Genomic DNA, 72,089 nt, shown 5'->3' on the forward strand with positions numbered 1-72,089 from the left:
AGGTATTAACGTACCAAGTGAACAAAATGTATCGCAACCTTCTTGAACTGGATAATATTTGAGTGACAATCCCATTTTAAGAGTATCCGATGGTTTAATATCGCTTAATAAAAAATCATCAAAACGTCATCTAAAAAGGTTTGTTATTGCTACCGTTTCTTATTTTTTACGCTGCTCTTACTGTTGCTGTTTTTTGTTGTTTTTTTTAATCAACGTAGAAACCGTCGCGTACAAATAATTTATCATTTGAATAACTCAGAAGCGTCAGAAAGGTAAAACAATAGATCAGTCATAAGTGGTTACGCATCTATTGAGAATGTTATTTTTACAACAGTTTGTCAGTAAAAAAACGAAAAGACCGTTTCTGTCTATTGCGCCAATACCTATTATTTTCTCTTCCAGACAAAATGTCTCCCAAAGGATAAGTAATGTCATTCAGAACTTTTGTACGTTAATTGAAAGGCAATGATTTCTTAGATCAAAAGTCCGAACCTGAACCTGAGACCAGTGAATGAAGTGACCTGTGAACGAAGTTGCAACCGATAACTGGTTTAACATAGCGCCCATTCACACATTTATGTACCTAGACCTAAATAGGTGCATCGAATTTTATTTTCTCATTATTGCATAACGCAAACAATATTTTAGGATGACAATAAAATCTTCTCGAAAATAAAACTATTAGCATATTGTTATGGATGAAGAGGTTCATTCAAATCCAAATATGATATATAAGGCAGAGATTTGTTTCTTATAAAAAATGCTAATAGGAGAGTTTCTTATAGCTTAGCGTTTTTTTTCGTCAATTTTTACGATAATAAATCGGCCAGTTTTGTACCCGCAAAGATCAAAATAACGAAAGTCTCTGGGGCTTCCCCCTGGATCACACTTGGGGAGGCTAACAGCCCCCCCTAAGACCCTGGTAATATCAACCCTTTATCTAAACATTGCTATTGCAGCAATATTTAGATTAAGTCTTGAAAAACTCTAGATCCACCCCTAATGGGATTTTACTCTCTGAAGGTAGCTGCTGTTAAAAATTTCATGCGCCACATTTCAATGCTGCAATTGCACCAAAATTCTTGTTTGCTGGAAGTATGAAAAAGTGCTACTCTTCTTTTCACTTGCGTTAATGCACGGAAGTTAAAAGCCGTAGAGTGCGGCACAACCAATAAAATAACATAAAAGTAAATTTTCTACGGTCATAAATCTCTAGATTTTTAGTTATTGGCTCATTAGCAAAAAAATTCAGAGGCCTGGATCGAGCAAACGATTGTCATTTTGGCAAAAAAAATTTATGTTAATCAATAATAGTGAGTAAGTAAGTAAGTAAGTAAGTAAGTCTTTATAATATCTAGTAAGTAAGTAAGTAAGTAACGGGAAGTTTTAACGTCTTGGGGATTCCATCCTCCTAACGGTTGGCTCTTCCTCCCCTCCGACTGTAACCATGTTACATTACCGCCAGAGATACGTATAGCATTGCTCTAACTTGCTTGCCTGCCACACAAGCCGGTTAGCGGTCAGTAGATGGCACCAAATGGGCTGACAACACTGCATTTAAAGTGCGCCGAAGTGGAGACTCGAACCTGAAACCTTATGATTACAAGTCGAATGCGCTACCACTACACCATCTCCGCTATGCATTGATAAAGTTTGAATGCACATCCCTTAACAGGTCTAAAATTACCGATGACAGAAGATGTCAACATTTGCTATTACTTAAATATGACATCATAATTTATGCAGCATAATAAAATCTAAAATTCTTTAAAAGCAAATATCTTGAGAACGCAAAAAGCTTTTTACAAAATTAAAAAAGACTTGGTAACTAACTTTTTGAGCTCTGTAATATAAGCCCAACATCATTTTATACCTTGTGTTCTCTTTAAGAAATATATTATACCATCCAGCTTTATCACTATCATTTCATTGGCGCTGTTTTATATAGAGGGTGACAACGGAGATGTGTTGGATTAAGAACCATTTCGAATAAAAAGATAATTTAATTATGAAATTAGTCCTGTCTTTAAAAAATATTCAAATATGCAATACAACTAGATACCGTATTCTTGCTGTTTTTACTAATAACATTCCAATATCAGGAGATGAAAGGAATACTAGAAACTGAAAACAAAATATGACGTCCAAGAGAAAAAGCTTGAAGAGTAGTTTCGGAAGCCTTGTGAAATAGAACGTGACAAAGGTTGTGTCAGTTTAGTGTCAAAATAAAGAATTATATGACAGTGACTGTTTTCTTGGATAAAATTTTCTTGTAGATGTCACAAAAATATATATATTCTTTTTATAAATGTTGGCAACCGTCTTTAGAAAATCAACAGACCAAAGAACGTTGAGAAAACTTAATGAGAGTGTTTAATAACAAAGACGGTTTAATTAATTTAATTGAGCATGTTAATAACGGAGGACGAACTCTATTCATGATATCAGCTTGTGGGTTATTGATGCTATATTCTTCTGTTTTAAAAACTTTATGAATTTAGTTGATTAAATACATTTACAGAAGTGGCGTGTGGTGACTATTATGTCTTTATTTTTACTATACAAAGCCAAATATAAACATTGATACGATATAACTTGACGGAAAATAAAGCTTTACAAATGACGGATATTGCATTAACGAAAAACATTTTCATTGTTGTTATTTTACAGATCATTTTACCGGATGTAATACAAACTAGTAAGTACTATGCTGAGTCATTATCATTTTGTTTTTATTTTTTAGGCATGGGCCATGTTAGTTCTTTGCTTCCATATTTGTTAGTAATCCTCTATAATGCGGCTAACGAACACACGTTTCTTACTATATTGAACAAACCATAAATAACATATGGCTATAATTGACTAAAAAAGTTAAAATTCTATGGTTCAAATTTCTCTAGGATAATACACCGTGTCTGTGACAGACATATTGGATGTTTCCATTTTGTTTTGAAGCTGCCGAAAAGTGTAAGTCTCCAATGTTGATCAATAAATCAAGCGTCACGACATCAGTAAAATTGATTTACATTAATATAGCCAGTACAATGCCCTTTAAGGCCCAGGTGGTCTCTCTTTACCGCGCAGGTAAATAGAAACCGCCTGGGACCTAATTGGGTAAGTTTTCCAAATCTGGGTCCCCAATCCGTTTCGGAATGGACGGGTTAAGACATCATTAAAAAACCTTTAAACTCTCTGTAACACGCCGTTCGTTAAAAGCACATGTTTCCTATACATTTTTTTGATCGTTTCAAGATCTGTACAATAGAGGCAGGTCATTGCCGGCAATATTAAATTTCAAAAACGGATCTTTTCCATGGCTCTTCTAGCTAAATGGATTTTTCAACGGGCTGAATCGACTACCATGACATTTATCTGAAAACATTGAACGTCAAATTGCCATTTTTAAGCTCTAAGGTAAAATTTACGAACATCCCAAACTTTTTATCCCAAGCATTTTTATTATATATAAGTAATTTATTGTGCCAAAATAATTTTTCTTGTCAAAAAATGTCTGTAAAAACGTTTCCCATTTTTAAACTATATTAAATTTCCTCCTGTGTACTTTTTGTCTGTTTTTTATGTTTGTTTGTTTTTATTAATTTCCTGTTGACATTGATCGCGTTTATAATTGCGTGCTTGGCATTTATGATTTTATTTTTAAACGAAACTCGCGCAAAAAAAAAATATTTTTATATGAAAGAGCTTAAAAGGGTGAATTTTTTTTTGCGGGAAACTCCCGCAAAAAAAAAAAAAAAAACAAGTTATTTTTGTTTGAAAGAGTTTGAAAGGGTGAATTTTTTTTAGTAGTCCCTAGTTACCCACGCAGGATATATATATATAGATATATATATAGATATATATATATATATATGTATATATATAAAAATATATTCTGTTTATGCCGAACGTCCAAATTTACTTTTTATTTACTAATTATTGTATTCCTTTGCTACAAATTTATTTGTACGATTCTGTTAACACTTTTCATCTTCATAAAATGTACTTTATGGTTTTAAATGGTTGCATTTTTTTTAAAGACAGGGTACCTAAAACAGAAATTAAATATAAGTTTTGCATGATTTAAGGTCTTTTTTTGATTAGTATCCGATAAAAGATTTCGAAAATTGGGACACATTTAAGGCTATTTCAGAGGCCTAATTCGAAAATTTTCTAGTCTCGTCGCCCCAACCATGGTGGGGCCTCCTTACATACTACATATATTTGCTCCCTCCCCCCCCCCCCCCACTTTGAATTTCGATTCGCCGGCCCTGGCAATGAGAGAATTTTTGTGTTGAGGTTAATCAAAAATTAAATAAAAGAACTGAGAACTAGCTGCTAACTATTAGGTATCTAGCTGGTTTAAGATCTATTATTATAGCCAGCAGTTTTTTTTGCCAACTATAAGCTAGAACAAATATATAATTTCATATTGTAGCAGTTTCGCAAAATGTAACCTAGATAAGCTAACTGACTAGCATTGCTTTCTTCAGTTTTTTATGACTATTTCCAACAAATAGCTTCAAGTTCATCTCTATCTTACATTCAACTGTGGCATGCTTTGAAGTTGATCATGTCCGTGCTTAAAATTAAAGACCTTACCACGAAATGTAAAAATAATAAGAAAAAAAATGTCAAAAAGATTCTTCATAAACAATAGATAAAGTTCATGCTTCTAGTTAACAGTTTTATATTTTTAAAAATCTTGTACTTTTTTTATACAAATTTATATGTAATTTTTAAAAAGATTCTTGTAATAACTACAACTTTGTTTATTAAAACACACAACATCGATCCTTTGTGTGACTGACGTACAATAAATAAATAAAATGTGACAATGAACTCATCAAATCAAATATTGTGTTTTTTTTAAAAAATGAAGAGATCAAGATAAAGGAACGGCACGTTGCATTTGTTGTGGCGTTGAAACTACATTTTATACAATTTCAACATTAATTAATGTAATTTTTGTCCATATTATAATCGATTTCTGACTCATTAAAAACGTCATTAATGTTATCGCCTTCACTACCGTTAATAGAAGCTGTATATTGAACTGCCATTATGTTAATGTACTACTCAAGCTCGCTTTATCACCAATTTCTGAACACTAAATTGTTTAATTACTTCAGGAAATACAACAAATTACTGTCGCCTACGTCTGGAAATTTTTTTAACCATTTTTCGATATACTTTTATATATTTCGCCGGCTTGACTTTCTTTGCATTCACAACAACTATTTACTTTCAGTTTTTTTGTCAACCCCCCCTCCCCCCCCAAAAAAAAAAGAATAAAAATAAAAAATAAAATAAAATAAAAAAAAATAAAAATAAACCAAAACAACGTAGGATAGGTAAAAATAGGAGAAAATCCTGTTTTGAAATTATAAAAGAAAGTTGCTCTTCTTAACTTACACCTTAACCTTAAAAAACGAGGTTTTGCTTTTTCACTAGATAAAAGCGAGCACTTTTTTAAAGTTTGTCACACTTAAGTTTCCAAATTAAACACAAAATATTTCATTTTTTGTTCTTAAACCGATATTGTCACATTAATTTGATTTGATTGAAATATGTCATGGTGAATTTTTTACACCCTAAAGCGTGTTCGTGAAATTAACTCTGAACTTTAATATCATCATCAAATGTGTAAATAATCTCATTTAAAATAATGTTGTCGTTTGTGTTGATTTTACATCCTGCTTCAAGTAGTTTCTTTATATGGTATCAGTCGGTTTCTTAATCCAACGTAACGATTGACTCATTATCCTCTTCTACGATAACTATGTCACTTTATTCACAGTTAACAGAGGCGTAGTCAAACTTTTGAATCGTAGGGTCAACATCACACCATAGGTGAGATAATACACAACTGGGGGATTGGAGGGGGCGTTGTGAGCCTCCAACGCCCTTTTACGCCCTTTAAGCATTAAAACGCCATAAAACCCTTTGAGATACACGATACCCGTTAATTATTCGAAACAATTGATCGAAAAAGGGGAATAAATGACGATAATGCATTTATTAAAATCTTTTGCAGATTGGAGGTTATTAAAAAATAACCAAATCAAAATCTTCTTTCTTTATAAATATTAATAAAAATTCAAAAATATAATGAAATGAAACCATGGACAAAATGAATCTAATATGAATGAATGAATAAAAACATGGCAAGGACCAAAGTTCATACCCAAACCATGAATTAGTGAATCAATCAAATCAGATGCATACATATATACCGGTCAAAATGACAATAAAATGGAAAGTTGGGTGATAGCTTATTTACAAAACATTTTTAGAAATACACTTTTTTATAAACAATGCCAAATTTAAATAATTAGCCCGAAAATTGCTCAACAAATTGCATGAGGTGAATAAATGGTTAAAAATTAAGCAATTTGTTTTGCAAAGAATCGGTCAAATAACAAAAAATACTTTGGAAAAATTCGCCCTGTATAATCTTATTAAAGTAATCAATGACTAAACGATTTTTGGAGCGTTCTTCATAGTTGGCTAAACAATGTTTGGGACAAAAAATCAATTGTTTATAAAAAAGTGTACTTATTTACTTAATATTAGGCTACATATATACGTCACCCACTTTTACTTCATAATTTAAAAAGTCAATCCTTAGGCGGCTACAAATAATAACTGTGTCAATAATGGCTGCTAAAAAATTCTGTTGCCTTCTAACATTTTAGAATACATATTGGATACTAGTTCATTAATTCTTTGGGTTGTACCTGAGTGGTTAATCCTTAAAAAAGTTGAAATAGAAGAGGTAGCCTTATGAAGAGCAGTTTTTTATGCTTTTCTTAAACTGAAACAATGTCATACTTGTAGTTCTGCCCTTTGTAATAAGATTTGGAGCTAATGTTGATTTTGAATTTTTTATTTGATGTCATGATATGTAAGGCAGACAGAACGGAGCATCCATGGGTTTAGAATATGCTAGCTATAAAAATTGAGCAAACCAAACATATCGAAATCGCCTATTGTATTCGTTGAAAAATGAATCCTTGAACTGGTTTTGTTACGTTTATCAACGTATATGACTATATCACTTTGATGTGGAGCTTGCTTGTAATAAGTGCTGACATTATGTTTTCAAATACCGTCAATATAACCTGGAGGGAAAGAATCTAATAAAGGTTTTGCTGATAAAACTTTTTCAGGTTTTATAGGTTTTAATTTTTCTTTTCCTTTAACAAAAAAGTTTCTAACAAAAAAGTTTGCTTTTTACAAAGAAAAGAAATCTCCTCATTAGTTCTAGAATTACCACATTGATTAACTAATGTTTAGGCTAACGAAGAAGAGCAATTTGGTGACGAAACACATACGTTTTTAGTTTTTTTTCTTTTACTTTCTGTCTTCATTAAGTATGGCAACTTAGCTACGTTAAAGCGTCCTACTCAATATTTTCAAGCTATAATTAGCTTGAAAATATTGAGCAGAACACTTTAACGTAGCTTAACTTAGTTTTACAAAAAGTAAAGGGACACAATGATTGGATTTAAATTGCCCAGAATGTTTGCCATTATTGCAAAAAAATAGATACAGGCTAATTTTTTAGATAAATTTTTATTTAAAGGCAGACGAGCAAAAATATTCTGATTGAAAAAGCGTCTTGAATCGTAGCTGACTACAATCAGGAAAAAAAGTTGAAATATTTCTATTTGATACAATGGTAAGGGCAAGTATGCAGATAAAGGATGACCATATATTTTTACTGCACATAAGACTACCTTCCTTCTGTACGAGATCTGCTGCCGGAAGACCTGTGTGTCTACAGAGGAATGGCTAACTGAAAACTTTAATGTACTTTCTACAAATCTGAAGATTGACATAAAGATCCAAAAATTAGATGGTTTCAGTTGGGTAGAGAATTTTGAAAAGCTCTATGCAGCTGATTATAGCTCATTGCGAGCAGATGATTGGAATAAAACTTTCAGCTTCTTCGTGTCGTTTCATAGCGCCCTAAGTAAAAGAACCTGAAACTTTTTTAAATTTCTTTTTTAAATTTCTTGAAGCTAAATACGACTTCACGTTCGATAACAACATCATGCTTTCGTCACCATCACAACTTCACTGACCTTGTTTTCATTTTTGATCTTTTCGCGTATTTTCATATAGCCTTATATGAAGCGAATTTTTAACATATCTGCAAAAGTTATTAGCCAATAGAATGCGTCCAAATTACCATAAACGGAAGACACGTGACTTTATATAGGCATAATTTTCGCATGTAATCTGTGAAATAGGCTATCTGCGAAACAAAGTGGAGATTCAACACCTCGGTCTGCAAAACAAAGTGGATACTGTTAAATCCAGCGAAATCGACGTGCGAAGCGCAAAGCCCATGTGCGCCACCCGGGAGAAGATTTGTGCGAATGCACAATCCGTGCGCCCGTCCGTGTGTTGGCGGGGGCTGTGGAAAAAGCGATGTATTGGGATAGAAAAAGTAGGTCAGCCAATCGCAGAGTCCGACTAACGCTAACAAATGACGTTCATTGTTCTGTTATTTGTAGAGTTCTGTATGCATGTTTAATTACAAGCCTGCACAAATTTCGTTTTCTTAGTGCAAAAACACTTACAATCTTTTAAAATTTACTGAAATGGTTTATTAGTTTACAATAGTTTTAAATAAACAGATAAAAAGGCTAAAATATAACATTTAGGAATGACTTTAAGGACCTTTTAAATCATTTGTAGAAATAATTTTAATGCTACATACCAAAAATTTTTAATTAGTCTTGATCGAGTCCATATATGTTTATTTAAACGTAATAAAAATTCTAAATATCCAAAAATATGCTGAACCAGCCTTTTGATAAAGTGAAAGTAACATCTTTACCACACATTCAGTGAAGCACCCTTTCAGATACATTTTCAAAACTTTATCGTCACTTCAGATTGCAAACATAAAGTACACCCTGTCGTTATCCCGTCATAGCAGAAATAGCACAGTCACCCAGGCTCACAAATAACACACCAGAGATACTCTTCCGTTAGTACAAAGTCATAGCTGAAACATTACAGCATTTCCAAAAATTATTATAAGTGTCAAAAAGTAGAGCATCATCTTAAAACACAGACTAAAAACCAAAAAATGGCATATTGCAATGTCTGCTAGGTAACTTTAGCTAGCTAATCATTACATAGCTACCTATTACATTATACATAGGCAACAATAAGACAACATTAAAGTATGTCGGCTTGACCCGAATTAAAACAGGGAAAATCATATATTTTCTACCTAGTAGAACTTACAAGAATATTGGTATTGGCTATGGTAATATATAAACTTCATAAAATTTTCTGCATTTGTATGCTTTAAAAATGCTTGAAATATGAATAGATATTCTTGCAAGAAATAAGTATTCTTGCAAGAAAGAAGGAAAAAAAAACTTCATAACATGTTACTATATGCGGCTACAGTACATGGTTAGTTCGGGATGTAATCAATACGGAAATTTAACTCGGTTACTGGAATAATTAAAAATCTGTTGTGAGGGTTTCACCGACCTTATGTTTTGCATGAGGAATATTTTGTTTCTGAACTGCGAAAGCTCTGATCATTCGCTTCGCGAAGTAAAGTTGAAAGAGGAAGAGAGGACTGGGCCGGGTTAAGAATGCAGTATTAGTCTTACGGAGATTTTATGAAATAAAATCAAAATCAAAATCTGCGAGATCCGTTTTGGAATACCAAAGTATAAATATAGCTTTCGACTATGCTTCAATACAAATATATTTGCTCAATGTAATCTAAGTTTTAAGCATATCAATTGCATTCCTTTCTTATTTAGTCTATTATACATAAAAAAACAAATTTTCTTTTCCTTTTTAGAACTGGAATTTGTCAGACATAAAGACTACTTGTACCGTGATGGAAAAACACAAGTTTTTGATTGTAGCGTGACTATTCCAGCTAACAAGACTTTTACATGGTAAGATCACATAACCTACTACACGTTGAAGAGTTTACTATTTTATTTTAGGTTCTCATCGTTGTATTATTCCTGTATTAAAATTCATTTATTTTAGGGTAAAAGATGGCAAACGAATATCGGAAAGCGATGCATTTTTTCGTCACAACAAACAAATAATGGAAATTCGGGACCTCTCACCGCGACATTCTGGTTTCTATAAATGTGTAGTTCGAAAACGATCAAACAAATTATTGGAGCGTAAATTTATAATACCTCCTTCGACAGGTAGGTGTTTTTCTTATGATTCTCATACAACCATTTTTTGTACAGCGGTCAGAAAATATCAGCAACCGTTTTTGAAAATTTATTGTAATTTGTTATTGTTACCACAAAAAACTAAACATTATTTGAAAGTCTGATTTAGGAGCGCTATTAAGCCTGACTGGCATAGAAAATTAAGCTAATTGACCTATTGAAAGTCTTAGGAAAATCAAAATTTGTAAACAACACAATAAAACAATCGTTTTGTCGGTCCCAATGCAATTTTCCATTACTTCAACATTGCCCCATGTTAGGGAGCTGATCATTGTTTTCTATGCGATTAGGGAAATTAGTTGGGTAATCAAGATAGCAGCGAAGGCAAAGCTGATTTTGGTACAAAGAAATGTGGATATAAATTTACTGCTACTTGTCACTTAAGAATCAAATAGGATTGTATGACTTACCGACATTCTAATTACTTTTTATAAAACTTTATCCCATCTAGCCACAACTACCACGGAGATGGCCAAAACTTTGGAAAAATTATAGATGCTATTTTTTATTGAAACGTATAAACAGCGGGTTTCCATCATCACATGCCCCCGGGGCTTCTCTATTAGCATACCGGAATCTGTTCTGGACGTAATATTCCATGGTATTCTCGTCCCCAGAGCTCTTTGAGATTAAAACCTCGAAAGTAGCTCTTGACCTGTCTGGTAGCGTGATGAAAATATGCCACTATATGTGGCATATTTTTGTGACTCGATTACCTGATGTTGTGCTTGTAAACTACCCGTTTTAATTTGACTTATCGTTTGTGGGGACCCAATTGGGTTTGTAATTAAGCACAACTTGAGAAAGCGGATCTGACAGTACAGTGGGAGATCCTGAAAAGAAATTTAATTTGATGATTTTAAGTCCAAAGCACTTATATAAATTTTTAAAAAACCTGTTAATGTTTAAGCTACATGTAAATCTGAAACTTACTTACGTAGTCAGTTTATGTTTTGTAGCTTAGGTGCTAGTTTTAGCTGTAGTTTTATATAGCTAGCTTATGTTTTTAATCATAAGTTTAACCAGAGTGGCTTCTACTACTTTTGAAGTCTAAGACTTTAAAAAAGATGCATCTATCTATCTTTAGCTATATAGAAATAGCCAGTTTTTTTTCTGTGGAAACTGTTTTGTTACACCAGCCTAGAGCTTGATTATATAAGATGGATTGACCCATTTATAATTAAGTTAATCAGCTCGCATAAAATAAACCACTATTAAAAATATATTGACATTATACAAAGGAGGCCAACTCTCCTAAAGCCAGCTGGCTCGTTTTTTAGCTCAGGATGAGTTGAATCGGTGAGTTGACTCGATTCCTATAATATCACTTGGCAAGCCAGTGTCAGGTTGAAAAAGCAAAAACATGCATATTGCAAGCTAAAACAAAAAGAAACAACCATGTTATGTTTTACATTTCTTATCAGTTTTGTTTTGTTAAGAAATAAAGAGTATTTTCTGTATTAAGGGAATTTAATTAAAGCAGAGACATTGGTAGCAAACCATTGGTAGCTAAACCAAACACTCATTGACAATTTTATGTGTATTTTGCTGGTTTGTTTACACCTATTTTTTTAAAAACAGAACAGTATATATAGATCATTTCCTTGGTTGACTTTTCGAATAAAAAATGATTTTTGAAGCAGGTTGATCTGCCAACTGAGCAATACGACCTGCATCGTATAATCAGGTTTGTGGTGCACAATAGACTTGTTAGCACAGAAAAGTTAGATTCGATAACCGATGTGCAAAATTTTTGCTTTTTTTTTGGAATAAAAGGCATGAAATTTTTTTTTGTTAAACACTTTTGTAATCAGGATGCCATAAAAAAAATAAAGTTTGCAACAAAAGGCATTTTTATAAAAAATTTTAGTTTGAATATTTTTTTAAAAGAAAAATGATGACAGAAAAATGTTTTATTTTTATTTATATAATTTTTTAGTAATGGAATGTTTATCCACAAACATTTTCATTTTGTTTTGTAGAATTTATCTCTGAAAATTTTTTGCAACATAATTTTGCAGATATAGGGTCAAAATAAAAAAAACCCGGAAAGTAGCCATCTGCGAAAATTTAGCTTTGAATGCATTTGTCACCAACAACGGTTTAACCATTTTTACGTTTTTTTTGTAAAAAATTTTGTCTACACCTGTGAGACAAAATTGGCAAAAACGCTCTCCATTTGCTAGATACAGTGGATTCGGTTAGAGCAGACTTTAGCCCAAGTTATTTCTTCCCTGTGGCTGCACTTCTACGGGCTAAGTTCTTTGCAAAGGTGTCGAAGTGATCTTTAAATCGGTTTCCTACACTCGCACCTTTCAATTTTCACGTTCGATTTTAGGAGTTCTTGTCCTTGGTCTTTATCCTTTAGGTTTTTTTTAGAGAGCGGCAACTGGTAGTTCGTATTGTTGGGCTCACTCTTAATTTTAGAGGACCCTTAAATCTTTCACAAACATAAAATGTTCCTTCTTTAAAAGTATAAAGTTGATCTGGGTGTCAAGGGCCAGATTGATATGTTATTAGATAACTGTCTAGCTTCTCATAGAAGATATTGCCAGTCTATTACCAACAGCGAAGTCAAATAACCTTTCACCATGTGGGTTTCTCTTGTAATCAAGGACTCTTTACCTACATGACCATTTCAGTCACCACATTGATTGTATATTGTCATAAAATTGTACTAAAAATTGTTTTATGTATTTCAACCAGACACGCTTCGCATCACACACTTTTTCAACTAGTCATTCAGACAACAGAATACCAAAGGAACTTTTTACTTACCTTTTTAAGTACCAGATACGATACCTTTAACAACATTGTGTCAAGTGCCATTTACAAAAAATTTACTAAGAACTAACTTATTTAGAATTGAAGAAATTCTATGGCCAAATGCCCTTTCTTTCGTCAACCTGTTTTCACTGAGATACCATCTCTCTCATCCATGTGTCAGTCCAGTTGTACGATCAAGAAATTGACTGCTTATTCTTGGACAGGGTGGAAGACACTTGCCCTGGCGCCATAAGCATTACCACACCTAAAACAGGAAATAATTTGTGATAACTCTTTTTCGAATAATCAGATCACTCGCTCGAAATGGAGCGTATTCCATTGTCCGTAAATTTAAGTCTTTCCCTTAAGTGTCGCACACTGTGCGTAAACAACGCAATTTTTTGCAGAACAGGTTCCGCTCGTGTCAGGAAAAAATAATCTTTCGTTTTTTTATTATTTTTTTTTAATTTTAATTTTTTATGACTCACTCAGTTTAAACTTTGAACAAGTAGCGCTGTGTATTAGCAGGCAAGATCACAGTCAGTATATGTCCGAGAATGTTATGAATGGTATTGTAACAATTGTGTATGGTGTACAATTGCGTCTGTAAATTATAAAATAATAATGGTGTAGGCAAATTTCTCAGCATTAAAATAACTTTTAAAATCAGCTTCAAATCTCTAATATTTAATGTGGGTGTGCGTGACCAATGTCAGCGTAGAAAACAACAAGTTTGGCGATGCTGTAAGAAATAAAAATACAAATAGAAATAAAAATACAAATAGAAATAAAAAGGGAACTAGCAAACTTTCCTTACGTCGTACTCATTATGCTATTACTGCAAAAAATAATTTTACAGTTATGCTTAAATTATTTTTGAAAGGAATTTCAAGTACATTTACTACAATAACAACGTTATTGATTGATCAAAACTTTATGCTTAATTACGTAAGCAAAATCCGTTTACCTTTAGTTTTCTCAAAAATAAGAGTGCTAACTGCACTAGGCTAGCAGAATTTTTGAAAGATATATAAGCGTTTTTTCTCTAATTTTTGAGCGTTAGTGGCTACGTATTTACCACTAGCACAATAATAAAATAGAGCAAAAAACAGGATCTCGGAGCTTTCAACAATTTTTCGACTTAAACACACTAAGAACCATTGTGTCAATCAAGTTTAAAGTGATTATAACAATAGGGAAATTGCGAATAAAGTTTTCCTATTCTTCTGGAAAATCCAAAATCCTAAAGTGGTTTCCACAAACTTAAGTATAATTTTATTGTTCCTTATGGCTCATAATTTAAGGATTTGTGTAGCACGGTATGAAGCATCTTGAAAAAAATCTTCCTTTTCTTAATGTAATTGTATTTAACACATTCAGGTCCTATCATCCAGCATGAAAATACAATAATTAATGTTACTGCCGGAAGTACCGTCAAATTTAAATGTGTGACTGGTCAGTATCATATAATTTCATACAATTGGTATTTTAATGGTAAAAAAATCCAGAGAGACCCGAATCACCATAAAGTCAAGACATACAAATTCCTTCGTCTTAATAAAGCTGCTGTGAGTGACACTGGGCAGTATACGTGCTCAGTACAGAATGCAATTGATACCAGCGAAGTCACATATCACTTAAAAGTAAATCGTAAGTTGGGATTTGTCCTTCCCTAAATTATTTTAAAATATGCTTCGTTATATATTTGGCAAACCTTACGACACATTTCCACTATTTCTTTATTTATCTCAATTTTATTCATGAAATTTAAAACTATTTTTTCATTTACTTTTCTTCCAACATTTGATTTTTACCAAAGTTACGGGCTCCTAGATATATATGTACATATATTTTTAAATTTATGTTAGCTTTAGATTATCCATACTTATGCATTTATTTCTTTATTATTTTCTGTGATTTTTTGTAAAAGTTAATTATTTTTCTTATAGCAAAGGCAAAGACCATAGCAGGTTTGTTATTTACGATGTTGTTACAACAAAATCGTTTTATGCGCATTTAGTAAACAAAGTGTAAATATACATATATTTATAATTAGCACGAACAATATCTCGAATCTAAATAATTGTCATCATCTCCTACGTGTGTAACTAGGGAACACCTAGGACCTAATTCCAAAACCTTTTTCGGAACACACAGTTTATGACGTCATTAAAAAACTTTCAAACCCCAAAATCTTTTCATTATTAAAAGCACACGATCCAATATAATTTTCTTGATTAGAATTTCAAGATTCACATAGTAGTCGATATTAAAATTTAAACGACGAGTTTTTCCATTGTTCTCCTGCCTAAGTGGATTTTTACACGGGTTTATCGTTTATTATAATAATACGAAATGTTACCGACGCTCGAAGTGAATGCAGTATTTTCCTTAATAAGAGACCTCTGTAAATACTGAACCCACTTCTAATTGTAGCTCTCTTGGGTCTGTTGCGGTCTAAGAGGTCTGTTGTAGAGATCAAAGACTCTTTTAAATACTAGCTCTCTTCTAATTGTAGACCCCTTTAAAGACTTTGCTGAATTAATAGTAGACCCGTCTTATATTAGAAACAGGCGTACAATTCTGCGCTAGAAGAACTGACAATTCACGTGTACTCAGAAATTCACCCAGACACTAATATTAAGTAAAAAAACTTATATGGAGTAAAAGCAAAAGAAGGAAGATACCGCGATATTTTTTTCCCCTCCTAAACCTTATTTTTCCCCTCCTAAACCTTATTCTAGGAATGAGACTCCTCTTATACTAGCCTCCTTCTAATTATACCTTCTAATTATCATAGTTAAAATGACGTATCTTTTCCATTTTTCCTCTGCATAAGTGAATTTAAGTGGGCTTATCGACTAGTTTTTAATATTGTGGTGCAAAATATTGCAGAACTTTTCATGATGGCGGGAACTGACAGAGTTCCCGCATAGTCAATAAAGGGTTTTGTTTATTTTATTTATTCATGTAGAAGATAAATGCATTGAATAGCTTAAAATGGTGATAAAAATACCCTTAAAATTATTTTTCTTTTGAATTTTCAAATGTTACATTTCATTTAAACACCGTTTCATTCAAAGAATACTTTTTGTGCTAATGATAACTAGTTATCGCACATACCTTGTTCAATATTTGATATATTTTTCTCGTTCTTCATAAAATAATTTTTTGCAAAAGTTGAAGAGCTCGAAAAATATATGCTTCTCTTCTCCAGATCTTGCACCTCAACTTATCAATAACGATAGCTTGGTAATGCAAGTTGTCGAAGAAAAAGTCAAATTGGATTGTCTTGCAACAGGTGAAGAACCAATGAATATCACCTGGTAAGAACAATTTAAGAGGCGCCAACCATACATCCTTTGAAACACATGTTAATTTTTCCATTTAAATTTTAGGTTCAAAAATGAAAATCTTATTGGGAGCAAAGAAGCAATGCGCAAAGCGGGTTCGGAATACATTTTCGAGAACAACAATCACACAATACTTCTTCAGAACATTATGCTAACGGACAAAGGTGTCTTTAAATGTCTTGTACAAAACAAATATGGCAGTTTTGTACATAATATTAACCTAGTTCCAGAAGGTAACTTTAGTTCTTTCGTGTGCCCTTTCTTGTATACTTTTGTGTATTCGTCTGATGTAGAAAAAAGAAAGAAAAGGATCCTTAGGATAAAAATCGCTTTTCACCCACCTCATATTTCCTAATAATTTTATTGTAGAGAGTTCGGCAATTCTACCAATCTTCCCAGACACACAGCTAAAGATATTTTATGTTGCACCTGGGCGGAAACTAATAGTTAACGTAACACTTGTTGCATTTGGAAATACGCATTTTCAACTCTATCGCTACTACAACAAAACAATTAACAGCACTCATTCTATTCTTGACAAAACTGACATTAACAATGCAAAAATGTCCTACACACATACAAATGAGCATAGCGGAAAAGCTGCTGAAAGGTTGAAAATCCGTTACGAGTTCACCAATGTCAGTGCGAGTGATTATGGTTCGTATTTTGTAAGAGCTGGAAATTCACACGGGTATGCTGCAAGGGATTTTCAGTTCACAATTCTCAAAGGAAGTGATAAAGGTGAGTGTAGCAATCATTTGTCACTTGTTCACCTCCAACCGCTGTCCATTTATAATTATTATATACTTACTTGTAATCCTTTTTCATGTACAATAAATTAACATGTTTCGCAATATCGTGCAATAAGTGAATAATATTACACGCTTGTTTATTTTCAATAATCCATTACATTGTAATCATTGTATTTTTAATTTTAATCAGAACTGAAAGGTGAAATTTTATTTATTGATTTAAAGATTGTGAAATTTATATTGTCATAAACTTGGTATTTCTTTTCTTTTTTCCTGATATAGAAAACAAATACTGCATATCTTTGATATTTAAGTTTATGATTTATTGACTCTTGTTGGTTTGAAATTCAACTCTGCTTGACGTCATTAAATGTCTAGCACCTCAAGTTCATAAATTATAATATTCCACAATAGGCCATGCAGTATCTGCTTATTATTTCACATGACTACATATTACTACCTCAGGGCCTCGTCCGAATGTGATTGCCTTAGAATCAGATGAACCATGGTCAAAATCAAATGTTTTTGTTGCTTTGGTTTCTGTTGGGTGTGTCCTTCTAATTGTGGTGATTGTGATTGGTTTGATTTATTACAACCATTCAAAAGAAATCAAAGACAACAACAACACAACTTTGCTGAATATGGAGGAAATAAATATTGTATTAAACATTGACAAAGCAAGTGAAGTTACATCCTTTCCGTCTAATCGAAGGTTAAAGTTCAGTACTGGCCGTTTATCATCGTGTCAAACAGAAAAAGAGTACCTTTATCAAGGCATTCCAGAAGATCCTGAGTTTGAGGTGGATCTTGATGCGATTGAGTTTAAATGCGTGCTTGGTGAAGGAGCATTTGGAAGAGTTATGTTGGCTAATGTTTATGGGTTGCTCGATCTGCAATCACCAACCACTGTTGCGGTTAAAATGCTAAAATGTAGGATTTGTTGCTTACATCTTTTTATTTGTTGCTCCTGTGTGTAGGTATGGACGATGTTAGTATGTCATTGCAAATAAAATGCGGGAACGATTAAGTTCGAATTCATTACGTTAAACGCCAAACGATCTAATTTAGTGTTGTCAGTTTGGAAAACAAAGGAAAAAGAAGACAAAACTTTTTTTTTCTGCTCAATTATTAGGAGTCTGCCATAATAGATTTATTAGACTTTTACGTTTTAACATTGATATTTTAGACGATGCAACAGAGCAAGAATTAAAAGACCTTTTGTCAGAAATACAAGTGATGAAATCGATGGGCCGACATGAAAACATCGTTACAATACTTGGAGTTTCTTCGCAAAAAGGTAAAACAAATATATTTTGCTGTGACACCACAAAAAATAAAGGTAGATACGACTGCATTTTTCGCTCTAGCAGAAAAACTTTGGGAGCTTTTTCCACAAGCATGCGCAATAGAGGTCGAATGACCGCTGACTCGACGTAAAAGTATGTCCCCGAGCTTCTCTCAATAAGTTGAACTCTTTCGACTTTTTAATCCCGTATTTTTTCTCCGGAGCTTTAAACCAATAAAACTCACAAAAACGTAAACAATTGCGCAACCCGTTTTATGAAGAAAATTATTAGAAAAAGCAACAATTTCTTTATCTCCTTTTTATTCACAAAATAACAACACCATAAATAAACAGTTCATAAACATAAAATAAATCTTTCCCGAAAATATTTTCTCATCTTTTTAGTTTGTTGTCTCCTGTTGCGTCTTCTTTTAATTCTCTGTCATAAAAAACAAAGTTGTTTATTTTTTTAAAATTTTGTAGCAATAGGTTTCCTCTGTTTTCGGCAGCAATTTTATTGTTAACATCTTTTCTCTCAAGCGGGAAATTGAATTCAATTAATTTCAAGCTCAAGAGAAAACGCCACAGCTTTTCCTCGCTAAAAAGGAAAATGCAGTCGTATGGACCCCTGGCTTTAGGTTATCCATTTTTGGCCAGCCGTATTGGTGTCATGTTTTTTTTCTGTTAAACTTGCGCTAATTAAATAGCACATTCTTAATTTCTTTAATACGTTCGTTTGCTTGTTTTCGCTGTGGTAAATAGTGTTCTTCACTTTCAGGCGAACTGTGTATGATCATGGAATACTGTTGTTTCGGCAATTTGCGGACGTTTTTAAAGCAACGCCGCCCGACACGGCCGCCGATGCCTCCTCCTGTCGAAGTATTAACTCGAAGCAATCTTATATCATATTGTTTGCAAGTTGCAAAAGGCATGGACTATCTTGCGTCTAAAAAGGTATGAATTAAGTGATAGATTGATGACATAAACATGGCCAAATCACTCATTTCATATTGTCACGATAAAACCTTATTTATTTTAGTGTATACATCGCGATATTGCTGCGCGAAACGTTCTTGTTGCTGATAATTATGTTGTCAAAATTGCTGACTTTGGATTGGCACGTGATATTCAGGAAACTGATTACTACAGAAAATGCACAGATGTGAGTATACTGTGCAAACTGTCGCATGTACTTCTTTAACTGGTGTTTCTAGTAAGGAGACGCAAAATTTATTGTTTATGTAGTATTTATGTTCCGTTCTTTGAAGTTTATAACTTTCAGCTTCTCTATGATTTCCAGGGTCGACTACCAGTGAAATGGATGGCAATGGAGGCTTTGTTTGATCGAGTATATACAACACAAAGCGATATGTGAGATTACTTTTTTATTTTTCCGTCCGCTTCCTTTTATTAACGTGCGTATTGCTAGCAGAGTCGATAAATGAAAGAATATTGCTACTGTATAAAATTTCAGGATCTTAAAAATATATTTATAGCCGCGACTTGTTCCTTGTATTTTGACATTTTGAACATAAAATCTTTTTTCTAGATGGTCATATGGTATATTAACATGGGAAATTGTCACATTTGGTAAGTTTCTTTGCCACAGCAGGCTTTTCTACTTAGAGGTTGTAAAATTACAACAGTTTCATATTTTGCGAAAACGTGTCTTCACTCTATAAGAGTATATGCAAAAGCCTGTAAAAATCCTTGGCATAAATATACTTTAAGTTGGATCACATGGTAAGGCAAAATAGAATATAATATAAAAATATGCTGGAGCGGACAAGCATAGTGGATGTGTTCATTTTTCTTTGAAATATGACGAAAAATGTCAACTTCGTCCTCAGGGCATCTTTTCTTACGGCAATATGAACATGACCCTGGCGCATGGCTTCTCGGATCTTGGCTATTGAGAAGGTATTATTTTGCGTAGTAACTTAGTGTAAAGTATTTAAAAGTGACATTTAAACAATTTATAGCTCTAGCTAGGTAATTACGTGTACCTACATGTACATTAAGTTAGATGTATGTGCAACAACATGTGCATGTGAAAAACGCTTTACGATCGACCATGCTATGTCATGTGTCAAGAGTGGCTATATTCATCAAAGTCATGATAAGTTAAGAGATCATTTGGCGAAAATATCTGAAGAGATTTCCAATGATGTAGAAACAGAACCACATTTACAACCGAAAAAATTAAGCAACCCTGCAAACTCCACAAATAAAGCTAGACTTGAGGATTCTGGCAACAAAGTCAACAAGCATTTTTTGACATAAGGGTATTTTACCCATTCGCGACACACCTCAATAAGAAACTACCCAATGCATTTAAATCAAATAAAAACATCAAGACACGTGGATATGGACAAAGAGTCCTAGAAGTAGAACACGATCATTCACACCCCTTAATTTTCACACCATGTGAAGGATCCTATCGAGAAAAAGAACATTTTGTCGCGTTAGGTAGTGGAAAAACAAGACATGAAACAAAGTATTGTTCGGACGAAATTATCATTTTGTTTACTGCGTTCAGCAAGAATTTGTGTTAGAGGATCAAAAAATACAAAGATAAGATTGATAAAAGTAGATATTAATTGCTTTGAAATATGAAATAAATTGAGCCGACTTGTCAGCTAAAAGAATTTCTATTTTCGTAATGCTTAGTAATGTCAAATTTATGTTTTAATTGTTATCTTTCAGCGTGTAATGTCTTTGTTATTTATGTTATATATTGTAACTACTATTATTCAGGTTTATTTCTTTCAAAAATATAATTGATTATTATTGATAATGCTAAAATTCTAATTCAGTCTTTACGTAACGTGAGTTTCGCTTGCTTACCACGACGTACTTAAGAAAAACTTGGGTTATCAAAAGAAATTTAAAGATTCTGGGTTGTAAAGTGGTCACTCTACTGGGGTCATGTTCGTGTTGCCGTTCCGATATCAGAAAAGGTACAAAGTTAACTATTATTTATTTATTTATTAGTTAATATTTACACAGGATGGCCTAACCAGTTACAAAATACTACTGTTATCTAATAGGGTCCTGTAAATAAAATATAAACTACAACTGAAAAATTAAATAGAAGAGTAATACAAAACAAAAGATTAGTTGAACATCAAATAGTAAGTAATTGGACCATAGAATGGTGGACAAAATTATACGAATTTTACACACGAATAATACACATGAAAAGAAAAAGAAATCAAAAAGAAAAAAAGAAATCAACATGACTTAATAAGCATATCACAGTAAGATTACTTCAACATTTTCTGGAAGTCTGATAAGGTGAGTGTTCTCCGTGGACGAGGTTCACTTATATGGAAACCATTGCCACGAACTGATGCTGAGTATCATGAAAACGGCTAGAAAATTTGACGTAATTTTCCGTGAGGATAACTAGGGGACTTAGGCCCCCCTACTTATCCACACAAGGATTTTTCCACGGGCTTATTAAGTACACATGGATAACGGTATGTACACATGGATAAATTGTAAACATCCGAAAACAAAAGTTATTTTTTGTTGATGAATGAACGCCAAAGTCACTGAAGTGATGGTAATCTGGGTTTGGAAATCAAAGAAAAGTGCTGAAATTCGAATTGCTGTACGTTTTGCATTAACTATGTCAAGTAAAACGAAAGAATCACAAAAATTGTGTTTGTGTTGGGCTGATCCTGCATCATTACTGCTCTGTGAGAATTGCAGCACATTTTTCAAAAGTCTAGCTGGGTTAAAAAATCACCTGCACGAGCCTGCAAGTTAAAAAATCATCTGCACGAGCCTGCAAGTTAAAAAATCACCTGCACGAGCCTGCAAGTTAAAAAATCACCTGCACGAGCCTGCAAGTTAAAAAATCACCTGCACGAGCCTGCAAGTTAAAAAATCACCTGCACGAGCCTGCAAGTTAAAAAATCACTTGCACGAGCCTGCAAGTTAAAAAATCACCTGCACGAGCCTGCAAGTTAAAAAATCACTTGCACGAGCCTGCAAGTTAAAAAATCACCTGCACGAGCCTACAAGTTAAAAAATCACCTGCACGAGCCTGCAAGTTAAAAAATCACCTGCACGAGCCTGCAAGTTAAAAAATCACCTGCACGAGCCTGCAAGTTAAAAAATCACCTGCACGAGCCTGCAAGGAGAAAGAAAAAAAATAGCAAAAGGATCAAACTAATCAAGTGGAACCTCAGCACGGAAGGGAAAGGAAAAACGAAAAGACTTTGCCAAAGATATTTATGAGGCTTATCCGAAAACTACTGTTTGGCGAAAAAACCTTTTTCCTTTATCAAGGGAAAAAGTAGAAAGGACATAAAAGAAATGAATGCTGTGATAGCCTATTCGGTATGTTGCTTTAAAGATGCATTTGCTACAGAGAACGGCTACTCAACAGCTTAATACAGGACAACAAAAGAGCTCTCGAGCGGGGACTGATTTTCTGAAAAGAGAGAAAAATCTCACTATGGCGCGACCTTATAAAGTTTGTACAAAAAATAATGACATCGTTATGGCAGCCTTAGGTGTTGTTGTGTTTAGGTTTGCTATGTTAGCAAAATTTCAAGGCGCAGAAAACTATTGTCTCCCTCATATCATGTACTGTCAAATTGCCAAGATGCGCTTTTTCCGAGCTTTCATAAATCGTGTGTTGCGCACTATGGACACCATTAACTGACCTCGGCAAGTGTTATAAAAGCGCGTCTAAGGTCTCACTCTTATCATTAAAAGGTGTGGATTTGAAAAAAGTTGTAGCTGTAACAAGAAAAACATGTGGATGCGAGATTGATGTACATGCTTCGGCTTACTAATGAAAGTCATGGGTTGTTAAAAATTGATGCCACGTACGCCTTCTATCAATCAGTCAGTGACGCTACATAACGTAAACATTTGTGCGCAGAATTTTCTATACATGTGTACAATTGTTATATTAAGTCGGCGAAGCTTTTTATCACTGGTGGAAAAGAGTTACAATCAAAGGAAGGCACAACGCGAGAAGACCCTATTGCTATGGCATTGGTTGTTTGTTCAGCTTAGAAAGGTGATGGAATACGATTGCTACACATGGTCCATATATGAGTTATTTTCTGAAACCGAGCAAGAGCTGGCTGCTAGTGAAAGGTGAATTTCTTAATAAGGCAGTGAAATTGTTCTGTGCTGCTGGTGTACAAATAACCAGAGAAGATAATCGTCATCTTGCAGCTGTTATTGGCAGCACCTATTTCAAACATGAATACATGGAGGATACAGTGAGAAAGTGGATTTTAGCAATTGAAATATTGCGAAATTGCCGAAGCTCACCCTCATGCTGCCTATGCTGCATTTATAGTTTACAACACATATTTACTTATGTTATGAAAACGATACCGAACATAAGTGAAATGCTGCAGCCTTTGGAGAATGTCATATGATAGAGATTCATCATGGCAATTCTGAAAGGATATGTCTGCAATGATTTAGAGAGACTATTGTTTTCCCGTCCAGTAAAATATGGTGGGTTGGCAATGGAATAAAAAGTGAGAAGCGGAAAACTTGTGACAAAACATTGTCAAATATCAGAGAAAATCAAACAAGTCAAATGAGAATCAGAGCGTTTAAAGCGTCTCTTAAAAATGGTGCTTCGAAATGGTTGTCAGTATTGTCAATAAAAGAAAATGGTTTCCTGTTGGGCAAGCAGTCTATTTGGGATGGCTTATACATCAGATATTATATCCCACTAAAATAATTACCATGCAAATGTGTATGAGGTGTCTCCTTTACAGTTGAGCACGCTTTATCTTGTCCAGAAGGTGGTTTCATCATGTTACGTCACAATGAGATTCATGACTTCACTGCTGCAGGAATGCTGTTAAGATGTCAGGACAGAACCTGTATTAGAAGAGTTCACGGTTAAACAACTTCCTACATCCTCTATTACATCTGATGAAGCCTGTGTACACGCAGCTGCTAGAGAATTTTGGATTAAAGCACAAATGCCCTATTTTGACGTCAAGGGTTTTAACCCAACAGCCAAAGCGTACCTTCATTGGAGTTTGACTGCATCTTACAAGACCAACGAGCTGACGAAGAAACGAAATTACAATCAAAAATAAATATTTTAAAATAAATCCTTTGATATTCTCATGTTTTGGTGGTATGTTTGGCGAGTTCAGCGCTTTTTACAGTATAATTGCAGAAAGGAGAAGAGAATCTATAGATGTAAGCAAAAATTGATCGAGGAAACGCCTTAGCTTTAATTTATTACCTCTTCAACTGCTTTGTCTGCGTGACTCAACGAGACTGTTGAAGTGACAGACTTTCAGATTGTTGCAACACAGAGCAGAATAGTGTAATTTTGTGATGTCTACTCTTCTATGTACCTGTTATCTTGTCACGTTTAATGTCTCTTGTTCCTATGTGTCTTTTATTGTAAAGAGGTTCCCTTGTAATAAATATCGTGATTGTGTTAATAATAATAATAAAAAAAAATTCCCCAAACCTGGGTACCACCCGATTATGTTTTCAATAACCTTAAAACCTCAATATCTCTGTAACTGTTTTTCAAAAGGACATAATCCTATACATTTTCTTGAATAACATTTTAAGAGTTTCATAATGGAGGCAAAAACAAAAAAACAAAAAAACAAAAAATGGATATGGACGGGACTTAGCACAGTTTTGAAACCCTTAAAGAATACATGATCCTATATATTATTTTGATAACAATTTCAAAGTGATCATATTAGATACAGTTTACAACTTTCTTCAAAAAATATTTTTGTACAAATACTTCTGACGTCACCAAAATTCCAAAAGCTCTTATCTCTTTTATTCTTCTGCCCGAGTGGATTTTTCTATTTGTGTATTATTTCTTCAATTTGATTTTTTTTGTGAGAGGTTCTATATAATATAATTATATTATGTTACAATAAGTCGTAACATGGGAACCGTTTAACAAAAACATTCATGTGCAAACCTATCACCTCTACTAATAACAGTCCGCGGAGAAAACAGGTTTTGTTAGAAAAACGATGAAGTCATATCAAATTTGCTGACGTTGGAAAATTTTTATCTCAACAATCAAATTCTTTAATGCTATACTACATATTTGCCATGTTTACATAGCTGAAGCCATTCAAAATTTATTTAAAGTGGTTCCACGATATTTGATACCAAAATTTAAGCTTCATCAAATACAACATCTTTTCTAAACCTGTACAACAATAACACCGCAATTTTAATAATCTGTTTTCTTCATTGTCAGGTGGATCGCCATACCCTGGTGTGCCTATCGAAAGATTGTTTGAGCTACTCAAGAAAGGATATCGCATGGAACAACCAGTTAATTGTTCAGATAAAATGTATGTTTTCTTACTTATTCTAATCTTGCATTTGAAGATTCGATTTATATAGCAAGCAGGTGTAAAGAAGAGAATAAAATTTTTTTAACATATCTTCCGGTTTTTACATGGATCGGATAAAAAATTGCCAAAAATTGCCCGAAAATCCGTTTTTTTCCGATTTTCGTGTAAAATCCGACAAAATCGGGAAATCGGATTAGTCACGTGTCAAAATTATTCAAAATGATTCTTCTTGATGAAACAAAGTTGTGTTGCAAGTTTCAAGTTCTAAGGATAATCCTAACAGGAGTTATTATATTTTTCCCATTATAAGGATTTCATAGAGATTTTAGGGGTAGTTTCGAGTAATAGCCAATATCAAAGCCTCTGAAAGGTATGGGACCTAAAAATTTAGCATGCAGGTGTCTAATAGATAAATGTTGAAACTCAGTAAGTATCATAGCCATATAAGAAAGCAATTAGGAGTTATTAAAAAAAAACCGTCAGGGGGGGGGCGGAATCCGCCCCCCGGACCGAATAGGGTTAAATTCTAACAGAAAGTTACTGTGCGCTAAAGTTGCAATACCAAAGTAAAAGGCTAAACTATAAGCCTCAAAACCTTTTTATTGACAAATTTAAAATGTATTTGCACTTGCATTTAGGTATGGCCTGATGTTGAATTGCTGGAAAGAGCTTCCATCACAACGACCAACATTCTGTGAAATAATAACCGAACTTGAGAGGATGCTGCTAGACATTACAGAAAGCAAAGTAAGTGATTTTGTGTTCTGTACAAAATCTGATTACAAATAAGTAGTTAAATTATCAGCAAGTATACAGCATTGTACATTGTGGTTTACAATCATTTCTTTGTGCTTACCATAACAGTACTACCTATCGAAGAAGATTGGGAAAAAGATAGACTTTGTTTCTTGCGCTGTTCTAAAAGTGTCGGATGTAAATAAATAAATCCATGCTAGCAGCTTCTTTGCTATATTTAAATGAACCTTTTTTTTTAGGACGATAACATTTTACAACCACCTCTTACTAGTGGCAGTGGCGCCGATTCCTTCTCTTTGCCACAACACTCAGCACATTCCAACACAAGTGTGTTTGGCGAATTTAACGACGAGGTTGTTTTTGTAAATGACAGCGAAAACTCATTTCAAAAAGAATATGACACGCAGCTATGACATGTCATTTAAAATATGGCATACCAAGCAGTGGAATCTCTTTTGTCTATTGTAGATCAACTGCTATCACAATGTACTTACAAAGAAGACAATATTATGCCTAATTTTGAACACAGGTCAGGTCCTTGCAAGCTCTGATGAAAACTATTTTTAGGGCTTTGTGCAAAACTTTGTTCAAATAAAAACGATATCTGAATAGGTTAATGTAGATATTTAAGTTTTTTTAGTTTTTTTAATTAAAATTTTATACGATGGAAGTTTTATATTATAAACGATCGGATACACTTGTATAATATCACTGAAATATACCTTATAATATTAATATAATGTCTTAAAATATGTTTAAAATATGGTTATAATTTCTTATAATTTCTTATAATATAGCTATAATATGCATAATTTCAACATCTAGCATGTGCGTCATAACCTCATAATTTGCTGCATGGCTACAATATTTGAATAAAATCAAACGAGTTTGATTTTAATAATATTGTTGGTATTGTTTGGTAGCCTTGTTATGGCAATGATTATATGAAATTATAACGATATTATAACAAATTATAAGTATATTGTACAAAAACTATAACTGTATTATAGAATATATTTAATGATATTATACAAGTGTATCCTGGCCTTAATTCTTTAAACTTTATTTTAAAGGATACAATTCACCGCCCCAATGTCGAATTTAATATTGTGAAACCTTTTTTGGTGTTGGAATGTGTAGCAAGTTTTAAATAAACATTTTTCTACGATTTGTACATCATAATAAGAGAAATTATTTATAGCGAGAAGAATTAAAGAATTCCGTACAAAATATCATTTTCCCTTCTATGCATAAAACAAATAGCATGAAAATGTGAAGAAATTCACTTTGGAAAGAATGATTTATAACATAATTTCTTATTTCGTAACAAACACTATGGCACTTTTATTCAACCTCTTCTATACCATTAAACAGGTCGGAGCGACGAAACCTGGCATAAATAAAGTTTGCGGTAAAACCGCATGTGATAAATCCAAACAAACACAGCAAAAAAAATACTTCACAATTTTTTCGAAAATATGTTTTAATGCAATGTGGCAAATTTTTTTTGTCTCTTACCTCTTAAGTCATTGCAAAATCCTATTCAAGAAAAGTTTAATAATTGACCTAAAAATTCGGTTCCAAAAGTCCCACTTACCCTGGGTCCTAATTAAATTCGGTCCTAATTTATAAACAGTCCCATTTATTACTGTGGAAAGTTTATCATTTCTTGAACATAATAGTTTAGTAGGCCGTTGTTCTGGATTCTCTGTCAATGACAGAGAATCCAGAACAACATCAACTCAGATCTTTATGCCATTGCCACCACTAAATAAAACAACCATCTCCCATTTTTGTATTGATTACGCAAGTTCTGGAATCAATTGCCGACACTCTGTGCATGAACAGTGAGAGCCATTCCATTTTTTAATCATTTGTTTAAATTAAACTAGATCTTCACAACTTTTCGTATGAAAAGGAAGTTTATTCCAAACTTTTGGGGATAAACATCGCAAACTGTTTAGACCAAAGGTGCTTGTTTTTACACTGATGGTCTTTAGGTTGTTCATGTTTTGACTTCTTACTGGCCTATCAGTTTCCTCAAAAAAGAAAATATCTTTCATGAAAGAAGGACTGATGTTTCTCAGAATTTTAAATATTTCTATACATAAATGTCTGTGCCTTAGTAATTCCATATAATGTTTATTTGGGAGGCAATCAACTGGTCTTGGATCATCATGAATAAAACTTAAAGCCCTGATGTGGAGTTTTTCAATTTTCAAAAGAGATTTTGAAGAAGAGAAATGCCAAACTAAGGGACAATAATTAAAATTTGCATACACGAAGCTTTGTGCCAAAATAGATCTTATTTGCAAAGACAGTACCTTTTTGAATCTAAATAATGCATTCAGCTGGGGGCTGAGACTTTTCGACAAAGATTACTAATGTGCAAGTTGAAATTTAATTTATCATCAATTGTTACTCCTAAAACTTTTACGGACCTTTCTGATTATCGCCAATGTTTATTTCAAGCTTCGAGTTATCAATTTTGGCTCTTGATAAAAGGATCGAATGAAATTTGTTTGGATTTGCTATCATTTTGTTATTATTTAACCAAGAAAGGACTATTTCGGATTATAGATAGATTATAGGATCGGAGTATAGAGGGTCATGATATGCACACTTTTCCAAAAACACGGTCAAACTCTCATAAAAAATATCATACACAATTTCACTTGTGACGTCACAACGCAGTAAAGCTCAGTGCTATCATGCGCAAGTGGAGTAAATCTCCATCATGCGATGCTTAGTCATGGAATTCAAGGATAAGTCCCTAACAAATGAGCAAGTGGAGTAGAGGGAAATTCCCAGCTTGCTCGGCAAAAAATTGAGCAAATGCCAGAGCACCATTTTTCAAAAAACTCTGTATATAATAAAGAAGAGTTGGTTTAAGACGCAAGGCTCGGGCAACAAGGCTGTCGAAAAAGATTTTGGGGTGTTCAGGTATATCCCCGACAGGTTCAAGACGCGGGACATGTGCAACAAAGCCGTTGAAAAAAAATCCCACATGATCAAATATGTCCCCGACCGGTTGAAAACGCAGGACATGTGTAGCAGGGCCGTTGAATTTTGTCCCACATTATTTGAGTATGTGCCGGATCATATAAAGACGCAAGACATGTGCGACATGGTCATCGAGGAAGTGCCCTTTTTTTTGATCTAATCCCGGACTATTTCAAGACGCAAGACATGTGTAACGAGGCCGTTGAAGAGTATCCCGACATGTTGGAGTATGTGCCGGATCAGTTCAAGACGCAGGACATGTCTAACGAGGCAGTTGAAGAGTATCCCGACATGTTGGAGTATGTACCGGACCGGTTCAAGACGCAAGACATGTGCGGCAATATGTGAAATTCATAAGTTATCTTATAACCCCGAAGGGTTGTAAGATAAACAAATACTACTTATAATAAATGTGCAACGCCTGTCAATTAAAATTCGGCATATTTGGGAGTGCAGTAGTCATGACATTTATAGCCGGCATCGGTCTCTCCCTACCACTAATGGCCATGGCATTAATACAAGAATCAGAGAAGAACAATGAATGGATGAGACATTCGAGGCTTTTGAGGGATCGACTTGATCCCATAGAATCATAAGATAAATGGAACAATGTAGGGACTGTGAACGTATGTCGGACGCATACGACAGGTGCACCTGTGGTCGGAGGTTCGAAGTAAATGGTAAATTGTTGTGCTGGCACTGCTACCATGAATATATAACGTATAATGGGGGCGGCTGCGCATGTACAATGACATGCAATTCTCTGAAGTCGTTTAAACTTTCAATAAAACAAGATGCTACGATTTGAGGAAGAGGTTGTCAACCCTAAATTATTCTACTCATTTGGTGCTACCTTTACAGACATCAACGATATCAATGTGGACTATCTGACAGTGTCGGATCCCATTCCTGCCAATGGGGGTAAGGATAATCGGTACATTATAGGGTAGCATACACGAGACCTTGTGGTAGCCCTCGGGGTAAAGACACCCAAAATCTGGTCCACACATGGAGTGACCCGGTACAACAGAAATGCGGTAGCCGCAATGACTCTCGATTTTGAAGAGTACCCTGATTGGGTTGCAAAGTATCGCCAAACTCTAGATACTGCTTACATACGCAGGTCGAGCGTTTTTTAAAATCTCATCCTGCATCTCTTTCCTACCATCCTCCCGACCTTTCGCAATTAGCTGGGCTCTCTCTTGTTCATTCAATGGCTCCTACGAATATTGTGTTAAATAAGGTGAGCTGTGAAGACATTTTTTATACACCAATGCCTGGCAAGAGGATTTTTAACGTGGTCATTCGAGAATCTTCCAAGTCCTAGGATACTCCAGCCTCACATACAGGCATGCATGCTTGGATTTTTTTCAATTCAGCCTTGATATCATCCCAATCGGAGATCATGTTCGTCTCTTCATCGATCATCCTCATGTCACTTCTCTCATTGGGGTACCATAAAAACAGGGCCTTTTTCTGCCTCCTCAGATTCTTGGGCAAAGCCGTATACGACTGCGTTAAAAGCCACAAGCTGTGTTTGCGATGCCTTCACGAAATAGCCAATTCAAGTAGTGATTGTCGAAGCTTATCGAGGCTTTCATCGGCTATCATGTCGTCGACTATGAAGAGACTTTCTTCGCCTGCTAGCAATGAGGATAGTTTTTGGATCCATTCAAACAACTCAGTTCCCGGGTCTATTAGGAACACGAAAGGGTCTTTCCAGAGCGAGACCCTCTCTAAATCCACCGTATAGTAGGGCACACAATGATAATATTGTGATAGTGCTTTTTATACCCAGTAGGTTCAGGACATGCTGTGTTTTTCCGCATGATGTTGGGCCTGTGAAGATTGCTGCATGCGAATCTCTTGCGACATTCAACATTTTATTTCAATAATTCGACCACTCCCTGTCGTGAACTTTAGAGTACAGGGCAGCGCATGAGGAACATATTAAAACACTACCTTGATTATTCACCAGGGAACCCCGGCAGGCAGGACATAGCTTGATATTTTGAGTCCTACATTCTATGGGTAGCGGAGTATATATTAATTTTCCTTGTATGCACAGCAACGCCTTGCGATATCAGCAGTGCCTTTTCCAGGCTCTCCGAGGGTGCTCCGATGAGTTCGGCGTACCGAGGAATAATGTCATATGTATACAAAAGTAGGTAATCTTCATCCTGTTGAAGCCCTCTAATTTCCCTATCTATGGTGAGAGGGTCTACTTCATATTCAACGTCCTTGATGTCCTTGCATTTGGTACGCCCCCTCGCCTTCGCTTTAGCCAGACAACTTATACAACTCTTGGTTCGACTATTGCCTCTAGTCATAAACTTGTCGGGGGTTAAAACGTGCTTGCATTTTATGCATACCTTATCCATTTAATATCCATTTGCTTGCCTTGTGCATTGCCCTAGCAACCTCGGCAAGCGTCGAGGACTTGCCAGTTTTTTCCACATACTTAAACGGTATTTTGTGGTGCACATGCACAAATTCATAAGCTTCCCAGGTATAACCATTAGAAAACTGGGCTTCAATATAACCCTTACAGATAGTCATGAGCTCATATAGAGGGTGGAAGCCCCTTTGACAGTTTCTTTCCAGTTAGGCACCATATGCATGTCTTTGTAGTTTCACCATTTCCCTTGATCTTGAAATTGTCTGGGGTTAAAAGGCGTTTACATCTCTGACACTTAGCCTTCTCCATATTGATTTCTATCTCTCCACGAGAGATAGAAATTTATCGTACGCTCTATAACGAGACATATTGGTTACCCTTTGACATGTTTTCACTCGCCCACATAGGTTGCGTATTGGTGTAGTGCAGTCTTTTCGCTATCTCGGAAAGCGGTGGGGCATCGCCATTTTCCTTATATTGAAGTGGCACCTTGTGATCGATATGCCACCTCCTACCATAGTTTTCCCAGGTCATACCCCCGAAGAACTGAGCTTTAATATGAATCCGGAGCGTGGATATATCACATCCAAGATACTCCCGAGAACTAAGCTCCTTGTTTCCTCGTAGAGCCTTGGAGGCTTGGATTCTTGCGACGGAAGCGAGATGTCCGGCAGGATTGTGAATTGGACATTGATACCTCATTTTTTGATGATCGCATATGCTTCCACCGCCACAGTCTTTGCACTTTGATCTTACCCTTTCATGTTCGCAATACTGACTTCCCTTGCAATCTTTACATTGAGACTTCTGCCTTTCGTGGGGGCACTTATTTTTAACACTCCACCGCTTCATTTTATCCAAGCAGCTTATACAGCTCTTGGTTCGACCATTCCCCCTGATCTTAAACTTGTCCAAAGAAAGATAGTGTTTGCATCTCGACCAGCTCTTTTCCATATTGACTTGTTTTTGTCCTTGGGACAAATACGAGTTTATACTGGACACTCTAATTTGGCTTGGGAACTATGCTTGCGGGGAGCCGTCCCTTGGAGACAGCCATTTCACGACTTGCTCCCCCTGCTGCAAAGTACGCAACCATCTTGAGGACGTCATTAATATTCATTTTTGTAGATGGGCGTGAAATACCCAAAAATTTCTTACCTGCCATAGCATAGGCAAAGGATAAACCAAGGTCTACAATTGTCTCATAGAGCATATCTAAAATTTCCTTCTCTTTTGGGGTAACGTTGCTTGCACTCATTTACTATTAGAACCGCATTTTGAAAATATCGATATTTGGCTGGGCTTTGCCCTGCTTTCCCTGCTGGGGCTCCGGATGAGCCGCCGGCTTGTCCGCGCCTCTGCCAAATTTGTACCAGACGCCAACCCCTATGGCAAGCACGGCCAAAACCCCCACGCCGTACATGTATACATCAATCGACTTGCTAGGACCTTTGACAGGTTCTTGATCACCCGGTGAAGAACCTTTGCCCACGTTCATCTGCAAGTCGGCCTTGTTCTTCCTGTTCCATTCCGCAAGTCTCTTGCCTGCCGCGACACGACCCTCGATCTTCTTCGTTATGACCCTTTCCTCTTGTTTCCCTTCTTGTTTACTCATTTGTTATAAGTCCTAAAACTTAACAAATTACTTCTTTTTTACCACAATAGAGATAGATAGACCCTTGTCCTCAAGGATCTTCATGGTCTCTTTTATCCCCCTGAGTATGTCTTCGGGTGTGTTTAAATCCCTCTCGAAGTATCTCAAGAACACCCTAAACGTCATGCGTTTTTTCTTTGGTTGAGCTATTCCAAGCTTCCTCTCCCTCATCAGTGCCGCTAGCCTGTGCACCTGAGCAACTCTTCCTGGGGGCTCTTTGTGTACTTCAACAATTTTTTCCGCAGGTTGCTGTTGATTGATGATAACACTACACGCGCTGCTCATCTTCGTTATCTTTAGTCTCATCTGCATCTTCTTTCTTCTTGCTCATATGCCTCGCCGTGTATGACAAGACCAGGAGCGGTGCAAGCAAGACATCTGCCAATGGTGCAGTACACTAGGATACCGAGATCTGTCATGGAGTCTCGGATTATAGGGTCCTCTTCGATATCTCGACGTAATTCATCCACACTGTCGATATCCACAAAGTTCTCAATCATGTTGGCATACAGATTGACTACGTGAGTAGACAGTGCCCTGGCCGTTTTTCCCCCTTCTCTTGGAGCTCACGCTGTACGTACTCGGTATGGACTTTGTCGATTGCCTCATCAGGAGCCTTGTCGACAAACCCCTCTGTACACTTCTTCGGTAAAAGGTGCCCTTTGCCTTTGCGTAGGGCCTCTTTCAGGACCTGGCGTTTATGGATAGGTTTCTCTATCTGTTTGTATTCTGCGGAGGCTGCGAATACTTGTGCAATATCGGACATCTTTATTAGTAGTCGTTTATAACGAAAAAGAACATAAGCGATCATGCCATACGGTAGAACTATAGCGATTAGTAAACACGCCTCCATTTTATTAGCTTAAAGCGCAAGTGGATTGGTATGTACACCATCGTCATGTACAACTCTCTTGTCGTAAAACGCTGAGAGACCGAGCTTGTTTTGTTCATACGTAACCATCCCCTGGCTGTGTACCCGAAAACCTACATTTTTTGTCATGTCTAAACCACCCCTCAATGCACTCAGATATCTACTGCAGGTCACAGCATTTTGCCTCTTTGACATGCCCTTACATGGAAATTTTGTACCTTCTTTACCCTCCATGAAATAACACTTGGCTGTCAGGGCAATCATGCGAAACCCAATAAATTCCGCTTTTAATAACCCTCCTGTTCGATTCGAGTATTTATCAGTGACAAGCCAGTTTTTTACATTCTCATCATACTCGTCAAGCAGTTCGGGACGAACGACATCCCTCAACTCTTCTCCAGAGATAGTAAAATACGCACTGTCAGTGTCCATGTAAATATACTCAAAGTCTCGACGATCCACGTACTTGTCCAGAAAATCGTAGTAAAATTCGAGCATGCGAAGCTTTTCTAGTTGGTACACTGCAATACCACACTGATAGGCTCTATCGATAGTACACTTGCGTTTGCCCCTTCTTACCTAATACGCATCCCCAATCTCTTCAAGGTCTTCGAGGTACGGGCTTCGCAGGGCTGCATCAACCTCCTTTTCATCCCCCGTAAACGTAGTATTTGCGTGCCTCGCTAGGTTTTTAATCATCTTACCGTAGAACGAGTTGCCTTTCAACTTTGCCGTACCCCCCGCAATACGCTTGTCGGGGTCTTTATCAGCCTGTCATCGTGCATCAGCAATCTCTTCCAGGAACCATTCAAGGGGCCTACCTCTAGCATTCTTAAGAAACTGGTAAAAGGCAGCCCATGGTCAAGGTACCAATTTAGCACGGGGGTATATAGTAGGATTTTTGCAGCTCTCATCAACCCCAAAATCTTACGTGTTCCACAAACACGCTTTCGACCCGTAGTTTTTAAGTATTCGTACATGTGCTCGGGGATTTGATCATCATGTATCTCCCTGACGACAAACAGGGGAGCCATTTCGCCAAATTTTTCACGTAGATCCTCGGGTACCTCGATATCAACCTGGGCAAACCCAAACAACGACCCATCCACCACAACTCGCGTTAATATCTCGATATTGTGTTCCGATGTCGGTGTAGCCACCTTGATCAACTGTTCCTTCCCAAAGGGGAAAGTCTTGCATCAAGGTACTTGGGTAGAGCATGTTTGCGTCGTACCCTAGAATGGTCCTACACTTGTGGGGTTCGCCCGTCTCGTTCGTTGTATCTACAGAATTGCGAGACCACCCACCATCCCCGTCCGCAAAAGGTCGTAGACCTCATTTCTCGTACATTTTTCACATGTTTTCCGTACCTTCTTGCAGGCCTTACAAGTCTTACTATAACAAGAGTCCTTACACGTATGCCTGCATGGGTCTCCTGGAGCGTATAGCCCTAGCTTTAGGTTCAGCCGTAGAGACTTTAATACGTAGCGCATCGACACGCCCGGAATACTGATCGCGTCCTTCAAAATATCTATCTCGTCATCGTAATACTGCAAGCTCGTCCTGTCCACGGCTTCAATGAACGGTTCCAAATTGGCTAGGTTGTACTCACGCAACCAGTCCATCATGGTGACGCAGCCTCGCCTGTAAAACTCAGCGCAGAATGTCTCGTACTTTTCCCGGCTATAAAAGTCCTCGTGAGCCACAGGTCCAGTATGGTTCAACTTGTCGTGGCTCGTCAACCATTCATACGGAAACACGAGCTTTTCGAGCTTACATTCCAACGACTTGCACCAACCGTCATAGCTTAGACCAGGAGCAAGGAAATTTTTGATATCTAGAAATTTAAATCTCAGGGTGGTGAGGAACATGTAGTCGTTATCTTTTTCGCTACCCTGATCTTATCACCTTGTGCGATCTCTTCGACAAACCCTATTACAGCTACTTGATTTACCCACTCGTTCCACAACTCCCAGTTCTTTTTGGAGAGCATGTCAAAGTCGTCCGGCTTTGGGTACATTTTCTCGACCTCTTTCACAATCAGGGTATGCCTCTTTTCCAGCTCCTCCACAAACTGTTTAATCAAAAACTTGGGGTCCTCGTGCTCGATGAACGTCGGGTCCCCATTTAAACTATCTGCAATGCCAACGCTTATCGGAACATGTCTTCAAAGATACGTCAGATCAGAGGTTTCCGGTAATTTAACGGTAGTAGGAGGGCCTCAAAATCAAATACAATGTAATGAGAATATGGTCTGAATTCCTTCTGAAAGTAGCTCTTGATTTTGGGTGATTTCTTACATTCCCAAGCTATGACGAGGTTTTATCCTTGTTCCCGTATCACCCTTTCCTTAGACTGGGTTGCAATGTAACGAGCCTTGTCCGCTTTGGTTCTCTCGGACAGACAGGGACATCCGTGCCACATACAACCATTGCACTCGTAGATGGTTTTGTGACAGGTTCATAGCCATCCACTTTCCACTCCTTCTTACCATCACGGATAGCACGCTCACCACCATGACCACATAGAGCATGGTGAATATGTCTTTCGTTTTTGTTTTAACATGTATTCTATCCATTTTGATGCATCATAGCTATACCCCTCATCGTAAAAGACCTTCTCGGCCCTGCTCGGCATACGTTTGACCTTCCCTCCTTTGCAGATAATCGTCATCCTGAAACCCTCGCATTTGTTCATTTTATGCCGCGTGAAATGGTTGCTTTTGGGTTTCTGTTGGGCCAGCACGTCTAAATCCTTGATATGGAAACAGTACCCGTCCAGCATACCAAAATTGATGCAATCTAAACCTTTTTTGTATTGCTTTTTACCATAGACGAGTCGCCATGCTGCTTTCTCAGAGTTTGTCGTGGGTTCAAAGACCCTGATGTTGATCTTCAATTGCTTGGCAACGCCCTCCAAATCCACCAGCCTTGTGGGGCGTACGTCTTTACGCTTGAGCTTAGGGTTTTTGTAGTAATCTCAGGCTAGGGCGAGGGCTGTTTTTGTTAGACGTTCCGTTCCCCGTACTACATCTGCCCTCTCCTTTACCGCAAGACATCTTCAGAAGCATAGGTTGTCCGTTCTGGCATCTTCACCATCCATGGCGTAAATGCACCTTTTTTCGCAACCAATCCGGGAGAGGCCCGCATACCAAGAGGAGCTCACGCGTGCTTTTTACCTTGATCTGTACGTGATCGAAGACAATTTTTCCCTCATATGCCCCCGGGTCTCGGTGGTCCTAACAGGTGGTAAATAAGCCTTGGTCCAAAACCCATAATCCTCGAGATCGAAATGCTTCATTTCGCATTCTTCAATGAACCCTTCGATTTCCGCTATACTTGACAGCGACCAGGAGCCCTAAGTTTTGCCGTAAATAGACACGCCACCTCCACCCTTGTAACTGTCACAACCAAAATTATACACAACCTTAACGCGCATTTCTATATGTGACGTATTTTTTTGCACAATCGCGTCCTTCAGGGATTGATTCAAATGCTTGTTGAACCGCCATGTTTTGATTCTATTTCCATCCTCCAACATCTGGATATCGTCTTAAATATCCTGATATTCAATACACTCCGCGTAGTCCTCCCTTGCCTCCTGTTCAATCTCGTTGTGAAGCGTTGTCCCTCCCGAAACTTGTTCCCTTGGCTTATTGTAGCAGAAGGCAACGGTATCCCGCACACTATGTAGTCGATCGGCATGGGCGTCGCGAGTTGCTTCCACTGGTGCCGACACGGTGCTATATAGTTTGCTGATAGCATTCCTAAACCAAGTTATTTTTATCATATACACGGTTTTTTGAAAAAATGGTGCTCTGGCATTTGCTCAATTTTTTGCCGAGCAAGCCGGGAATTTCCCTCTACTCCACTTGCTCATTTGTTAGGGACTTACCATGACTAAGCACCGCATGATGGGGATTTACTCAACTTGCGCATGATAGCACTGAGCTTTACTGCTCATGCATTGATTTTTTGATGATGTCAGCGGAATTTTGTGGAATGGGGCGTGACGAAAAGTTGTGACGTCACAAGTGAAATTTTGTATGATATTTTTTATCAGAGTTTGACCGTGTTTTTTGGAGTGTATATATCATGACCCCCTATACTAGCTAATAGTGTTTGAATAAGCTGATATCGTATTGTCGTCTGCGTAATTATGTAGGTCACTATAAAATAAAATAAACCATTCATAAATATATTAAATATAATTGGGCCCAACACAGACCCCTGAGGCACACCTGACAAAATTAATTCAAATATACTATACTCCCCATTTACTTGTGTGGATTGTTCAAGTGATTTTACATCAAAACCGTAGGCATGAAGTTTGGCTATAAGTAGATCGTGGGGGAAACAGTCAAAAGCTTTTGATAATTCTATTAATATTGGACCAACCACATAATTCAGATCCAGTTTTTTTTCGAATCCTCTAATAGGCGTATCAATACGTGATTGGTGCTGTAGTTTTTCCTGTAAGCAAATAAGTACACAGAAAGTTTTTTTTCCATTAAAGACATTATTTGCTCTTTGATTATTATTTCATAAGACTTAGAGAAAAAATTTAATACACTAATAGGTCTAAAATTATTGGGACTGTTCTTTTCCTTGCTTCCCTTGTCAATTGGTGTAACAACCGCACGCTTAGCTTTAGTTGGGAAAAAACTGTCACGGACGCTACTACAGTGGAACCTCTAATAGCGGCCACTTTGGGGGACCCAGCTTAGTGGCCGTTGCATTAGAGGTGACCGATGTATGGAGTTTTTATATGAATATCCTTTTTTTATCAAAAAGTCTGGTCGGGAGAGGTGGGAAGGGCTCAAAAAATGATTCATGATCAAAATAAACACAAGTAAATACATGTATCTTATCAGTACAATCTACAATCATGTTACAACTTTTTACTCAAATAATCTGTTGCTTTTTTTCTTTGTGAAACATTTTTTAGCCTAAATGCTTCAAGTCGTAGTGTGACAAGATTCAAAGCACTTACTAAGTCGGCATCACCTAATGTTTCACAAAAGTTGTTCGAATCATCTACAATAGATAAGGCTGTTTGACTTGACTTCATTTTTAACTCTGGTCGTTCTATATCAAAATCATCCTCGATTTCTCCTGGTGTTTCTATCTCGTCATCACCTTCGATTGCGCAATAATTTGCTGCTTCTCTCAGGTTCTCCTTCCACTTCGTGGAATGTATATCGACTGTGCCTACTGATGTCACTGCTTCTTCGTCTTGATTTAAGTAGGAGTCAACTGTTAAATCAGGAGATATTTCCGACATTAAACTTTGCAATTCTGCGAATTCAGCAAAAACGTCATCATCTGTGAATAACTAAAGGGTAGCTTCCGTGAAACCACACTTAGAAAAACAAATGACGATTGTTTCTTTTTTAACTTTTCCCCATGCGTTGATTACCCACCCAATAGACTTTAAAAGGTCGACATTGCGTATCACATCAGATGTTTTACATCCCGGTTTAATCCTGGCCAGTACATGCTGTAGCAGTTGTTTGCGGTAGAATACTTTGAAATTCTTTATTATTCCAGCATCAAGCGGCTGCAATTTGGATGTTGTATCTTTTGGCAAGAAGACCTGGGAGAAACAATCAATAAAAGATTGTGGATGACTTGGCACATTATCAATGAAAAGCAATATTTTACGGTAGTCTGTAGCGCATTTTTTGTTTAGAGTTCTCAAAATTTCTTCCAAGAGCTCTGAATCCATCCAGGCTTTTTTGTTAGCATAAGAATATGTGCCACAGGGTCGTTTTTCATCTTGTACGTTTTTAAAACATCTTGGTTTTTGACTGTGTCCAATAATGACGGGAGTTTCTTTCTCACCCAGAGCATTGGCAATATGTAATACCGTCATCCATTGTTTGGAATATTTTCCGCCCTTGCATCTACCTTTTCATACTGAAAGTGATTTATCCGGTAATGCACGCCAGAAAAGTCCTGTTTCATCAGCATTCCATATATCTTTCAGTTCATAACCTTTCACTATCTCAGCCCAAGATTCCAACGTTTCAGCATTTACTTCTCCATCTTCTCCAGCCACATTAAATTGCTTAACATTATTTTTTTATTTTTCCAACCAGCCGTTTGAGGCTGTAAATTCTGCAACGTTCAACTTTGATGCAATTTGCAAGGCTTCTTCTTGAATCATGGGACCTGAAACTGGTATAAGTGTTTCCTTTGCCATACAAAACCAAAGCCAGACAGCATTGTTGATGTCTTGGTATTCTTTAGATTTCCCTTTTTTCTTAAGAGAAGAGACTTCCTTTTGTTTCATCAATGTTTGCATGCATGTTTTCTTGAGCCTAATTATGGATTTTCCTCGGCATAAGTTATGATTTTAACTTTCTCTTCCAATGAAAAATATTTTTACTAGATAAAACTAGAACGTCTTTGTTTTGGTCAAAATTCTAAGAGTAATATTCGAATATCGAATTAAACAATGATTCGAACGTTCGAAGAAACATGTTGCAAAATATTTTCTTGATGCAAACATATTGAAAAACTGGTTTACTTCATATCACTGCTGCTACTGTTTTAAGAAATAGCTTTGAGCAAAGAAGAAATGATTCTTAAACAAATAACTGACAATATCGACGAACCTTTGCCTATTGTCATAAGGCTGAATGTATTGTATTTCCCTCTACATTGATGGCAGCAACACCTGAGAATTTTATCCTTTTTTAAGTTCCCTGCACGATAAGAAAGTGCTTTCTTTAGCATGTCAGAAATTGTTGATTTTATGGTATGCGTTACATGCTAAGTTTTTTTATGTAATCTCTAACCCAATCATTTACAACATCAAATATTTGCCTTTGAGTTTTATTTAATGTTCGAATTTTTTCATGGAGTTCATCATCGGAATTTCCAGGTTCGCTAACAGATGCAAAAGTCCCAGTCATTTGGACGTTTTCGGTCTCATTTTTTACTTCGTCATCGATATGGTTATTCGTATTACTCGAAACATCGTCATTTTCTTGTTCGGCGAAAGAATCAAGGTTATTCACATTTGTGTGAAAATTTACCATTGCTTTTTCAACAAGTTCACCGAAAGGCTCGCAAATTCTTTTATTTCTATTTATAGTTTCTAATACACCTTCCAATATTTTTTCCGTGTAAGTTCCCAAATTTTCACTTAATAATTCTGCTTCTTGCCGAAACGGATAGAATATAAAAAGCAAATAATGCGCATATCCTTCTGGATTTTTTTCTGAACTGGGTATATGGTATCTCAAAACGGATTTTTGTTTTCACAAAGACAACAATTCCTTAGAGGACAATAAAGGCACAGTTTTGGGATAAGTAGAATCCATTTGCATCTCGGGTATGATTTCTTCAAGTATTTCCAGTTGGCTGTCATTTTCATCTTCTGGTTTTGGTTTTATTTTCACAGAATAATTCGATAAAAATTCTGCATAGCACATTCGGTCCAGCATGCGATATTTTCCGCTTTTAAATTCTCTATTTGGCCTATCCATGTATCTATCCGACATATTATGCTTGAAAATATCAGTACTGTCCGGTGGCACACTTAAAATTTCTTCGTTTCTCAGGAATGTTACTATTTGTAAAAACAACAACAGGGAAACTCTTTCGTAACCATATTTCTGGCATTATAATAGCAACTGCTTTTTGAACTGACATTTCGCGATGATTGCGATACGCATTTGCAATTGACTTCATCTGTTTAAATAACGAACCACGAATTTCTAGTGCTTGTGATGCGGCTTTTTTCATCGCTTCTGAAGATTCGTCTTTCGCTTTCGACAAGTAAGCGCACAATTAAGACACTGCTTTATAATAATCAAGAACAGGTTGAATATCTACGTTGGCTTCCCATGTCATCAAACCTTTGATAAAGTAATTATTAATAAAACAAGAATCTGCAAGCCTTCGAAAGTGAATTTGAAATCCACTATCAGGCGAGATGCTTAATGCATTTTCATATTCTTCCTTAAGTGATGTCTAAACTTTCAAGTATTTCTTCGAATGTTTTCGGGCGCCTATGATTCGGTTCATCTGGAATAAGAATATTATTGATTCGCGGATTCAGATGTGAATCTATGTATGTCTTTACCTTGTCTAGTATCGTCTCCCTTTCATTCAATATTATTTCCCTTTCTTCTTCAGATATGTTATCAGGTAATGGTTCAGCAACAATTGTACGGTCAGTGAAAAATTTGCCAAAGGAGTATCGGCAATTTTTATTCTTGTATTTACGACAAGATTTTGAGTGAGAATGTGTTTGAAATGTTGAAACTAGCTTGTAGAGACTTGGATCACTTTCTTTGTCAGAAAGTGTACATTTAATTATGTTATCAACGAAAGCGATATACTGCTCTTTATTGTTACGACGTAAGACGAGCGCATTGTTTACCCATAATAAAGAGTAAATGTGTGGGCTACCTCTTACCTGAAATTCAACTCTAATGACGTAGTAGTTTACTTTACCTAATGGCCCGTTGACAACTATGGTTTTAAAGAACGTCTCAATTCTGTATTGGGAATGTCTTGCTAAAAGAACTGGATTGCTATTAAGAATCTCAGTTCGTTGAAAGTAATTTAAATTTTCAATTTCTTCTTTAGTACTATCACTCCCTTGTAATTTAGTTATAATTTTAACTAGTTCATTCCATCTTAAATCTGCGCAAGAAAGGGTCATAAAAATGTCGGAAGTCCTAACTGTTTTACCATGGCTAAATCTTCAAAGAGAAATCGCTTCCAATATGCCGAAGTTCCTTTTAATGTGTTCATAAATGTGAAAGCGTCATCACTAGCTATAAATGATTTAACAGTTTCTTTAAAGTTTGAGGACATCATTCCTGCTGTAATACCGTCAGTTCTTATTTGCATAGCGATGTTTATGCGACTATTCAAATTAAGATGCTGAGTTACTGCATGAGCAAAAAATATATAATCAGTATCCGAGGCAAACTTCTGTTTATAATTTAACAGGTGTGGGTTAAAATATTTGGTCGGGGAAAGGCGTACTTTTCTTTCTGCATGATATCCGAATTTACCTGTTGGAAATAAATAAGGATGTGCCAGTTCTTCACAATGTTGATCACAAATTATTGGTATGGGAATTTTATCTTGACCCGGAGCAATAACAACACTCCCGTCATCAATATGCTCACGTGGAATATTAGAGACAAAAGACGTTTCTTGGCAAGATAAGCGATGCTCGTTCAACAGACTCGTTTTCTTCAGAATTTTTTTCAGGATTAACGTTACTAGTACATTTACTCATTGATTTTACTGTACGTTCGCATACAAAATCAATTTTTATTTTGTTTTTACCTTCTTTACATTCATAATCAGATGCTAAATTAGCCCAGGAAGGCGATATGTTTGCAAGATTATTTTCAATATTTGCATATAAAGGATTCACCACCTTAAATAGTAAAGGACATCCCGAATAACATCTGGCCTTACTGATTCCAGGTAAACGTTAGATTTGAAATTCAATTTCTTCTTTAATGAAACTTGCACTACGCCATAATTTTCCATTCCTCTTGGTAAGATATTACTAATCTCATCAGCTTTTATTGGAACGTTATAGATTGACCCTTTAATTTTGGGGCACTGACCTTTTGGCATTATTGCAATGCGTTTAAATAAAATTCTTTTGGATATAATAATCTTTTCTAAGCGTCGCAATGTACACATTGCTTCAGGGGTCAAATATTTGAAAATTTTTAGATAAAGCTTGCGCGGGGATTTTTTCCTTGCTGAGTTTTAAGTGACATGTCGTACATATGTATTCTTTATTATCAAAACTTTGTACTCCATATAGAAAATGTTCTTCTGAAACTCCTGCATAATCAATACGGTGAAACATTTTTACAGACCATTTATACAATGAACGATTACATATAACGCAAACGTAAAAGGGTCCGTTCTCAATGCATTGCTTGAATTCGTCAATCTTCGTTTTAAATTTGCGCGCAGATGTGTATCGTGTTTTTGCAGCCTTTTGTATATCTTGACCGTCTTCCGTTTTCCCATATTTGTCTATTGAGTTTTTTTTGCCTAGCTTGGCCTTGTTCGGTTTTTTTGTATTTGGTCCTTGGCTCTTTTTGAGTTGTTTGACCCCGCTCTGTTTTTTGGATTTGGCCATTGACTCCTTTTTAGTTGTTTGACCCCGCTCTGTTTTTTGGATTTGGCCATTGACTCCTTTTTAGTTGTTTGACCCCGCTCTGTTTTTTGGATTTGGCCATTGACTCTTTCTGAGTTGTGAGACCCCTCTCTGTTTTTTTATTTAGTCATTGACTCTTTCTGTCTTGTTTGACTCCGCTCTGTTTTCTTATACGTTGTTGTTGACTCTTTCTGTTTCTCCCGACCACTTTGTGATTAACGGTAATTTCTATTTTGACTCAGTTTCCGTTTTCGACGAAAGGATAACATAGTGTTACACCTTTTCTCTTCACTTGCTACTATCCTAAAATATTGCGTCTCGAGACACCTTCCTTGCACAGGGGATACAATATTTCGCGTATGTAGTATTCAACCTGTTGCAACGAGTCAAATTTCAAAAGGACCGACTTACCGCATTCGGTTATTTGCCCTCGACTGTTTTGACTATGTGGATCGAACAAAAAAATTTGCGGATTCCCCCAAATTATAGCAAAACTTACGCCACCAATAATGCAAGACATTCCGTGTCCTTTATCAGAACTTCACGAGCAATACGCATGCAAGTTAGAGCTATCAGTCCATCTCTGATAATATGAGAACTATTTTCTAACCCTTTTATTAGTACAGCTTCATTTTGAAGCGTTAATTGGTTTGGAAGTTCAGACATACTTAAATACTGGTTAGTGTAACCTAGGCCTGTATACAATTTTGTTCCTCGGAAAGAACATGATCTAGATCGCCGGTGTTCCAGATCGAGACCTTTTTAATGACTGACCAAACTATTGCAAATAGAGAATTACACATGCATTGTGTCACTAATTCGCAATCTTTAGTTCCGTAATTTACAATTTTTTTGACCACGAATTCGCAATCTTTTCGTGGTCAAACTTTTTTTCTCATAAGGTAGTTTACAAACACAGCATTGAGTCACAAAATTATAGTGAGGTATTTTCATCATGTGAACAGACGGGACCAGAGCTCTGGGGTCGAGAATGGTTAATTTTGTTATCCAAGAATGTGTTCCTCTGGACCTGTCAAGTAATACACCTGCCCTTAAGGCGGGCGCAAATGCGTCAAACTGTTCATCAAACTGTTTGATGAAAATTTTATCAAGCTGCGAATGTTTGATGAAATCGAATTTTCCATTTGCGTCAACTCGTCAAACACGTTTTATCAAAACATTCGAAATGATTGAAGGCCTATTCATTTACAAAATTTCAAAAATATTTTAAAGAACACTAATTTTGATGTGTTTCAGTGTTTTTGCTTTCTTTCTTTTATTCCTTTATACTTTATTTGACTCATAAAATAAAAGATAACAAAATAAACTAAAAATTATGTTTTCATCATATCCATATAAGATTGTTCTGTTTGAGACTGTAAGTCAACAAAGCTAGGAGAGGGTATTACAACCTGTTGATTCATACCAGCTGCAACTTGATGATTAATAATGGGCATAGGTCTTGACATGCTGAGTTGGTGGTATGGCTGTGGCATAGCTAAATGGGTGAGGGCGGCCTACACCCTGCGAAGCATCCTCTGCCATTTCGATATCAAACAAAACATCTGAAATGCGTTTTTCGGCTAATCTTTTGTCAAGTTTATTCAATTGTGACAGTTTTTCGTCATGTAAACAGCAAACGCGGACATTTTAAACTTTTGCGATTCTTCATCGGGAGCTGTCTTCTTTGAATTGGCTGTAATAGCGTCAGTACACTTCGAAAGTAAATCGAGTTTCTTTTCAGCAAGTTCCTTCCTTTTATTTTGCGGTGAAGTAATATCATTTCCATTTTCACCGACTTCCTGCAAATACATTCTCTTCAGTGTCTGTGCTTTTCGAAGCACCAATGACCGGTACAAGAACGCTAGCCTTTGGTAGCGTACCAATTGCTGACATATAGCTCGTCCACCCCCTGAACACCTTTTGTGCAAGACGTTCATTACCACCAGAAACTCATCAAATCATTCACGATTTTTGGTTGCAGCAAAAAAACTCCATTGTCAGCACCGACCGCAGATCAGGGAGAGACGAAGTGAGAATTTCGAAATTGAATTACTTAAAGGACTTTTCACATATGCTAAATATTGTGGATGACAACTTGAAAGAAAAAGAGATCACTCTCAAGAAAACCGGCACCAAGAAAAAGTATTGAATATCTATAATCCGATGTGTAAATGTTAATTTGTGCAAAAGCATAAAGCGTATTATCATTAATGACTATTTGCTCCAAAATTGCTCTTATTTTAGTCTATTTTCTCATATTAAGTGTTTATATTACAGTTCACACTATTTAAAATGTTAATAAATTGTATGTATCGGATTAATTGTTATGTAAAAAATTAATTTTATTACGAAGACTACTTTACTCAATATCTACTCTAAAATTTGTTCAAACTTGCTCCTCTTTCAAATTTCCCCCATCAGTAACTCTTATTTTACGAGTCCAAATCACTAATTTAAGTATTTTAGCATTAATGAGCACTGCAAGAGCTTTTTCGTAAAATGACAATTCACTCCAATCATGCTCATATTTTGAAAAATAACTGTCTTTGTGTCGAATCATGCTATGAAAATACATCTGCAACATAAATTTTGTAGCAAAAAGACTATCACAGCTCCAGAAATGTTCATTTATGTGAATTTCCATAATTTTGCAATCGATCTCCTTAGAAAGCTCTTTTCCCAACTGTGTTCTCAGACTGTTTATCTTTGTCTTTACTGAATCGACGGTGGTATTCAAAGACATTGCCATTTCTGAGTATGCTAATCCCTCTGAATCACGATTTGTGTAATTCTTATGGAAAATATCCCACAAACAAAGGTTGACTTCAAGCAATTCGATGAGTTCAGAAGTTTCTTCATCTGTCTAATCTTTGGCGGCCTTGGCTTTATCATCAACTTTTAGCTTTAGTTCTTTTTTCTTTTTAGCAGCCGTTTTCTTCTTCTCTTTCTTTTTTTGGCAAACAAATCGCCATTTTTGATCTCTGTTTCACTTTCTGACGTTTCCATTTTGTCTTGTTCAACGTTCAATGAATGATGGAATGAGCATGTTTTTTTGTTTTGGAATATCAAAAGCAGTATTCGAAAGTCGAAAATGTTTGAAAGACGTTAGAAACGTTCGAAAGACCCTCCACTGTTGATGTTTTTTGCACTCATCGCGGTTATTAAAAATGACTGTTTGATGAAATTCGACTCAAATGCGTCAAACAGCCATCAAACAGCAAAACTCGGTTTGATGAACCCATTTTGTTTGATGAAAAGTCTGATCACGATCAAACTTAATCAAACTTCATCAAACTCAAGTTTTTTCTTCTTTTCTAATTTTTTCGAAAAAATCGTGTTTGATGGTTCAACTCAAATGCATCAAAATTTTCATCAAACTCGGTAGTTTGATGGAGTTTGATGAAAAGTTTGACGCATTTGCGCACACCTTTAGAGAATCGCTGTGGTGGACAGTATGTTACATTTCAAACAAATTAGGAACAAACCTGAAAGCGAAAGCAGATTAACATTTTTATCCGTCTTAAGATGTCCCACCGTAGTACCAAAATTAAACAAAAAACATGGTCCATTTTGAGCAAACACGAGACAGTAAAATTGTTGATGTTACTACACCTGGTAGCAATGGTGGTTCCAAATAGGATTAAAATTAGCTACCAGCTATCATTTCCATTCTTGTTGACAAAAACAGATACTTCAGAGAAGAGAATTGTGCGTAACATATTCGCGAATCGAGCTTCTAAAACGAATTTTGCAGAATATTTTATTCCGATATAAAGTTTTACTTTATTTTAAATCAACGTCTACCAGAATCTCGCAGCCATTTAAATCCTAAAATTTGCTAAAAATATCTTTATTTCAAGTTCAATATCACTTATCACTCGCAATTTTCTTTAAGAACATAGCTATTTTGTAAATACACCTCAAAGTTCGTTTGTCATGAAAATATTATACTTCATTTTAAAAAGATTTCTTTATTTTGAAAAGAATACTATATAATATTTTTAAAACTACTAAGAAGAATTTAGAAGTGAATAAGAACCATAAGTTGGTCCGCATTTTTCTTTGTTTATTCTTGTGTCCACCTTATAATTTTCAATGTTGCCAATTCCAACATATTTACTTGCATTATTACAGTTTATGTTGCTAAGATGTGTAAACATAGCATTTTCATTGGTGGCTTCAGTGTTCAACTGATACAAATGATTTTGTGTGTATGGTTGTTTATTGTTCCAAATATTTTCGGGAAAGTTGTTTTGGTAAAGGTTAAATAATCTCCTCCCACGGTGATCCACCCGATTATTTTTTTGCGGTAAGGTGTTAATGTTGTTTAATGGCAATTCAGGGTTGCTGTTTGGCGAAGATTGCAATATACTCATGATGCTTTTTATTGGACTACATTCTGTCGCAATATTCTGTCGAGTTCGCTGCATGTTATTTTGTATGTTTGACATATTTTGAAACATTGGTTCGTTCAACGACATTTCTTGGGGAAGCCATTGGTTCCAGTAGTTGGATATTTGATTAACGTTATTTTGGGCAATAAGATTGTCGATTGCGTAAGGCATGTTCGATTCTTGGCCGGAAATAAGAGTGTCAGCAGAGAAATTTGTAAAATTTGCAGCCATTAACATATTTTCGTGAAAGTTCGCTTCTTGTAAACCGTTGCTCATTACGTTGCATGTGTTATTCACTAGAGCCTCTGCGGAGAAGTTGGAGAAACCAGGCTGAATGTTCTGTTGTTGCATGTTGGTTGTTGGAACAGGGGCTGGTGCAAATATATTTAGTATAGTTGGTAGAGACGTTGGGAATTGTAAATCTGGTTGATGGTTGAGTTTTTGACGGGGAATATTTTGTTGTTGTTGTCGCTGCTGTTGCTTTGTTGGGTTATGAATAGCACGTGTTTTCTGTCTGGCTTTCACGTTGTTAATTTTCTGATGTTGTTTTGATTCGTTTATACAAGATTTTTTTAAATCACAATGCTTTTTACTTGCTGGCTGACATAAGGACTCGGCAGAAAAATCGCTGGAAGACGTTACGTCTCCCCCTTTGTTTTGAGAGATTTTCCTTGACTGGGAGAGGTCAGTCACATCACACATACTTCTTTTCCGTGGCCTTCCAATATTAGGGAAACAGATCACGGGACTTGAACATTGTTCGTTACTACGATCTGATATTGTAAAGGCGATGGAAACGTCCGTCTTTTCCATCTCTAACCATTTATTCTTAACAGTTCGATCATTCATTGTGCGTGGGTATACCGCATTAGCTTTCTTCTTGGTAATAATCGAGTTTCCAGAGTTAATAACATCTATTTGTAGGACAGCATTGGAGTGGTCTGATGAAGTCTTTACTAAATAGTTTTCCTGACTGGTACTGTCTGTGTGTGTATTTGTCCCAACCACAGTACACGTAAGAGTTGTTTTTAAGCCAGTCAATTTGGATTTGATTGGCGAGGTGAAAGATAACTTAGCAGCGGACGCACTGTTACAGCATAAACCTGCTGATGTTGTCATATCAGCAAGACTGTTCCCTTTAGATGAGCTTGCCACAGCTTTTGTTATAAGTGGCTTCACTACTTCACTAATACATCGACATGTTGTGGATGTTACAGGTAATGAACTCTTTGTTGCTGTTGTTATTATTGTTGTGTTTTCTACCGTTGACAATGATCCTACTCCTTTTAAAAAACTATTTATTTTATTCTTATCTTTTATTCCTTGTTTTTCATTTCGTTTAGGTTTGTTTTTGTTCGTAAACTTGCTTTCTAGGACAAATGACGTCAGCAACATGTCACTATTATGAGCATTCACCAACACATTTCCCCAACGTTTTGAAGATCCGTCATTGCCAGAAATACTACTCGATGTTGAAACATTTGTGATGTGTTGTGTTGTGGAGGCATTGAGACTCTTAGCAGGCAAATCAGATTGTAAATTAATCATTTTGGTATTCTGTATGACACAGTTAATCGTGTTTGGTTCTAACAACGCTTTGACTGTATGACCACTACTCGACAAACGAGATCCTTGTGAACATGATGACGACATTGATGACGTGCATACCTGATCGTGACTTTTTTCATGATTCGTAATACTTGCACATAAGACGGGCGTAGTGAAAACAACATTGTCGGGGCAAGAGTTCACTTTAACAGGTTCTTCAACCAGCAGACTGTCTATTCCAAAACTTTGTGTGGGAGAGGCTACTTTGTTCCAAAATTTCAAGGCCTTCTCCGTCTTGGCCCTATTTTCAGGATTAACAATACTTTTTTCTAAAACACCTTGGTGCAGAACCTCCGGCGTCAAATCGCTGGGGTTCATTGACAAATTGGTATTTAATTTCGTTAGCGAAACAATTGGATTTTTGGGAGCGTGGCAAGGTAATTCCAGTTTTTCTTTCTCATCTTCTCTTCCCGAAGACAGACTAACAAGCGCGTCTTGTACTCCGCTGCCTGAGGCAACAGCAGAATGTCTCTTGGTTTCTGTTGTAACATGAAGAAATGCATCATTTTTATAGGTTGTAGATATTGGTAATAGGGACGAAACAGGCCGCCATAGATTCTTCTCATTATCTTTACTATTATTTCCTGACGTGCTTGATGTTGTTTTTGCCTGTGAAACATGCTTCCTCGTACTACACACTACTTTGGTTGCGCAAGTCTGACGCGTGAGAACATCCGAACTACTGCTTTTCAAAGGAGAACTGATACAAGGCAAAGATGTGGCACCAACAATTTGGTTGCTTGTTAGTTGGGCTTTAGCGCTCGAGACGTTATTACATTGGTGTGCGTTGATATTGGTCAAAACATTGGACAACTGTGAGTTTCCAGTCGCACTACTGAAATGAGGCGCACTGAATAAGGGTGCATTTACAAGAATGAAATTATAAGACATAGGTGCATCTGTGACAGCGGAAGTACTCGACAAGGAAGCATGTTGTGGTGAAGCGGGTTGTATCATAATTTCTTTCGCTAAAGACGGATTATCGGTCACGACTTTGATGTCATCAGGAATGTTTACCGAATGCTGACGTAGCAATTTTACTAATTTTATGATGATCATTTCCAAATCGTTAATACGTGATAACAGTTTCTGTGGCACATCTGAAACAAAACATAAAGATGCAGTCTAACAAAGCTTGATTACGGTCAATTCTCCAAATTTTCTTAAAAAAGAACAAGGTGCATATTAGTTTTCTATAATTCCTAAATATTATGGTGTTTCGGGTATAACACATTTTTTAAGAGATTAATTTTCCTGCACATTTAGTTACCGCAGTCATAGCAAAAACAGCTGACCAAGTTTTTTTATTTTTCGGAAAATGTTCCCGGTAAAAGTTCAAAAATGAATGTTACTTCGAGCTGATCAATTACTCTAGGTAAATAATGCTGCACATCCATATAGGTAAAAATACTTTTTCTCCAAAAAATTTTTTATCGAAACTTCAGTTAGTAAGGTATACCGTGTCGCACATACGTATAGGCATATTACCCTGTTTTAAAAAACTATATCCAACTTTAAACACTATGTGCAGCTAAAACAATCACTCAGCAATTTTATTTTGTGAAAAAGTTTTTCAAAAATTTAAAAATAAAACACAGTTTACAGCCTTTTTTACTCTGTTAGATAATGCAAAAACAATGGTTTGAACAATGTTTTATTTTGCGAGAAAGTTACCGTGAAAGTTGAAAAATTAATCGGCTAAGATAAGAAGCTCTTATACTTAGCTGCATTAAAACTTCACAAGGTTAGCAATAAATTAAACTAGCCAGCTAGCTTACCAAAGCTGAACTTAGTCATGCTCCCTCAAGATCTACGTTTGTAGCCTAAATCTTAAAATTCGTTAGTTTCAGAATTCTACATAGCTAGAAAACGTGAAAATATGTTAATCTTAACATGCAAAACATATAAAATTTTGTTTTTTGTTTTTAAAAACACATCTATTGAAAATGTTAACCATAACTATTCTTTTTAATTAATGAATAAAAACAAATAGCATAATAACATATAACAAAATAAAATATTTCAAATCATGTTTTTTCAAGGACTTTGCAAGATCAAAGAAGCCGCCGCTACCGTTTTGCGTGACAGACAGACAAAATACGGCTATTATTATAGAGAAGTCGTTAGCCCGTGGAAAAATCCACAGGTTCGCCCGTCCTTTAAATTTAATCGTCGCAACAAAGTGGACAAAAACATATCGCATTTGGTATTGGTGCGTATTTTTAAAATTTCGTGTTTCCGTTACGGGACGCGGCTTTCGCGGACACACAGACAAAATACGGCTATTATTAAAGAGACTAGCCGGTATCCAGTGGAAAAATCCACAGGGTCGCCCGTCCTTTAGATATCGCAGATGTCGTATTTCCGTAGCACAACGTTTTTCTTGCGCACAAACAGACATACTGAATACAGCTATTTTTAAAAAGATTAAATTGAAGTGTTAAAAGGATAAGATGGCGAAAACATCCCTTTCGTTAAGGAATTGTTTCTATAAACAATAAAAACGGTTGTTTTTTATATCGGCTTTTGTATACTGAACAATTTCAAGTGGCTAACCACAAAGGCATAAATAAACTGTTAAAGCTGTAAGGATAGAACTACTGCATTATACAAACCTTGTTTTTCTTTTTCGTTGATGTATAGAAATGCACGCTCGAGAACGGAACATTTACTCTAAATTTAATTAAATAAAATAAAATTCGATATTGCGTGAAGTAATCTAGATTTTTCTCAGCTATCTTAATTCTAAGGAAATACAGTATAAAAACAAAAACAATCCGACAAAAGAAGGTTTTATGGGATTATAACAACTTGAACACCAGAAAGGTGGCAGTAACCATTTTAAAATTAATTCAAATTTTTTTCAAATAATTTTATTTACCAAAGGTTATTTTCAGACTTTAAATATCCGCATTAACACATGCTATTTTTTGTTATAATACTTTATCACGAATTTACAACTAAAATAAATAAAATCTGTTTTTGTTCCGCGAAATATACATAGCAAAATACCGAATAACATAAAAACGAGATTAGTTAGGAGCACATTTTTAATTTGCAGCGAAGTAGTGCACATATGGTTTGTTTACTTGTATCATTTGCACAATTAGTTTGTCATACAATCTAATAATTAATATTTGGTAATAATAGCTTGTATCTGTTTGTCAAGATTGGTGATGTTGCGGACATTTACCCCGTGTCTCCAAGGTACTTTATTTTATTTTTCAAGCAACATTGGTAAAAATAACAATAACTTAGTTTAATAATACTAATAGCGCTTTTAAAATGATTGCTGACCTATTAAAGAATATTCACATTATTCTAAAAACGTGGCTACATGATGGTTAACATATCAAAAAATACGCACAAATCTACAAACAATTTGTTACTGGGAGATACCCCAGTCTTGAAATGAGCAGCGCTAACGCTCAAACTCAGGAGCATCCCCTCGTTTGCGATAGTACCGGGCAGTTGCTTGAGTCACGCGCCTGCGATATCATTTTTAACTATTTTCTCACATACTCAAAGACTATCCTGAAGAAGTGTACTTAATTTGAACATTGGAGGTTTGTTCAGGTTGTTTTAAAGAGGCTAGCATTTGTTTTGCATGCTCGTCAAAATTTTCGGATTGTTTTCGTTGCATATTAGGTTGTCTGTTGGCTACAATGATATGCTAGCAACTTAAAAACCGCGTAATCCATGGTTCAAGCCTCCAGGCCACCAGTGAAGCGAACAAGCAACAAACGTATGTATATTTTTATTATTGTTTTTGCACAGATTTTGTTTATTCTGCGGAGATTAGAGGAACGTGTGATAGTGCATACAGATCTATCTCTCCCTCTTCACAATATCAAACATTACTTAAAATACTTACTTAATGGGACTTTTAAAATGCAAACACTGGTAGCTCTCATGCTTTCATTCACTTAGTACGTGCTTCTTTTCACCAAGGTCATAGTAAATTTGGAAACACTTAAGGAATTCAGTGTTCTTGTATATCTTTCTTTGCAATTTGTTTTTCCAAGTTCAAAGGTGTCAACATCTAGAATTCAAATAACTTAGAATGCGTGTTGAACAGGGCGATGCACTCATAAATACTTCGTCAATTTTATCAACCCTGGACCTTTCTAGGACTGTCTGTGAACTTGATTTTAACCAATACATGTTTGGTAAAATATTTATCTGGTAAGGTTATTGTATATCACTATCTAATGCATCTTGTAATAGACAGCTTGCGTTGTGACGTCATTTTTTTATATTTTACGGACCCTGGCAGGATTAAAACAGCGAGCGCAAGTTTATGTATAGTGCATTTCTAATTCATAAGCCACATAAGGTTTACATAAAAAATACGTTTGACGAAATTAACCGGCCTGTTTGTCGTTGCTGCCAGGAAATAGCTAGGACGCCATGTGGTTAGATTCAAGTTATTTCCTTTCGCTTGATAAAGATGAGAAAACTTCGTATATATTAAAAAGCTCACCCTAGCCAATGATGAGGTATTGCTAGATTCTTTTTTCTTAAAAAAAGACTGGCAAAACGATCCAAAGTATTTACCAGATATAACATTTGGAGATATCCATATGTACTTAGTAAAAAGTCCGAGTAGTGGATCATTCACGAGCCGGTGAACGCATTTAAATCATTCGATTCATACAACTTTTTTATGTGGTCATGTACAAGACGTCTATTATCATAACATTGATGCAAAAAGCGAATTTTGTTACATTAAATCAGAGGTTTGTTTGTCTTTGCTATATTTGTTAGCTTTTTATTTTTTACGACTGCTTTCCTCTAAAATGCTTTATTTGTCTTTTTTTTTAGGTTTTACCAAGTCAGACAAGGCCAAAAATAAAAACTATATGAAGTATGGGTTGCATTACATAAGAAGGAAGGCTGGGTCTTTACATGCATGGCTGGGTAAGCAGGTTATTAAATATTGTATATATAAAATATTAGGCAACGTAGCTCTAATATCCCACATTCTGTTTAGACTTGGTTCAGCATGCAGCCATGTTGGGAATCTATTATTTAAGCTGCAAGCCAGTGCATTATTAGAAATAAACGAAATTGCATGTACAAATTAAGTGACCATCTTTGTATCAAAAATCAGTTTCTTGAGAAAGGAATAGTTGATTCGCATATTTATAGTCTGTACTTTTCTGACCATGATGCTATTGTTTTACGATTCTAATAATAACTCTTTTATAGCACACTAAGTAATGAATAATCCTGGACCATCAACACCAAGTAAGTACATTTATGCACAACTTCTGCTCATAAATAAAATGTTTAATTGATACAAAAAACGTTATATTTGTTCTTTTGTTATTTTATACTCTAAATATTGTATCTCACAATGATAGCTGCTTTAAGTCTGTTCCAATGCACAATGTGCGCATAAAACCAATATTTTGGATTTTGGACAATGAATTCTCCATTCACAATTTTTTTTTACCAATATTGCTGGACTAACACTTTATATTTTATATTTTAGTTACTTTATAGAAGTTCCAGCAAGGTCAACCTAATGAAGGTTAGTTCATATGTTTGTTTTTTTGTTTTTGATTTTTTTTACTTCCTTCCTTCCTTCTAATCCACAAAACGCAGACTTGAAACCATATTCATAATCCCGCGCTCTTGCTAACTATCATGGGCAACGGAAACGAGAAAATGGTACAGGGTCGTGGTCATCTATCTACAGTTCGACTGCGAAACTACCAAATCAGTAAAAAACATGGCTATTTTGTACCGTATCGTCAAACGAACTTTGTTACGATAGTTAACGTTCACTTTTGTCAATTTTGACCTTAAGCAGCCATTTTTGTAAAGGTAGGACTAGACGAATCGTCCTGGGTTACAGATGGAACTTTACCGTCTATGGAACATGATGATAATGTCCTGGAAGCGATATTGCACAGCCTCGTTAAAAATCAAATGTATATTTGGAATTTCGAACAGGACTGATGACAAGTTTTAGAATCCCGAAACTATGTTAACAGAACTACCTTACTCTCGTTCTCAGGGCCTTTTGTCTCTTTTTTGGTATGATAGTCTTGCTACCCACAGAATACCAAAAAAGAGACAGAACTCTGGGAACGAGGGTGAGGTCTATCACCATAGTTATCTGTCGGTTTTTCCACCACACCCCCGAAGAAACAACTGTAATATCTCCCAGTCTGATGCCGATCGGCTTCTTGTTATTCATAACAAAAACTGTATGAAAACAACCACCATCCTGAAATGAGCTCACAACAAATCTCGTTTTAATGTTATTCTATGGACTTCGCATGTGTATTTCGCAAAACAAAAACTGATAGGTTTATAGGGTTATTTCTCCTTTAATTCAAAACGCCATAAATAATTAATTCTAGTGCTACGCGTTTGTAAAATTATACAGAAAAGTTAAGGCGGATTTTCACAACGCGAATTGTAAAAGAATTTGCGGCATTCAAAATACTGAATGTAAGCATTATTTCAAAATATTTTTGAATACAAATATTTCGCTGCTACAAATAGGAACTGTTTCTACTTTTCTTCCAAACAAATTTTTTGAAGCAAAATCAAAACAAACGAAACTGCACATTCTTAGATACATAATCACTTTCACACATCTAAAGGACCATATTTTCGGGAAATAGAAAGGAAATTTATCAACATTGAGTAAATCAAATGCAGCTGTTTGTACAGTTCAAAAAGAGCTACTACCATTTTACTTACGGCCCTGGATCACTACTTCCGAATAAATTCCTCTATCCACTTAAGATAGAATACCCCGCTACACTAGGACCTAGACTAAGTAGTATTCCTGCTATATGGAACTAGCCGTCGTCCCCTAAAATGAGCGACAATTTTTTCTTCGTAAGCGTAAGGGAGACACGTTTAATTACCTCTACTGTAGTTACAAAAAAAAAACAAAAAAAAAACAGAACAACATACCTTTTTGTCGGCAGGCATTTGACATAACAAGTCAGCTAATTTAGAAATCCAGCCATTTATTTTTGCTTTTCTCCTTTTCTCTTCTACAACAGTAACGATACATTAATACGGTAATCACAAAGCATTCACGCCAACCACATTTCCCGTGCCACTTGTGATTTTTACTTTCATATTTCACTGATAACCACACCCATTATCACCAGCCTTAACCTTACTAACCAAACATTATCATTGACTTCCATTAAGTAAATTACAGTAGGTATTACCTAATCAAAATTCGGTACTGATTAACCTTTGTTAACCTAAAATGTAGAAAATATGACTCACTCACCTGCGTTATGACTACTTCTATCTCTCTTTCGTGTCCTGAAAAATTTTTAAAATATTTTTATATAAGCGACGACCATGACAACCCAATCCTTCTAACTCAATAAATCACATCTTATAACTCGAAATAGATAATCCTCGTTTCTATCTAGATAATCCTCGTTTCTATCTAGATAATCCTCGTTTCGAACTAGATAATCCACGTTTTTATCTAGATTATCCTCATTTCTATCTAGATTATCCTCGTTTCTATGTAGATATTCCACGTTTTTATCTAGATTATCCTCGTTTCTATCTAGATTATCCTCGTTTCTATCTAGATTATCCTCGTTTCTACCTAGATTATCCTCGTTTCTATCTAGATTATCCTCGTTTCTATCTAGATTATCCACGTTTCCAACTAGATAATCCACGTTTTTATCTAGATTATCCTCGTTTCTATCTAGATTATCCTCGTTTTTATCTAGATTATCCTCGTTTCTATCTAGATAATCCTCGTTTCTATCTAGATAATCCTCGTTTCGAACTAGATAATCCACGTTTTTATCTAGATTATCCTCATTTCTATCTAGATTATCCTCGTTTCCAACTAGATAATTCACGTTTCTATCTAGATAATCCTCGTTTTTATCTAGATTATCCTCATTTCTATCTAGATTATCCTCGTTTCTATCTAGATTATCCTCGTTTCTATCTAGATAATCCACGTTTCTAACTGGATAATCCTCGTTTCTAACTAAATAGGCAACTTCTTTTTAAATCAACAATAATTCATCTTCGCACAAAAGCATTAACTTTTACAAAGATCGATTGTTGACAGCGAAAAATTAAATAAAAAATCTCACCATTGTTTTTGGATATTTCCATCATCGGTTTTGACCTGAAATAAAACCAGGTGTTGTAGCGTAAACATTTCAAGCTCTAGCTACACATTAAATGCAATAGGAAACAAATTTCGGCAAAAATGTTTTGGCATATGTACTGTTGACGTCAGCAAAAGTCTTAAAACAACCTATATTTTTTCCATTGATCTTCTCCCTAAGTGGACTTTTTACCGGGTTTTTTGACTTACATAAATATTGACTTCTTTAATTAAACAACATTAAACAGTAAAATTGATCAGTACAAGCTGTAGCAAAGTCTACATAAAGTTTAACTAAGCTACTAGTTTGAATAACTACTAAGTAGATATATTTACATGGTGATTGTTGACTATTTCTTTTTCTGACTGCTGTTTCAACAAGGTTCTCAGATCCCTTAATTAGGGGGTAATGATAATTAAGATGCATCTCGTGTACACGGTTTTGTTTATACACATAATTTTAAGAAATATAAGATTATGGGAAATTTCTAACTTTTTTGAAACAAGTAAACTCTTGTGGTTTTAAAACTCATCCAGAGCAGAACGTAGATTTCTTAAAGGGGTTAGGTGCGTTGTTTCTGGGCATTTAGAATTGGTTATTAAAGGTGCTACTGGTGTAGCCCCTTTAATAACCATAACCAGTAGTAATAACCAATTCAAGTTAGCTATCCGTAATGGACGTTACTTTCCATCCTTGCACATTCTGAATGATAGTGTGTAATAAATAGACTAAGTACAAGTAATTACACGCAGTCCACAACTGCACAGACAACCTGTTTATGAACAATTACTTTTTACTTGCTACTTTTTTATTGCTCTTTTCTAAAAAAAAAAACATTTGGTGCTATGAGCTATGGCCTGTGAAATATATTTGATATCAGTAAATCGAAAGTTTGTTTTTACGAGGAAACAGAGACAACACGAGGACCTATATTTGATAAAAATGATGTTACTAGATTTTAAGAAGGTAATTAATACCTCTAAAAATATTATAAAGTCATCGTTATTGCTTCGACTGGCTTTATGTGCAACAATCTTGTATGTTTCTATGCAAAACTTAGAAAAAGATAGCTAGCTAGCTAGTTCAAAAAAGTTTGAAGTTGATTTTATTAGAAAGTTTGATTTAATGGCATGTTAAGTGCTTATATTAAATAAATTATGTATATCAATTACACGTAGAGAACTTTTCTCTCATTTCTTAGGTATATTTAGTTGTTCATTGGGATATTTAAAATAATTTTATATGTTTCTTTTGTCCTCACTGCTCATAAATTTATTCACAGCCATTAGCTCGACTTTCGTTTAAGTCACTAAAGTCAAACAGTCCGTTTTGCAGCCCCTTTTAAATTAAATTGGACAAGAAAGGGCGGGCCATGGTTTGATTTTAACTATTATACCGTTTTATCAGCAGAGAAAGCCCTGTGAAACTGGAAGAGCAAATTATTATTATTATTTTTTAAATTCTTCTTAATCTTAGATTTTGTTAAGTTCTGTAAGTTGTGGAAAGCATAAACTCGCTGTCATGAACAAATGTTTAATTAGAAGTTAGTTTAAAAAACATTACATCGCCAAAACAGAGACCTTTAATATCCTGTTGCATCTTTTGCAACTATCGAAGAAGGTAACATTTATCTAAAAATTAATAAATTAATACTCAAATAATACTAAACTAAAAACAAGTTGCAGACGCTGCATAAACTATCACGTTATTACATCTATGAAACATGAAAAGAGTGAAACAACCATTTTACAATTTTATACAAAGTAGGACGTTAAATCTGTTTTTTGTGTGTTCTGCGTTTATTGAGCATAAGAATAATTTTTTGGGGAAAATAACAGTTAGAATAGTTTAGAGGACCCAAATGGGGCCTAAGACCCATTTTTTTAAAACAATAATTTTTTAAGGAAAAAAATTATGAACAGGAAATACAGCCTGTCATTCATTGTGGAGAGTCACACTATTGCAAAGTATATTGATTTGTTATCTTTTATAATCTACGTTTGCTGGACATTAAATTTTATTCTAATAACATTTCCAATGGCACGTTAAGTTTAACAGCAACTTGGCAAAATCAACCAGAAATGTAAAACGCAAGGAAACATATTCTGCAGCAGAGAGAAGTTCTGTGCATAAATCTGCAATTTTTGACCTGATAGGATTTTTTTCTAAAAAAATGACTTTGTCACATTCGAGGGTATGTAGGGTATGTTTTTCTCTCTCTTTGTGCAAAACATCAGAAAAAACTAATGATAATGGTAGGTCCAATAAAAAACATCTCAACGTGGTGAAGATCGTTTTTCTTACTTGATAGGCAGAGCCCTACTTACAGAGTCACTTGACATTTCAGGGCAATTCTTTAGGTTGCAAAAAAAAAATTTCTTTATCAGAATTTTTATCCCAGAATTATGTATTTCTTTTACTGTCAAAAACTTTTTTAAATTTTAGTGGTCTTATATTAAGTTTCAAACTGAATTAATTGCTTATAAAAACTTGTATGAACCACTTAACACACTGGTGACTGGGCAGGAAATAGATTATAGATAGATTAAAATTAATTCCCAGTTTACTTGATAAAAGCACATAGCTACTATAGAACAACATAGTCGATATGGTTACAGAGGTTAAATATGACTTACATTTTCATGTTTGTCAGGACTTTTAGAATCACTCGATATTTCAAATTCTACAATACTATATTGTGGTAATGTTTGTGGAGATTTCTTTCTAACCATGCAGTCTTGATGTGGAGGTAAAGGGGTATGCTCTAGGTGAAAAAAAATTGTGAAAAAAAAGCACTAGAAAAATAATTCTTAAATGCAATAAATCTTAAGTTAACATGATGGCGTGTTGCAGATAAATGAGTAGAATATCTATGCAAATTAGATAAAAGAGTTATTAACAAAATCTGCACCCAGAGGAGCGTTAAAACAGCAAAACACAACTTTCTTGTCACATATGTGGTATTAAATTGACAGGAGAGTCATCAAAATACTACAAATGTTTTTTTTAAATGTATATATTTTTGAAATTAAGGATAATGACAGCTTACCTAACTTTGGATACAATGGAATAATTTTCCTTGTTTCACTGCATGTCACGTTTTTTTTTGGCCGCCCTCGTTTTCTCTTTAAAATTCTAGTTTGTTCTTTCATTGCACCACCATCATTACATCTTTTACTCTCATTGTTTTATTTTTACTAGAATATGCAAACATCTTGGGTTACTAAAGTGTAGCTGATAAACAATAAAAATACAGATACAACCAAAATTTTTGGGCTCCTTCCCAAGCTACAATAACACACGAAAAATGTCACTTTACTAAACAGATAGAATTATTAAATATTGGCAACTATAAATGAAGTTCCACCATGCTTTATTAAGATTTAAAGAAAGAAATCTTGGAAGTATAGAAGTAACCAGACTGTTTTAGAAAGTTTTGTATGTAGAAAATGTGAAAAGTCGAATTCACAAAATTATTAAATTTAACAAACTTTTCAGCTCCTTCAGTATAAAAACTGTTATATATGAGAACTTCTTTAGTTCAAAACTCTTTATATTTTAACAAAATTCTGAATTTCCTTAGGATTTTAAATTACTTTAGTATTGCTGTAAAAACGTTTTAATCTTAACAAATTGTAGAATTATACACTCTAGTAAAGAAGCTCACAAAACCAGAATATTCAGGGTCGTCTGTCATAAACATATGCAAAGCAAATATAACAAGCAAGAATAGGCAGGAGGGGTCCTGGGCGGTGGCGGGGGCTCAGGGAGTTAAAGCACCAATGTCCACGCCAGACAACTCCCTACAACATCCAACGGCTCACACAGTGTGCCATCTCCCCAATTTCTCTCACATGGCTTGGGTTAACCCAGGGTTATGGTTACATTCAATCAGCCCATATTGAATCACCGCCGCCAAAGGAAAATCAGGAAACCTGATAAGTCTTCTTTTGAGCGAGTATGAAAACTTTTATAGTCAGGAAGTTCGGTAGTTGAAGAGTTGGTAGTCGGTAAGTTAGTAAGTTGCTACTATTGCTGGTGACTAATTAAAGGTCCCGCTCTCCATCTGTAAGTACATATTAAAAAAATCACTTTAATCCTGAATAGCTATACTAGCTGTCTGATATTACGCCATTAACAAAGTATAAGGTTTTGTTAATTTTACTTTATAGTTCTATACATTTTATTTTTCTTTCTTTTTACAACTTTATGCTTGGCAAGATTGCTGTTTGTCTTCTTCAGTCAGTCATGATGCAACAAAGTGTAAGTGGTTTTATTTTTATTCAGCAAGCTTTGGGTTTAAATTCTTAAAAATCTGTATATACCCCAAAAAAGCAATAGTTCGGCTAGCTAACCATTTTCTTTTTATAGGCTTATATTTTTATACTGATACTTATAAACAACACTTGAAGAAGAGGAGAGTTTAGTAAACAAAACCCTATATATATATGTGGCAGTTAGAAATTCAAAACAGTTAAAACACCCGATCAGAATGCTTTTATTTTTTTTCTAAATTTCTCATAAATTGAAAAAGCAGAGAAAAATAATTCAGAGCAGAAAAAAGATCAAATACTCTATTCCTGCCGCCCTGGGCTTTTATCTGAATTTTTCTTGATTGTGAATCTGTCAATTTTTAAAAATATGTTGTCAAAAGTTTAAAGTATGGAACTATTGTTGTTCATGTTCCAAGGGAATCATCATCAACATCACTCTAAGCTTAACGTTAATAACTCTCTCCCAATGTGTTCTAGACTGTGTCAGATCTAAACTCAAATTCCTCTACATTAGGTCTGTCCTTATTCCCTTCTGCTAAGTCTTTCTCAGTCTACCTATGTGCTTTGCCCCAGGAACTATCAAGTCTCTGCTCTTTCTTACCCAATTATCCTTCTCCATTCTTTCAAGTGTTCCAATCAACCCAATCTTCTGTATAACATCTTTAACCCTATTCGATCCTGTGTCTCATTACCATGCAACATGCAACTTCTTACACAGGCTTCATACAATCTACCTTTTAGCTCAATTGATAAGACTTTAATAGTCAGTAAAGGAAGTAACTCTCTGAACTTTTTTGAAGTTATCTGCGGTATTCTCGATCCGCGATAGACGTTTTTTTACTTTTAAATTGTATCAGGAGGGCTTCGCGATGCATCCGTCTCGATGTCATTCTCGAAGCTATCGAGGTCATTAACACTTTTTCATAACAGAACTATTTTAAAAACAAGAGTGTATTCAACAATGATCGCGGATGTTTAAATATCATTATACTTCCTTTGTGTTATATTTTTTTAACTTATGCATAACAATCTAGGGTATACAGCTAGCATTAATCTTTCTTTTTTAGATCATATTTTAAAAATTTAAGAACTAAGAACGCCGATAGAAAAGCTTCGATAGATCGCATTTTAAAAATTTAAGAACGAAGAACGGCAATAGAAAAGTTTTTTAGATCGCATTTTAAAAGTTTACGAACGAAAAGCGGCGACAAAAAAGCTTCGTTAGAGATCGCATTTTCAAAGTTTAAGAACGAAAAGTAGCGTTAGAAAAAGATACGCTAGAAATACTTTAATAAATACGAAAGTTTAAAATTTTCTTATAATACACACCTATTTAAAATAAAATAAAAAGATGAGTTTGAAAAGAGATGAGTTTGAAATAAAAAAAACTTTCTCTCTATTCTCATTATCAGCTACCATCGCGACACATCGAGACGGATATTGTCACAATACTAGATTCTCGATAGATCACCACAATTTATTTTAATTGTTTCGTATTATTATAAACGCGGTATATACATCGCGTATTGAGAGAGTCCACGCACGTTGCGCGCTCGATATGTTAACCTTTTTCCAGTACTGTAACACTTATTCCAACACCAACTTTACTACCCAGCAAATCAACTAAGTAACAGAATTTCTCAACTATACTTACCAAGCCACTGTTGCATATCATTAAAGCTGACAATGCTTCTTTGTCTATAATCTCACCTTTGCAACACTTACATACAAACTAAATGTCAGCTCTTACCCTTCTTCCAATACAACTGCACTTCTTATGTACCCTATACTTACAAGTCAGACAAAAAATTGAGTTATTACCAACCCTTTTCTTGCAAATCCCACAAGGCCACTTTTCAACTACTTCCAGCTAGCCTTTTCTCCTCCTACTTGATAGCCAAGACACCTTCATTATTACAACCACCTGACTTAAGGCCAAAATACACGGTAAGTCTAAACGGACCGTTTAGTTGTAAAAAAAACGTTCAGTTGCAGGTATTACACCTGTCTACACGTTAAGTTAAATATATAAGTTTTTTTAAAAAAAATTTTCATAATAAATCCCAAATAAAGAACATTATATACATTAACATTAACATTAACAATTATATCTTTCATTGCAGTTATTGCTATAGCAGTAGAAGGGATAATGGTAAAAGAAAAAAGCGGACTAGCACTGGTTGTGATTAGAAACCGAAGAAATATGCTCAAATCTTTAGTTTAAACAATACCTCATTAATTTATTTCAATAGAAAAAACTTTGCAAAGGATGAACATTTATAAAACCGAAAACATAACATCATATGTCTATCTGGTTCTTTCGTCCACCCACAGGTATCATCAGAAGCTTCTAGAAGACAATCCTTCAAAGTGGTCCGAGTAACTTTCAACATTTTCACTATCACATTGTGGAAGTTGTGCATTATTGCTTGTGTATTAAACTTGTTGGGAGATGAAAGCTATTGTTTGTGGAAAAAGAAAAAACAAAAGCAGGAATGGTTTGGCAGTTCCGCAAAAATAAAACATGTTATAAAAGATATTTGTGAAGGAGAATTTTTTTTCACTAAAATGCATGACTAAATGCATTTATAGTAAAAATTCTCCTCGATGACATATCAAGCTGTTTCAAGAAACCAATTAGAATGCTTCCAACATGCCCTGAGCTACTGTGAAATTTAGCAACTCTCCAACTCTCTCCTTGACAACTACCTAACTACCAGGCACTCCACAACTTGAAATTTATCTATTCTCCTTTTGAGCTGCTATAGATGAGTCAAGTAACTCGTCAATATAATTGTTAGTGAATTTTGGAGGGTTTTTTTCCTTACTTCGGCTTGATAGTTAGTTTACCACAAAAAAGCGCTTCTTCGTTCACCCCAAAGAGAAACTGCATGGCCACACCCTTCTTTTGCAAATTCAGATAAACTGGTACCTTTGATTCTTACACGGTGTCAAGTTTTTTTATTGAGATAACTCTGCCAATCGGTTTTTACAATCTTCATGTAATTAAAAAATTTCTCAACAACAGCATTCAAATACGATGCACATTGGCACAACTGAGCAATTAGGAAAATGTTACTGTTTGCTGTTAACCGTGTTATTGATTGACTAATATTGTTGTTGTTAATAATTCTATGGTCTTTTCCTAAAAAAACTAAACGTCAGGTTGGTGGTAAAAAAAAAATTTAAAAAAAAGTGTTTTAAAAAAAACACAACAGACAGACAAATAATTAAGTCATACACTGGAGCTAACAATCCATGACAGTTTACAACACGTATTTGAAAACAAAATGGCAGCCATGTATAGTGTGGTCAATCGTTGATTTCTTTGTTCTTTAAACTTTTGTCCCAAAAACACAGCTTTAATGATGCGCCATGTAACAATAAAACTCAGATTAACAGTGTTGAATATTACAGTCAAACTCTTATAAAATTTAAAAACTCTAAATTACAATAAAAGTTGTGCTAATTAGTCGTATGTAATTCCAAATATCGAATCTTAAATAGTTTTTGCTAATTAATTCAGATATACAGTCAGGGAAAACCTTTTATGCTGTTACACTATTTTACTACCATCAAATTAAATGTCTAATAAAGCTTAAATAAGCAAATCACAGCGTAACTACGCTTTGTTATATTTTGAATGCTAATATATGGCTTTTATTCCATGGTGGATCATGATTTGTACTTTAATAGAAGAAGTATATAACTTAAAATTTATCTTTGTTGATAAAACCATAATTATTTAACAAGGGTTTATAAAATATCACGTTTTCAGAGAAAGTATTTGGCTGCAAACAGCCCCATTAAAACGTATACAATCAAAATAAGCAGTGGAAAGATTGATTAATGTTGTTTCTAGCATATTTAAGCAAGGGACTTTCAACACAAAGAACATATATTTTGGCTATGGCATAAACTGGCCAGTAAAGACTTTTACAATAAAACATATAATTTACCTAGAGACATATGTGGAAAGATAACAGAATATGGAACAAGAATTAAAAAATCTATACTGTGATTTTGGCCATTGATTCGCTGACATCAGCACTGTTTCCTATCGATCTCACTAACTTGTATTACAATGGTATATATTGACCAACTGCCAGGAATACAGAGTTCAATGAAATGAATTAAGGAAAAACATATTCTTCTTATTACCCAGCAGGCTATAATGTAATTGACACTATAATGTAATTGACGCTTAAATAGGAGGTGTAGTTTATTTATACTATGACAGCATATATTTAAAAGTTTTTCTCTTACTGATATACATAATGCCACTCATTTCCTCAAAATATTTATGTTTCCTCTTTTTGCAGATCAAAGTAAAGCCCATATTTCCTCATTAATTAACGCAAATATATATAAGTAAAAAGTAAGTACGATGGAGAGTATTAGCATTTATATACGATTTGGTCTCTACCTATACATCAAAAATATTGAAATTTCGACATAAAAATATTAGTTAGTTAGAATTTAATATAGTTGTTTTCTTGTAATATTTTGATTAAGCGAGATACTGTGTTTTAAACACAATGATGGAGTGCTTTTGTTTTGTTTTGAAAAAAAGAATTGGCAGGGACATCCTGAATTGTGACGTTTCCAGTTGCACATGATTTACAGGTCACTTTTACTAATATCATGTGACCTTTCCTCAGATACACAGGGTATTTTTAAGAGAATCTAGAAAGGGTATGTATAGCTAGCATAATCTATAATAATACGCTAGGTGTGTCTGTCTGTGTGTCTGTGACAGGCAAAGTGGATGTCTTCATTTTCCTTTGATGTTGCCGAAAAATGCATGTCTAATATGTTAAATTTTCTGACGTTACGACGCGACGAAAATAACACTACTTTAATGTCAATATCCTATATTAAATTAATGAAGCCATTACAGTGCACCTAAAACTTTGAGGCCAAATAACTTGGAAACAAGGTGGTGACGTCAATGATTTTTCACCGCGTGGGTAACTAGGGACCAACTAGGACCAATTTGGGTAATTTTCCTAAACCTGGGTCCCCGAATCCGTTTCGGAATGGACGGGTTGATGACGTCATCGAAAAACCTTCAAATCCTAATATCTCTGCAACTGTTTGTCAAAAATACGCGATCCTATACATTTTCTTGATAAGCGTTTCAGGACCTATACAATGAAGGCAGCAGGTATACAAATTTCTAAAAAAAAATTTGGGGGGTTTGACTGGCCATTGCTGACATCAGCAAAATGTTAAAACCCTTATGTCTCATTAACTGCTTATCAAAAAGATATGATCATATACATTTTCTTGGTCAGCGTTTTAACATCTGCATAGTACAGGCAAGGAATAAACTAAATTTCGCCAAATATTTTTGTAATTGCACTGCTGACGTCAGCAAAAAATCTAAAACAACCTACATAACTTGGAAACAAGTGGAAATAACTGACGTCATCTCGTGGGTAACTGGGGACTACCTGGGACCAATTTGGGTAAGTTTCCCAAACCTGGGTCCAGAATCCGTTTCCGTGGACATCAAGTATTATTAGTCTGATATTATAGGATATAGGATATAGGATAGGAGGGATATTATAATATTTCGTGAAAATCCGTGGACGGGTTAATGACGTCATCAAAAAACCTTTAAACAATGATATCTCTGCATCCGTTTGTCAAAAGTACATAATCCTATAAATTTTCTTTATCAGCATTTCAAGGTCTATACAATGAAGGCAATTATTTTTTTGCATATGCACTACTGACATCAGCAAAAAGTCTAAAATAACTAATTTTTACATTGTTCTCCTGCCTAAGTGGATTTTCCCATGGGCCTTATCGACTAGTATATAAATATTTCTTAAAATGTAATGAAACCCTTCTTAGCCTAACTCACACCTAAAGCTAGCCAGCATAAACTAACTTATAGCTAGCATAAAATTATAGCTACAGAGAGAGATGCGCATATTTTACATGGCTAGCCTCACAAATATTGAGGGATATTATAAACCCTGTCTTTTATTTCCAGGGGGGCCATGGCTTAGATGGGGAGTCCTAGAATATTTAATGCTCATTTTAAGCTACGCAGACCCAATTAGGGTCTGCGCTGCACTAGACAACTGCCGGCAACATCCAACAGCCCACACAGTGTGTCATTTCCCCAATTTCCCTCACATGGCTTGGGTTAACCCGGAGCTATGGTAACATTTGCTTGCCCATGTTGAATCGTCGCCACAGGGAATCGAGCCCCAGTCTCCTGCACAACGTTGGTACATATACTCCATTATCTATAGATAAGTGAGGGCTCGTCCTGGTGGGCTTGAACCACCAACTGGGCTCAATCCTGAAGTGAGAGATTGCAAGGGCAATTGCAAACTCGTCTCACTATCAGACCAATAGCTCAGTAGTAGGCACAGCAATGGGACGTTAACCCAATGGTCATGGTTCAAATCTTGCTTGGTCCAAGTTTTCACTTTTGCTGATAGATATCACCTCCACTACTGGCAGAAGACATAATATATAGCTATGGGCTGATGAAGGTAATGAATGTACTAAAGTGGTGGGCCTCAGACCATCAACGGGCTCGATCCTGTAGTGAGAGAAAAGGCAATTGCAAACTCGTGTCACTATTAGGCTGATAGCTCAGTTGGCAGAGCAGTGGGGCGCTAACCCAATGGCTGCACTTTCGCTTAGTCCAAAATCCTGGACAGGACAAGGAAAAGTATAAATATCTTGCACCTATAACAGCCATGTAATCATGAGCATATTATATATATATATATATATATATATATAGCTAGCTATATTGAGGATAATAGGTATTCTTTAAGACGTACAGACAGGTACTACAAGTTGCATACGTTCATCAATTTCATATCATTAGCTATATTTTCGCTTGGGAACCTACTAGACGACCCTGTCCCCCGCTCCCGCAACCCTTTCTATTCTATATATCTTAAATTGTATATTAGTATTATTATAAGATATTAGTATTAAAAAAAGTATTCATTTCAAAAATACTTTTTAATGCGAGAACCAGAAATTTAACCATAATGAAGCTCACCTCACACTTTATTAAAAAAAGTTCATCTTTCGTGTTTATTGCGGAACCAAAGCCTAAAAGCGAAGCCCATTTGCCATTCAAGCGAGTTTAAAGGGGACGAAGCGAATTGAACGGCGAATTCGATGGCGAATTCGCTTTTTAATTTCAAAAATTTCGACAAAATAAATAAGGAAGGCGCCAAATTCATTGTTTACATTAGTTAACCGCGTTCTGATTGTTCAAAAACTAGCAGTGAAACCTTTAGCCGCTAAAAAGTAGCAACTGTTTCTACTTTTCAGCGAAGCGAATATTTCGATGCAAAATCAAAACAAACAAAACTGCGCATGCTCAGATACAATGCGCCGTCGAATTCGCCGTTCAATTCGCTTCGTGAAAATCCCGCATTAATATTTCTGCACACGATCGATGTGCAGGAGGTAGGTGCGTAGAAACAGGCGTAGATGTTCCACCCAAAGTAGGGCGGCTGCCCAAAGTCGGGCATTGTCAACCTCGTCCCCAGGGCATCTTGTATCTTTTCTGACCCTGGGACGGCGATACGAACATGGCCCAGGAGTAGGCCTCGTCACGTGATCCTCCAATACACAGTTTTTCTGTGTGTAATATTTAATGAGATTTGTCTCAATTAACCAAAGTTTGATATATAACGTTGTTGTATCGCCGTCCCAGGGTCAGAAAAGATACAAGATGCCCTGGGGACGAGGTTGGGGCATTTTTAAATCATAACCTAAGAAGGGCAAAACTATTCAAAGTAAAACACATTCTTTTATCAGTTAAAACTGCATTCCTTGCGTCTTAAAATAACTTTACTATTTTTATGGCTTAATTTAATGAAAAATCGCTCTTATAAACACATATTTAACCAAAATTTAAACGTTTAATCTACAACTATTTCAGCAAAAGCATGCCCAGAATAGAGTGGCATTGTAACATTGACCATTTTTGACTAACTTTGGGCAGGAATAGCAACCACCCGAAGTGGGCATTTTTATACTGACCATTTTTGATCGACTTTGGGCAGGAATAAAAACCACCCAAAGTGGGGCATTTTAATATTGACGATTTTTGACTGAAATTAAAAAAGACTGAAATTAAAAAGACTTTTGACTGAAACTAAAACAGAGTAAAAAGCTTCACTTGGATGTACAGTAACATGCTTACTCTTTTACTACCAAATGGTAATTCATCAGGAAAGTTCTTAGATAAGAAAAGAGATAGAGAAATGTCTGTTCTGGCACTGCGCACGCACATTAAAGGGAAATTCCCTAAGTCATCTGCCAATAACCAACACAAAATAATATGAAATGATATATAATGCAAGTTACCAACACAAAATAATATGAAATGATATATAAATGCCAATAACCAACATATAATAATATTAAATGATATGTACATTAAATACCAACATATGATAATATATACCATAAATACATGACGTCATCAACGCATGCGCAATAGCATATATGCTATATATGCTGACATCAACAAAATTAGAATTGAGTAAAGGGAAATTACCTAATTATAATGCCAGTCACCAGAGTTCTATCAAATAAATATGACCAAGGAATATTGCGACGAATGCGGGATTGATCTTGATAAGACGATCGCTACAAATGTGGTAGAAAGTTAATCATACAAGGAAAAATGCTGTGTTAGCAGCACTATATAATGTATATCACCTACAACGGCGGGTGGTGTACTTGTGAAAAATCCTTGGTTGGGATCTGATTATTAAAATAAAAGGATGTGCAAATTTTACAATGACTCCGTAGAGGCAAGGAATTTTTACAGCGAACCAAGAGTGCTTGATATTAACAATGTTCAAATTGAGAATATCGTACTCAGCGATCCTATTAAAGCCAACAAAGGCAAAGATGCTAGATATGTTATAGGCTATAAACATGATAGTAAGATATCATCGCTATTAATTCGAACACCAAAAGGTCTATATAGCAATGGTGCATCCAGATATATTGATGGCTCGTCACTCACAATGTCATTCGATATGAATAACCATCCAGAATGGCTTGAAAAATATCAGATCATCCTAGCCAGGATCGAGAAACTA

General features: G+C 35.5%; 3 protein-coding genes across 3 annotated transcripts; 1 reads left to right on the plus strand and 2 right to left on the minus strand.

Moving 5' to 3' along the window:
• Positions 1 to 2,219: 2,219 nt before the first annotated feature.
• On the plus strand, positions 2,220 to 27,723 carry LOC130636193 (fibroblast growth factor receptor-like). The gene is made up of 17 exons (XM_057445835.1): positions 2,220 to 2,698; positions 9,842 to 9,941; positions 10,039 to 10,208; positions 14,385 to 14,654; positions 14,954 to 14,974; positions 16,222 to 16,330; positions 16,403 to 16,590; positions 16,727 to 17,098; positions 17,575 to 18,039; positions 18,296 to 18,406; positions 19,173 to 19,348; positions 19,434 to 19,556; positions 19,695 to 19,765; positions 19,944 to 19,984; positions 25,638 to 25,734; positions 26,376 to 26,484; positions 26,733 to 27,723. The coding sequence occupies exons 1-17, from the start codon at positions 2,620 to 2,622 to the stop codon at positions 26,904 to 26,906; spliced, it is 2,676 nt and encodes an 891-aa protein (XP_057301818.1). The 5' UTR covers positions 2,220 to 2,619; the 3' UTR covers positions 26,907 to 27,723.
• A 12,030-nt stretch (positions 27,724 to 39,753) lies between these two features.
• Positions 39,754 to 40,293, minus strand: LOC130636940 (tigger transposable element-derived protein 6-like). Its single transcript, XM_057446790.1, has one exon. It carries the CDS (start codon positions 40,291 to 40,293, stop codon positions 39,754 to 39,756), a length of 540 nt encoding a protein of 179 aa, XP_057302773.1.
• Positions 40,294 to 48,532: 8,239 nt separating this feature from the next.
• LOC130636194 (uncharacterized) lies at positions 48,533 to 70,090 on the minus strand. The gene is made up of 8 exons (XM_057445836.1): positions 70,022 to 70,090; positions 61,758 to 61,905; positions 61,345 to 61,472; positions 58,691 to 58,725; positions 57,850 to 57,884; positions 57,519 to 57,601; positions 53,195 to 53,252; positions 48,533 to 51,679 (listed from the first exon to the last, which is right to left on the minus strand). The coding sequence occupies exons 2-8, from the start codon at positions 61,858 to 61,860 to the stop codon at positions 48,588 to 48,590; spliced, it is 3,534 nt and encodes a 1,177-aa protein (XP_057301819.1). The 5' UTR covers positions 61,861 to 61,905; positions 70,022 to 70,090; the 3' UTR covers positions 48,533 to 48,587.
• Between the last annotated feature and the right edge of the window lie 1,999 nt (positions 70,091 to 72,089).

This window comes from Hydractinia symbiolongicarpus, chromosome 3, assembly GCF_029227915.1.
Source record: "Hydractinia symbiolongicarpus strain clone_291-10 chromosome 3, HSymV2.1, whole genome shotgun sequence".
Classification (NCBI taxonomy): domain Eukaryota; kingdom Metazoa; phylum Cnidaria; class Hydrozoa; order Anthoathecata; family Hydractiniidae; genus Hydractinia; species Hydractinia symbiolongicarpus.

Bases quoted from the DNA above. Each gene is read 5' to 3' on its own strand.
- LOC130636193 (XM_057445835.1), top strand. From the start codon at position 2,620: ATGACGGATATTGCATTAACGAAAAACATTTTCATTGTTGTTATTTTA. The intron at 19,349-19,433 runs GTATGAATTAAG...TATTTATTTTAG, and splicing joins ACTATCTTGCGTCTAAAAAG to TGTATACATCGCGATATTGC. The intron at 25,735-26,375 runs GTATGTTTTCTT...ACTTGCATTTAG, and splicing joins GTTAATTGTTCAGATAAAAT to GTATGGCCTGATGTTGAATT.
- LOC130636940 (XM_057446790.1), bottom strand. From the start codon at position 40,293: ATGACGGTATTACATATTGCCAATGCTCTGGGTGAGAAAGAAACTCCC.
- LOC130636194 (XM_057445836.1), bottom strand. From the start codon at position 61,860: ATGAAAGAACAAACTAGAATTTTAAAGAGAAAACGAGGGCGGCCAAAA. The intron at 58,726-61,344 runs GTAAGTCATATT...GTTTTATTTCAG, and splicing joins GTCCTGACAAACATGAAAAT to GTCAAAACCGATGATGGAAA. The intron at 51,680-53,194 runs GTTTGTATAATG...GTTTTGTTTCAG, and splicing joins CAACGAAAAAGAAAAACAAG to ATGTGCCACAGAAACTGTTA.